General features: G+C 53.9%; 2 protein-coding genes across 6 annotated transcripts; one reads left to right on the top strand and one right to left on the bottom strand.

The window, feature by feature from the left end:
* The first annotated feature begins 25080 nt into the window (after positions 1–25080).
* CCND1 (cyclin D1) lies at positions 25081–37535 on the top strand. 2 transcript variants are annotated; one of them, XM_033402483.2, is made up of 5 exons: positions 25081–25433; positions 26897–27205; positions 27733–27892; positions 31795–31943; positions 34538–37535. In XM_033402483.2, exons 1-5 carry the CDS (start codon positions 25236–25238, stop codon positions 34700–34702), a joined length of 981 nt encoding a protein of 326 aa, XP_033258374.1. In that variant the 5' UTR covers positions 25081–25235; the 3' UTR covers positions 34703–37535. The 2 variants fall into 2 exon arrangements, with proteins under 2 accessions (XP_033258374.1, XP_004278095.1); XM_004278047.3 differs by having other exon boundaries at positions 25086–25433; positions 26990–27205.
* LTO1 (LTO1 maturation factor of ABCE1) lies at positions 36781–54621 on the bottom strand. Of its 4 annotated transcripts, none has more exons than XM_033402484.2 (6): positions 54486–54621; positions 53008–53113; positions 51848–51918; positions 48785–48902; positions 48187–48295; positions 36781–46641 (listed from the first exon to the last, which is right to left on the bottom strand). In XM_033402484.2, the coding sequence occupies exons 1-5, from the start codon at positions 54533–54535 to the stop codon at positions 48227–48229; spliced, it is 414 nt and encodes a 137-aa protein (XP_033258375.1). In that variant the 5' UTR covers positions 54536–54621; the 3' UTR covers positions 36781–46641; positions 48187–48226. The 4 variants fall into 4 exon arrangements, with proteins under 4 accessions (XP_033258375.1, XP_049568900.1, XP_049568899.1 ...); XM_049712943.1 differs by having other exon boundaries at positions 36781–45355; XM_049712942.1 differs by having other exon boundaries at positions 36781–48295.
* Between the last annotated feature and the right edge of the window lie 15006 nt (positions 54622–69627).

Raw genomic sequence — 69627 nt, 5'->3', positions numbered from 1 at the left:
TCTCAGCATCTCACACTTTTCCCCTCAGGACCGGGGCTTGGAGCAGGCCTATCTGTCCATCTCCTCGGCAACTCTGTCACTCGTACCATCAGATCCCGGGTCTGATTTTCAAGACAGTCTGCCCTGCAGGAGGTGGACATCTCTACATGCTGTCTGAGGTTCTCTTTCTCTTTCAAGGCTCCCAGGGCCATTTAACAAAAGGCAGCCGATTTCTGTGCTGTTCAAGTGTCACCGTCTGCACAGCCCAATGCCTCCCTTCCTTGGCACACCTGAGCCCAAGTAACCACAGGTGAGAGCCTTGGTAACTGTGTTCCGGGATGGTCACCACCTGGTTTACCTCCAGGAGTGGGGTCCTCGTTGCTGTCTGACTGGTGAGTAATCTAACACCAAAATCCCATCCTGGGGCTCTGCTTTCAGAGGGTACTCTGTACCAACCCCCTTATTCAGATGCACTTAGCAAAACCTGAAACAAGGGTTTTGTTTCTCCTTCTCCTTCTTCTTCCTCTTTTCTCCTTCTTTTCCTTCTCCTTTTTCTTCTCCTACCTGCACGTACTTTACTGGGAAGTGAGAAACAGCGAGCAAGGGTGATGGACAGGGAGCACAGCCGGGGAGGGCGAAAGCCCACCCAAGCCCTTTCAAACCAACAAGCATCTGCTGGCTAAGTGGGTAAACCGTGACGGTGGCCACATCTTAACTGTGAAGCAATAAACTAAGGCAATTGCCTGGATTTTAAGCTCAGGGACTAAAGTTTAGGCAGATAATAAGGTGAAAGAGCCTGGGGTCAGAATCACTCTCATCTTTGCCTCAGTTCCCTGACGTCGGGGGGAAGGTCAGGCAGTCGGAGCCCGTGTGTCAGCGTGACATTTGATTTCATGACACGATCCCATTCCCAGCCCGGCCTCCACAGCACCGTGAACTTGGGAATCAACACTGTCAGACAATATGCTGCCCATATTATAAACTGAAACCCTGAGATCTAAAGACATACCGAAATCCGCTGGGAGTTCTGAAATTCACACCGGAGTCTGCCTTGTTCCAAACCTCTTGTTCTGTCTACTAGACCACGCCCCCAAATTTTGTTCTGAGAATTCGGGGCCACCAGCCCAAACGGGCCCCCAATTACCTGAAGAATACTTCGAGTAGGGTAAGTGAGGTTCAAGGTCGTTTAAGGAAGATGCCCAACAAGTCAGTGGATTCATCACAGGATCGTGAGGCCGGCACTCTGGTCTCCACGGCTAGGAAGTTTGCTCTCTCCCTGTGGTTGTTTCCTAGAGTGTAAACAGCTCTCTCTTCTCCTTCTTCTTCCTCTTTTCTTCTTCTCCTCCTTCTCCCCCTCCCCCTCCTCCTTCTTCATTCTGTAGGATTTTCCTCTTTGTACAATTTGCTGAAAATGAACATCTTGATAAGAAACATATTTGGACATCCGGGGCAGGAGGGAAGTTGTGCATTCTCTGCCCGCTGTCCCAGAAGGGAGTGGACGGAGAGAGGGGCCAGCCGCGTATCCCCGCCCCGGGGGGCAAGGTGACTCCTCTCGGCTTCGTCGTGCCATCCGAGGAGGCCAGTGTCCTTGGTCCCTTCCTGGAGGCTGGCTCCTGGTGTTTGCAGGCCACCAGCCGGGCTGGAGCCCTCACGGCGAGGGGAAGGGAAAAGACCAACTCAGCCTTCCTGAGTCTAGTCTCCCAGCCCGCAGGGTCACCGGCCTTAGCCCACGTCCCCTGGGGAGTGGGGGGGCAGCGAGTCTCAGAGACATGGAGCTCAGAAGGGACAGGGTTCCAGTTCAAAGGCAGTTCTTCGGACCCCAGACAGCTTGCCTCATTTCTGCTGCACCCTGGCCCCGAGGGAATGCTGACCACCAAGGACATGGCTGAAGGCAGAGAGAAGCCCTGCTTGGTCAGAGAACTCCTTGGTTGAAGGGTCCAAGGATGGAAAGGAGCCCTCAGCCAGGCCACTCCCTACAGCCTGTCCAGGTGTGGGATCTGGGTCCTCGGGGAGTCTAAAGACCTCGGGGAGTCTGGAGGAGACTTGGGGGGCTTGGGGGGCTTCAGGGGGTCTGGGAGGACCTCGGGAATCTGGGGGCGCTGGGGCCTCAGTGGTCTGGGGGGCCTTCATGGTCTTGGGGGACCTCAGGGAGTCTGCGGGTGCCTCGGGGTGTCTGAGTGGCTGTAGGGATCTGGGGGACCACCGGCTTACTGAGAGAAATCAGTAGGGTTGGGGGACAACAGGAGGTCCGGGGTGGATCCGGTTCATGGTGGAACATCTGCTGGGAGACACGGGGCACTTCAGACTCAGATAGAAATCCCAGCGTGACTGGCTCCAGGATGGCCGCGGGACCAGGCGGCATCCCCAAAGAAGGGAGGTGGCGATGCTGCAGCCTGGAGCGACAGGCACCTTTCCCCTTTGAGCATCAGCAGAGCGGTGACTCTCAACCACCCCAGATTCTCCAAAGTCAGGAAGCAAAGGAGAGCAGCGAGGGGCGCTTCAGGGCTCTGCACGCCCTGACCATGGCGGTCATTGTCTGAATGCGTCACCGACATGTTCACGCTCCCTGCCAGCAGAGGGCTGGGCACCGAGACCCCGAGCAGGGCTACCTCCTCCAGGGTTCCCTCAGGGAGGCCACCCGGCTTCAAAGGAAGCAGAAAAGAAACAGAAACAGAAAGTCTCTGTTTAAGAGCTCAGGGCCCTTGGCGTCACGGTCACGTCACCATGGGAGCGTGGACCTGGGCGGGGAGGGCGGGGTGGCGCAGCGGACGAGGAACCCAGCGAGAAGCCTGGGGAGCCTGTCCAGCTCGTCATGAACAGACGGCCTGGGGCACCTTCTTGGATGCACGGACCACCCACGACTTTTCTGGGAGCTTTTTAAGTTTTGTATTCATTCCCGAGACCACGTCCTCCACGAACCACATCCACAGGGAATCATCTGGAACGCTCTGATTTCAGGGCCCAGGTTTGCATTTCTCCTTCCTCGGGGGTGAAAAGATCACGAGGGCAGGGGCTCCCTGTAGGGAGTGGCCTGGCTGAGGGCTCCTTTCCATCCTTGGACCCTTCAGCCATGTCCTTGGTGGTCAGCGTTCCCTCGGGGCCAGGGTGCAGCAGAAATGAGGCAAGGTGTCTGGGGTCCGAAGGACTGCCTTTGAACTGGAACCCTGTCCCTTCTGAGCTCCATGTCTCTGAGACTCCCTGCCCCGCCCCCCACTCCCCAGGGGACGTGGGCTAAGGCCGGTGACCCTGCGGGCTGGGAGACTTGGTAGCAGACTATTAAATTCGGTGGACCCCTTCTCAGAGTAATACTTATAAATGCAAAAGGTAAAATGATAGGATGACAAAGGAAACTGTGTCAAAATCAGTTCATCAAATACTTTTGAAAAATTAATCTGTGATATAGAAACTGCCCTGCTTTACTGACACATAAAATGAACCCAGCAGTAAGTCTAGAAATTTCCGTGATTTTGAAGGGTGGATTAAGGCGAACATTTCTAGATACACGCAAAAACCGTGATGTGATTTGAAACATCCATGTTCCTCTGGTGGCAAACCACTCGCTCTGTGGCTACCACTGTCTTCGGAATGTCCAACTGCAGCTGGAGATCGGTGAAAATAAATGTGTAACTGGGACTTCCCTGGCGGTCCAGTGGTTAGGACTCTGCGCTTCCACTGCAGGGAGCATGGGTTTAATCCCTGATCAGGGAACTAAGATCCCACAATCCACTGGCGCAGACAAAAAAAAAAAAAAAAACAATTAACATGTAACTTTTTCCATCCAAGCTCACGGACCCCGGGTTAGGGACCTCTGACCCACAGGGACTGAGTTGCTCTTCACGGGATGGGAAACAGATGTCTTGCTGTCATCGTATTAGCCCGTCGTGTTGCCAAAATGATCATCGTTTCACACGCCCTGGCGCCCAGGTTAAGCTTCTTTACCAGCAGGAAAGACACGCTGGCACAGAAGGTGCGTCCACAAGACTGAGCTTTGATTTTGTTTAGCATCGTGAGAATGGTGCCGCGTGAGGAATGTGGGGTCCCTTTAATTGACAGCAACTAGCAGAGGCCAGCTTGACACATAGAGGACATTAGCTCCAGGGCAAGGACACAAAATAAATGAATGAATGAGACGCCGACCTCCTCAAGAAAGTTCTGGGGTCAGGGGGAGACTTCCCTGGCGGTCCAGTGGTTAGGACTCCGCACTTCCACTGCAGCGGGCACAAGTTCAGTCCCTGGTTGGGGGACTAAGATCCCGCATGCTGTATGGCTAAAAAAGGAGGTTCTTGGTTTGCTGTTTAAGGGGTTCGATCCTCCCAGCTGGACTAGAGAACTAGAGAAGAGGCAGCCCACCCAGGCTGGCCTTGTATCGCAGAGTCAGAATCCCACCCCCACCAACAGGACTTCCTGCCTTCAATCCTGTCCACCGCCTAAGAACTTTGCTCTACACGAGGACCTTGGGCATCCCCTCAGCATCCCTGAAATAAATCCCAAACTCCCTGGCCTGACTCCTTGCCTTCTCTACTCTGGCCCCACCCACGCCTGCGGTCACCCTTCTTGCTTCCGGCACCCCTACCCTCCCCACCTTTCCCCCGGGAACTCCACCCTCCTGTAAGTTCCAACCGCTCTCACTCGCAGGGCTGTCCGCGTACCCCGAAACCTGACTGCTCTCTCTTCTGTGTGTCCCCACTGACTCTTGATCGTTGCCCATTGTTTTGTGATGGGTTTGTATAGGAGTCAAGTGCCCACCTGGTTGGAGGCTCCAGGCGGGGAAAAGCGGGTGGTACCCTGCCCAACACAGGGCAGGATACAGGAAGATGCAGGAAGATGCTCAGCAGTTCTCAGGTGAGTGACTGACCCAGGTTGCTGGGGGACCATGGCAGAAGGCACAGAAGAGACTGGAAAGGAGCCGGGGCGTCAGAGGGGCTCCCTGAACAAGGCGAGAGAGGGCAGCAAACACGCACCCACCCCTCTGAGGTCTCAGGCCAGGGAGTAGGGGGTCCCTGAGGGTGGACCCGCCATTCTTGGGTAAGCCCTCCTTACCTTGAAACCTGCAAAGCTGTAAAAGCCATAAGATCCAACAAAAAAGCATCCTGTATCCGTGCTCTGCTTCCCCACCACACACAGCCTCGGCCAATTAAAAAAAAAAAAAAAAATCTTTGAATTTTTGACTGCACATTTTCCAGAGGGCAGGGTGAGGGCCAGCAGCAGGCCTGGCCTGCCTGCAAATGGAAACTTCGCCGAGGAGAGGATGCTGTGGTCTGTTGACCCAAACAAGCCCGTTTGCTAATTGGCAGGTGGAATTGACCCCGTGGAGATAAAAGGCTTGATCTGGGAACATTTGAAACAGTTGTTGAGATGTTTTTATTGAGTGCAAAAGCAAGGGAGGGGAAATAAATCGTTAATAAAAATTTTACTGAGGGGCTTCCCTGGTGGCGTGGTGGTTGAGAGTTCGCCTGCCGATGCAGAGGACACGGGTTCGTGCCCCGGTCCGGGAAGATCCCACATGCCGCGGAGCAGCTGGGCCCGTGAGCCATGGCCTCTGAGCCTGCGCGTCCAGAGCCTGTGCTCCGCAACGGGAGAGGCCACAGCAGTGAGAGGCCCGCATACCGCAAAAAAAAAGAAAAAAAAATTTTACTGAATTAAGTTAGGCACAATGGTAGTATTTTAAAGTGACAACTTCCAGTGAGGTTTTTAAAACAGATTTTTACAAGCTGTTTTTTCTTCCCTTTTTTTTTCTTTCTTGTTTTAAACCGTGCTCAGTGAAAAGCCTTCTAAATTACTGTTAACCACATTATTTTCAATTCTTGAACCGCGATTTTTCCCTGTGCCTGGGGAGGCTCCGTCTCCGAATTTACAGATGGGCAGGCCAGTTTCCCAGAGGGCAGCTGCGGCAATTCAACTCTAAGATTCCTTAATGTGAGTCTGCAGAAGGCATTTAACAATAACCCCGTTCCCACGGGCCCCAGAAGGCCTCTGATGGGAGGCCTAACGCTATGAGCGCTGTGATTACTCAGAGGACGGTCTCCACATCTCTCCCCCACGCTTAAGGCAAAAATGAGAAGATGGAGTGAGGAAAGACCCTTCTGTAGCAATAAGCCACTTGAGACTAAGAGGCGGGCTATGGACTGAACGTTTACGTCCCCCTGAAATTCATATGTTGCAGCCCTAGAGAGATGTAACTTAGCTTTACCCGCATCACACAAGAGAGTTTGGGAAGTTTACACAGTTCTGCGATGGGAGAGAGGCCGCTGGTCCTTGGGCCATCTGGTTCGCCGACAAGCTGCCCTCATTGGCCCTTGGAAGATGGACCTGCACCCTGCCGAGCCAGGTGTGGGCACTGGGATCCTTCGCCCCGAGTATACCCCCAAACTCCCCCTCCTCCGTCCCCCACCCTGGCGCCCAGGTGCCACCCTGCCAGGTGGTGAGCTGCCACTTTTCTGAATGCCGTGGGGAACAGGGCAAGGGTCTTCCCCACTCTTGGAAAGCACCCCCCCCCTTTAAATACAGCCCCATCGTGCCTACCAGGTCCAGCTGCCTGCAGTTCTAGCTGCTGTTTCCAGCCCCTGATGCAAACCCTGGCCTCCCCCTGCCCTTGAGCCAATTCAACACTGTTCTAAAACCAGAGCAAATCAACCCTCCCCTGTGGGTGGAAAGGCCCCCATCTCCCTGTCTCAAGGACTTGCCTGCCCTCTGGAAGGAGAGGTAGGGAAGGGAAGGAAAGGTTTCGTTCCTTTGGATTCTTCTAGAACAGCAGGAACAGATTGTTATCACAATACACTAACCTCCCATATACGTTTGTCCACCTGCCTGAATCAGGTGGAAACCTCTGGACACCGAGGTTAACTAAACTCCAGGTTTCACTGGAAAATTCATATCCTTCAAGGAATAACTAGTTCTTCCATTCAATAGACTATTATAAATATATATATGGGGTGGGGAATAAATTAGGAGTTTAGGATTAGCAGATACAAATTACTGTGTACAAAACAGGTAAACAGGTCCTACTGCATAGCACAGGGAGCTATATTCAATATCTTGAAATAAACCATAATGGAAAAGAATATGAAAAACTCTTTCTATATAAAGCTGAATCACTCTGCTGTACACCAGAAACTAATACAACATTGTAAATCAACTATGCTTCAATAAAAAATAAATATATATGGGGTACACTATATAAGTATGACACAAATAGAGTTTTGAATCAAACGGAAATGAACAGTGAAAATGTATAGGCTAGCGTCAGTCATAAAGGTAGACCCAGAAATCCAAACACTAAGGAGACCTAGCAAAATCCAGTGAAGGCTGGAGTTTAGTTAACCTCAGTGTCCCGATGTCGGTTTCCTGGCTTTGATGCACCAGCCGTCGTTTTGTAAGATGTTAATAACAGGGACATTTCATGAGGGATATATGGGAACTCCCTTGCCATCTAAATTATTCCTAAATAAAAAGCGTATTTTTAAAGGCCCAAATACAAGCAGAGACTCTCAGCACTTCAAAGAAGAAAGTGTCTACAGCAACCAAGTAGGGTTTATCCCATGAATAAGTTGGTGGCGATAAAGTAGGAAAATGATTTATCATATATTAGCACAAGAAACAGTAAAATTTTGATTTTACTGAAACAGTGATTTCATTATCTCAATAGACGTCAAGGAGCCATTTGAACAAACTCACTATCTAAACATTCGTATAACTAAACAAAAATTGTGGATCCAAAAACCAATATTACTTAAGTAATAAGTCATGAGCATTAAAAATCATAATCATTCTGTGATGCGTCCCATCCAGTCATCAATCCTATTTTAAAATAAAACTAGAAATATTGGCGAAAGCTATTTGATAAGGAAAAGAAATAACATACACATGCAGGAAGAGAAGACATACAAGCATCAGCTGTGCTGTGGTCATGCGTATAAACCTAGGAAAGCAACCAGAAGTGCGAGTAAATTAACTCTGGAAGTTATGCTACATAAGAAAACAATGTTTACCAACTGTGCCTTATATGAGTATCAGGCAACCAGAAAATGCATGTAAGATGAAAGAGATTTCAAAAGCAATTTTAAAAATCAAATAAGTGAGTATCCATTTACCTGGGACTACAAAACACATGAAAAGACCCTAATAGGAGAAAAAAAAGGAAGGCAAAAAAGCGGAACTTTATTCTGCTCTTGAGGAAGAAGAAACAGAACAAAGAGGACGGGCTAGTGGGCTGGAGCCAAACGTTAAATATTCAGGAAATTCACAAGCCATCTGACAAATCTCGGAGAGCTTGAAATCGGCCACGTCAGCCACACTGAGAGTATTTACACCACAGGAATCAGCAAGAGCCACGAATCAGGGCTCTCCTTCCTACAGAGCCGGTTTCCTGCACACCATCAAATTTGATAAAGGTCAAAGGGTTTTTACTGGTACTCTTAGCCATGCGATAAATTGTGAAATTCCAAAATTCCAGTGGAAGAGTGTGTGTGCGCCTGTGCACATGTATGCATATACATACATGCATGGGCAAGGGTATGTACACTTGAAAAAAATTAAAGTTAAAAAATTTTGAACTTGTATGTAAACACAGAAAAGTCCGAAAAGAGCTACAAAAAAATATTATCAGTGCTATCTGGGTGGTGAGATTGCAGGTCCTTATATTTTTCTTATGTTTGTTTATTTTTATTTTCCATAACATGTATTGCTTGTATGATGAGAAAACACACATTTTAATTTTTTTCAGGTTTGTTTTAACAAGCTAGAAGAAAATAGAATAGCATTTTTTCCCATCCATGTAAAGGAAACAAATTCTGACTAAAGAAATGGAAACATCTCATTGAAGACAAGATGGAGGGTTTGAATATGTTAAAACAAACAAGCAATTTCAACCTCTCATAATCATATGCATGATAAAATTTTTAAAAGAGCAGCAGCATTGGGAAAATGTGTACTAAACAAATAAAAAGTTAAGCTTCCATGGATATAAGGTATCGGTATAAAATATACAAGATGGATATTCAGTTTCAACTTAATAAGTGATCAGAGACAAAAAAGAAATTAAATTTATATGCCAGAAAATTTAGGTAACACATCGTCACATGGGAAAATGCAAAGCTTCTTCACTAGCAATTAAAGAAATAAAACTCTAAACAATACGAAAGTATTATTATACCCCTGTGAATCCAGCCGAAAGAACCAAAACGATAAGACTCTGTGTTGGAGGAGTTGAGGGAAAAGAGTATCTTTCTCCTGCCTGCCATAATCTGGTTGTGTCTGGCGAGTATTCTGACAGCGCTATTTGTCTTATTGAGTAAAAGAGACCAACTCTTTATATCCTTTTATATCACGTTGGAAAACATGTTCTGAGGCAGTGTTTCTGAAGAAAATTTCTGGAACCCTGCCAAACGAGCATGTTTCTACACTGCAGGACTTTTCAGTGCCTTTACACACAAGTGTGCACCACGAATCTCCAAGAGTACGTAGCACTTACCCAATTAATAGGTCCCCAGAACCTTTCTTGGGGTAACTTTACTAACATCCCACAGAGCACTAGGGTACTGGAAATCAGACTGAAAATAAGAGACGTATTTTGTATAAAGATTTTATTTATAAAAGTGAAAACTTTGAAAGAACCTGAATTTACTCCAGCATAGGAAATGTTGTCCCATTCAGCTGTATTTAGTAAGAAATCATTTGAGTGGAAGTTGCCTATTGTCTGCCATGCAGACAAGCGGGCTTTTTCAACTTCTAATTGAACTCATTGGGAAAGAGTTGAACAGGACTAGAGCCCTGTGTCTTGTCACTAAAGCCCCATTTCCTCAGTTGCCATTGCTCAGGGGTCCCTGTTTCATTGGGAAAACCAACCGGACTCCATTATCATCTTGCCCAGAGATGTTATCAAAAATCACATGTCCTGCCGCAGGCAAACCGGAAGGTATACTTAGCACTAGATGTGTCCGTATCTTGGTTAACCTTCAGAAAGGGGAAGAAACAGAAGCCTGCTTCCCCATCGATGGTGTCAGCTCAGCCAACTGACCCCTGATTAGATCTTTGTTTGAGTTAGGATCGGAAATTAGCACTGTATACACTCATTCACGTCTTATTCGGTCTCATATCCTGCTGATTTGTTTGTCTTCAGTTTCCTAGGAAGCATTCCTGTTTGAAAACATCCACATGGAGGGAAAGAGGGAATTCACCCTACTTTGGTCACTGGCAGGGGTGGGGGGTTGAACCAAAGAAATGTAAGTGTAAAACGAGAGCATGGAAGACTCACCCACGTATCACATATGTTCACAAGGCAATGGTGGTGAATGCAGCCCAGGGGCCCTGCAGGGACCGAGAGGGTGGAGACCCATGGCTGTGGACAGTGATTCCTCCACTCCACCCCCAACCCCCACTCCATCTCCCCACCCCGTCCATCCATCCCTCACCCCATCCAACCACTTCCATCCCATGCCTCCCAATTTTCCCACAACATTTAACACACACAAACACACACTTAAAATTTATCTGTCTTCTCAATTGCCTGATCTTGGGGATTCAGGAAGCAAGAGAACGGTACCAAAGTGGTCATTAGCCAAAAAGGACCCATGTGTTCTGGCGACATTCAAATGACCTTGGTCATCAGGAAGACCTCTTGGGGCAAACCCCAACCTGAAATGACCCGAGGGCCATCACTCTTCAAGCCAAAGACACATCTTTTCGCCTTTATCCCATTCATTCCTCATTCCTTGGTCCAACACATCAGTGCAAAGCCCCTCAGCGTGCATGACGCCAGGACAGGGTACGTTTTATGCTTCCCCTCCTGCCTTCAAAAGTTCACGGTCTAGGACATGGAGAACCTCAAAGACCCACGTCCAGCAAAAATCAAGCCCGCCATCAGCGTGCGTTTGGAGCAACATGGCAAACAAGACCAATGACTTTTATTTCCAGATTTCCAAAGGCAGCCACGAAAGGAGCAGTTTCCACGGCCTGTGGAGGCTCCGCCTTCCTGGCCTGTCCCAGCCACAGGGGCTGAGTACGTGTGCCACCAGCCCTGAGGGCTGTCCGTGGGGGCCGTACTCCACGTCTGGTCACCAGCAGAGGTTTGCGAGTTTATCACATTAACTGTGTCTGACCCCCCGAATCCAAATTACAGGCCAAAGCCACAAAATTGTCTGCAATCAGAGGCCTCTTGCTCAAGGCCCTCACGAGCACCAATTCCCCTTAATCAGGACCTAGGGGACGGGCCAGGCACTCTGCAACAAGGAGACGCTCATTTTTCCAACTTTGCAAGACTCCTCAGCAGTCTCCCTCTAATTTTCCCGTTCGTGTTCTTTTGAGGAGGTTTTGTGCATGGCAAGCCAGAGTCTGGCGGCAAACAGAACAAGAACTGCAACAGCAAAATGCCAAGCTGAGAACCCTGGAGGGCCGCCAGCCTAGGCTCCATCCCAAGAGGTCCCCTGCGAGCTCTGCATTCACGAGTCCCTCGTTGCCTCGGTCTGCGCCTCCGATCACGAGGTGCTTGAATCTATGAGCTCTGGGTGTTTGCGTGACATCCAAAGAGTTACCTTTGCGGGCAGACCCCCTCCCTTCCTGCATCCCACCCTTGCATCAAAACTCAAAGTGAGATTTCCAAACTCTCAAGACTTTCAAAGAGACGGCTTCCCTGGGAGGCCAACCTGGGGTCCCTTTTCCCCCTGAGCTCCTGGGAAGTCCGGGATGGTGGTGGGACGCGACGGATGGTTATAGACTCTAAAGGAAATAATACTTTAGCCCAGCAATGGGGGCGGCCCGCTCTGCGTGAGAAGTGCCCACGGTCGGAGGTAGCCATGCGGTTGACCACACAGCAGGCTTCGTGAAGGGGTTGCACAGCATTTAGGTCTTGCGTGAAGGCCAAGCTGTAATGCACTTGGGGCAGGGGGGACACCACTGCAAAGGAGGCTGAATGCCAAGGGCAGAAATAGGCGAGTGGTGCACATGTGAAGGTTTTATAGGAGGAATGAGAGGTCAGGGAGAAGTTGACTTGGGCAAAGAGGGTCTTGGAATACCAGGCTAGTGACTTGAGAATGTCTTCAGGGGGCCCTGGGGAGCCACTGAGAGTACCTGAGCTTGGAGGGGCATCATGAGATAGAGTCCTCAGGCGCGGCCCACAAGGTGAGTGGGAAAGGGGAGCAGTTACATCCAGAGCAGGGTAAGAGTCCTAACTTCAAGCCAGGTGATGATTACAGTGTCGACGAGCATCTTATTCACAATGGTGGTTCCACTCAACGATGCAGCTTTACAGTAAGCCTTGAAGTCAGGTACTGCCAGTCCTCAAACTTTGTTCTCCTTTATTTATTTTTTATTTATTTTATTTTTTTTACATCTTTATTGGAGTATAATTGCTTTACAATGGTGTGTTAGTTTCTGCTTTATAACAAAGTGAATCAGTTACACATATACATATGTTCCCATATCTCTTCCCTCTTGTGTCTCCCTCCCTCCCACCCTCCCTATCCCACCTCTCCAGGCGGTCACAAAGCACCGAGCTGATATCCCTGTGCTATGCGGCTGCTTCCCACTAGCTATCTATCTTACGTTTTGTAGTGTATATATGTCCATGCCGCTCTCTCACTTTGTCCCAGCTTACCCTTCCCCCTCCCCATGTCCTCAAGTTCATTCTCTAGTAGGTCTGTGTCTTTATTCCTGTCTTACCCCTAGGTTCTTCATGACATTTTTTTTTCTTAAATTCCGTATATATGTGTTAGCATACGGTATTTGTCTTTCTCTTTCTGACTTCCTTCATTCTGTATGACAGACTCTAGGTCCATCCACCTCATTACAAAGAGCTCAATTTCATTTCTTTTTATGGCTGAGTAATGTTCCATTGTATATCTGTGCCACATCTTCTTTATCCATTCATCCGATGATGGACACTTAGGATGTTTCCATCTCTGGGCTATTGTAAATAGAGCTGCAATGAACATTTTGGTACATGACTCTTTTTGAATTATGGTTTTCTAGGGTATCTTTAATATTGTGTTGGATTTGCCTCTCCATATAAAATTTAGAATCCGTTTGTCAAAATCTACAAAATAATTTGCTGTGATTTTGATCAGATAGCGCTCTATAGACCAAGTTGGGAAGAACTGACATCTTGACAAGATTGAGTCTTCCTATCTGTGAACACGGAATTTATTTATTTTGCTCTTTGATTTTGTTCATCAGAGTTTTGTAGTTCTCCTCAGATAGATCTTGTACAAATTTTGTTAGATTTATACCTAAGTATTTTATTTGGGGGGGGAGGGGGAGTGCTCATGTAAACAATACTGTTTTTCTAATTTCAAATTCTGTTCATTGCTGGTACATAGGTAGGCACGACTGACTCTTGTATATTAACCTTGTATCCTGCAACCTTGCTATATGCCTTTACCTTTTAATGTCCCAACCTGGAAGTTTCACTCATCACTCTTACTCACAGCCTATTGGCTAGGACTAGTCACATGGCCATACAGCAGCAAGGGAGGCTGGGAAATGTAGTCTTTAGGTGAATAGTAGGCACCTAGTTAAAAATTCCATTTCTGTAGGGAATGGATCTCAGAGGACACAGTGATACGTGCCCCACAGCCTCCTCCCCCAGCAGTCTCTCCTTGAGTGATTCTGTCTATGCAATGTCCATTTGTATACAATCCAGGGGTGGGACACTCTAGGTCTAGCCCCCTTCAAGGTGCCTTTATTTGTCCTAGTAGACAGCAGGCAACGCTGGATCAGCACACACACATGTGCCTCCCAAGGACCACAGAATTCTCAGAGATAACGTGGTCCAAGTCCACATCGAGGAGAAGACAGCTGCCCCAAGTGCTTCTCATTCATACTCTCAGCCACAGCCTTGCTGGTCACAGAGGCGAGATCATTGTGCACGTTAGGCTCTATCTGTCGGTTCCTCTTTACTTTTCCTCCTGCTTTCAGCCGATGCCCTGCATCTTAGGAGGCAAAGTCTGGGCCTCGTCCGCTCCGAAATGGTCACTACCCAGTGATGATCACACTGGCTATGTGTTTACGAGCACTGTTTACTCTGGGACCCATTAAACTCTGTCTTGAAACACCAGCCTCCCACCGCTTTGTCTGCTGGAGTCATGTGAGAGTTGAGGCTCCTCCTGAACTTGCACCAGGGACGCTCCTCCACGATGGGGAGGACCCCATGTGGCTACTGCCTGATGGACCACAGGGGGTCTGGCTCAGGTGTCCCAAGGACAGCAGGGGGCCTGGGGGCCTGGAAAATGCCCTTGTATCTTTTGGAGTTGTCTCTGGTTGGACTCTTTTTTCTGGTTTTAAGATAATATTTGTTCATAAGAGGATACAGTATATGGAAAGCACGTGATAGACTATAGAAGGAAGGAGAAAAAAAATCATCCCTGTCACCTCCCCAAGGCTCAGCTCCTTCCATTTCATCACATGTCCTTCAAATCAGCTACGTAAGTCCTACAGTTGAGCTAATGCAGTACTGTACGTTTGTATCTTGCTTTGTTTCATTCTCTGAATATACCGTCCCTCATTATCGGGATGTGAATAATCCATTAATTAGTCCTTAATAATCCCTTAATGATCTACCGTCCCTTTTTATTGGACCTGAGCTTGTTCCTAGGGTGACTCTTGTAAGTTGCATATTTGGCAGGGACGTCATAGGTCTTCGTGCAAGAGCTGCAAATGTCCTGAGTCAAGGTGCCCTCCTCATGCTCATTTTTGGTCTAACGCAACCGAAACCAATGCTGATGGATTTAAGCAGAAAAGGAAAACCAGATGGAGAAAACAGGCGGGAACAAGGGAGGTAAGGCAGCATGACTCCCAATCAGACCACGCTCCGATCGTGTCTCAGGAGGGGCCCATACCGTCCCCAACACCAGACCTGCAGCACGACTGCCATAGCCCAGACCCTGTCACGAGACCCTGTGACCTCAGCCATTGCTACCCCTGAGCCTCGATGCCCTGCCAGTCCCACAGAAGGGATTTTCTACCTCTTCTGATTCTCACCATCACCAGTCCCCAGTTCAGCTCATTATCGCCTCTGTGGCGGAGGAGACAAGGCAAAGGGCCACTGCGTGGAAACACTCCAACTCCCTCACCTCGCGGGGTGCAGTGATAAGCCTTCTGTTCCAAGGTGAGTCAGCTGCCCTGGGGGCTCTGCAGGCCCAGACCTACCAGTCAAAAGAGAGAAGAATCTTGGACATGCTTCTAGACTTCTCCCCTTCCTCCCTCTCAAGTCTGGAAGCTCTTTTGACAGGTTGAACCCCTTGGGTTACTCATGGGATGTTAAAGGTACGGGTTTATTGGGTAAAGGTCAGAGCTGACACACCCTGGATGCCTTTCCCGGGGTCTCAAGGACCGCCCCACCCTCACCCTGCTCTTTACTGCGCATGCCTAATTAGGACTCGTATCCATCCTATTGAGTTTCTTAACGTCAGGCAAAAAAAGCATTTCTGGTGCATATTTGCTTATGGTTCCATGCTTTAGGACCTCCCTGTGGACGCTGTAGGAGAAAAGGTGAAAGAAAGAGGGCAACAGAAAGAAGGGTAAGGCAGGGGGTTTGAAACCACTGAGAAACCCTCGGACACATCCAGGTCTCTTCCTGGGTCCCAGAGAGCAAAAACCCCCAAGACTGACCCTCCACCTGATTGCATAGTAAAGATGATCCCTGCCACACAGAGAAACGGAAACATAAATGTTCAGAACAGCATTCTTCTCACAGTCCAAACACGGAAGCAACCCAGATGGAGACATCAAATGTGGCACCTCCACGCAGTGAATTATAACTCAGCCACAAAAAGGAACGAAGTACTGATGTGTGCTACAAAACACAGACGAACCTTGGAAACATCGTGCTAAATGAAAGAAGACACAAAAGAACCCGTATCGGAGGATTCCACCTAGAGGAAACATCCAAAGTGGCAAATCCATAGACACAGAGAACAGATTACTGGGTTCCTGGGGCTGGGGAAGGGCGTGAGGGGGAGAAGAAAAGGGAGTGTCTGTTAACGGGTTTGGGGTTTCTTTGGGGGTGATGAAAATGTTCTAAAATTAAACAGTGGTGATGGTTGCACAACTATGCAAATATACTGAAAATCACTGACTTACACACTTTAAGTGGGTGAACTTCATGATGTGTAAATTATATCTCAATAAAGCTGTTTTAAAAATAGGTGAACGCTGGGCTTCCCTGGTGGCGCAGTGGTTGGGAGTCCGCCTGTCGATGCAGGGGACACGGGTTCGTGCCCCGGTCCGGGAGGATCCCGCATGCCGCGGAGCGGCTGGGCCCGTGAGCCATGGACGCTGAGCCTGCGTGTCCGGAGCCCGTGCTCCGCAACGGGAGAGGCCACAGCAGTGAGAGGCCCGTGTACCGCTAAAAAAAAAAAAAAAAAAAAAAAAAAAAATAGGTGAACGCTGCAATTTCTGGGGGCTTCATAATGCGCCTCTTCCCTTGGGTTTTAGAGTCAGAGCCGGAAGTATCCCAGTTCTGCCAGAGCTCATGACGCTGTGGGCCTCGATTTCCTCGTCTGTAAAATGGGGATGAAGTGACGGTCCTCAGAGGTTGCTGTGAAAATGACTTAGTTGCTCTCTGTAAAGATGCTGTGCGGCTGTACAGGAAGAGGCCTGCGGGGTGCGTTCCTAACTTTCCTTTCTGCTCCCACCTTCCAGGTTGCTGCTCCCCCCTCCTCCCCCACTCCCCTGCTTCGCAATCACACCTTCCTTGCCACCATCCCTATCTTTCATCTCCTCTTTCCAAACAGCCTCTTTCTATGACCTTGACACTTATGTGGGAATGTGCTGGTGGGTGGATTCTGAGCTTGGCCTCATCAGCCAGTAAGGGAAAGGCAGAAGGAAGGGGTGGGTGAGGCCAGATTCCTCTTCCCAGAGAGCTACTCTGACCTCACCCTCGTGGCCCCCCGACCCTGCTCTCTGCCCTCTGTGACCCTCAGTGGCTCCCTTCCTGCTGTTGTAATCCCAGTCTGGGAAGCGACAAAGGATCGCGAGACCTATTGTTTTCAATACCTCTAAAAGCACAGAGGAAGCCATACATTCACCCAGGACAAAGCAATAAAAAGAAACTCTCAGATATTTTCCTCTATGTCTGGAAGGGTATCAACTCGGCATAACAACTTTGCTAATCTCACGTTGATTGAACTCATTGGCAGTTACAGAAGCTTTTGATTGAAAAACATGGGGAGACGAGTTGGTTGTGACTTAATGAAGGGGCTCCTTTTAATGCCTACAGTTTCCAGACTTATTGTGAGTCTTGGCTAATAATGGCCTCACTCCCTGGGTGCCTGGATTTACCCACACTAACTCGTTTAGTCTCCGTGAAAACTCTGTGAGGTCAACACCATCCTTACAGGGAATTAATTCCCTGGCGGTCCAGTGGTTAGGACTCCGTGCTTTCACTGCCGAGGACGCGGGTTCAATCCCTGGTCAGGGAACTAAGATCCCGCAAGCCGAGAAACAAAACGAAACAAAAACAAACAAACAAACAAAAGCACTATCCTTACAGCCAGCCCTCGTATCCATGGGTTCCCCACCGTGGATTCAATCAACCATGGGTCAAAAAATATTCCCCAAAAATTAAAATTCCAGAAAGTTCCAAAAAGCAAAGCTTGAATTTGCCTCCAGACGGCAACTATTACATAGCACTGACAGTGTTGTTGGTATTATACGTAATCTAGAGATGATTTAAAGTATACGGGAGGGGGGCTTCCCTGGTGGCGCAGTGGTTGAGAGTCCGCCTGCTGATGCAGGGGACACGGGTTCGCGCCCCGGTCCGGGAAGATCCCACATGCCGCGGAGCGGCTGGGCCCGTGAGCCATGGCCGCTGAGCCTGCGCGTCCGGAACCTGTGCTCCGCAACGGGAGAGGCCACAACAGTGAGAGACCCGAGTACAGCAAAAAAAAAAAAATTAATTAATTAAAAAAATAAAGTATACTGGAGGATGTGTGTAGGTTATAGGCAGACGCTACACTTTTATAAATAAGGGACTTGAGCACCTTTGGACGGTGGCATCTGAGGGGGTTCTGGAACCAGTCCCCCATGGATACCGAGGACGACTGCATCTCCATTTTCCCCCAATCTGCTTTAAGGCATTCAGAGATTCTTTGCTTTTCAGCCAAGTGCATATCCTGCACCTCCTCCTTTCAGGGTTTCGCTTACGCTGTTCAAACATCTAGAACATTCTCTCTTCCCTTTTTGCCTTCCTCATTCTCGGGTGAAGCCTTTCTCTTTACCCCTCCTTAAAATTCTAATTGCAATCGTGCTGCTCGTGATTTTTCCCTGTCTACCTCTGGAAAGGAGTGAACTGGACAGGGATGGGGGTTGCCTGCAGAAGGCACCTGCCGACTTGGCCATGAACTTGCATTAAAGAAGAAAAAAATTTCCAGGCATTATTTCTCAGGTCCCCAGTGGAAAGCCCTGGAAGACAGAGACCATAACTCAGTCATATTTGGGCCCTGTCTCCCTGCCCCTAAATATCTAACAAGGCCTGACACAAAGCAAGACCTTATTTGTTTGCCTAGTTTAAGCTTTAAGACCTGTACCATCTTTCTCCCTCTTCCTACCTGTAGTGAGCTGAATGGTGGCCCCCAAGAGACGTGGTCACCTCCTGACCGCCAGAGCCTGTGAATTCGACCTTATTTGGAAATAAGGTCTTTGCAGATGGAATCAAGTTAAGGATCTTCTTGGATTACCCAGGTGCGCCCTAAATTGCATGACGGGTGTCCTTATAAGAGACAGAAGAGGACAAGACACACAGAGAAGAGACGGTCCTGTGAAGACGGGGGCAGACACTGGAGTGATATGGCCACAAGTCAAGGGACATGGGAGCCCCAGAAGCTGGAAGAGGCAGGAAGGGTTCTCCCCACGATGCTGCAGAGGGAGCAGAGCCCTGCCAACATCTTGATCTTGGACTCTGGCCTCCAGCACTGTGGGAGAATCCTTTTCTGTTGTCTTAAGCCCCCCAGTTTGTGGTTCTCTGTTACAGCAGCCTTGGGAAACTCATACACCACCTGACTCGCCAAAGGCCAAAGAAGGGTTGAGGCTTATGTTGGAGGGAGGAGCTCACCCATCTCACTCCACAGGAGCTCATGGAACATTTTTTTGCCTGTTGGCTGAGCTGCCGGCACTAAGGTTGCGTTTTGCCTGGAAGCCTCCCAGCGGATGCTTCCAGCTTCCTCTTTGGGTTAGAAAGGTGATTAGACAACTTGGTCCAAAGGAGCAAAGGAGAACGGATGACCAGAGTCCTGGGGGCACCGGGATGCCCTCCAGACTGGTTGTCCAGAAGCCCTCTCTCCCCAGCAATCTCCAGCTGTAGCTAAATGTTTAAACCAGCCTCCCCCTGCCCTTCCCTCCTTGCAGGGACCCTGAGGGCTGACTGTGCCCTGACCATGGACTGACACCGTCAGCAGCTTCAGTCCATGGCTTCTTGACACTTCTGCCTCTTTGCTTCTGCCAGTGTCACTGACCCGCACGTTTGGTCAGTTTCACTTGTGATCGCCTCCCCCTTTTGTGAACAGGGCAACAGGCCCTGGCCCCCCCCCCCGCCCCGCCATCCAGAGACCTGGGCAGGGCCTCAGGCTGTCCCCTTCCCTTGACGCCCCAGAAATCCTTCCTTCTGTTTCTGACCCTCATCCTTGCCTTGACACTTGTGCCCTTAATTAATGCTCTTCCTTTTTTAATCAACCTTTTTACTCCGTTTGCATGTTGAGAAGGAAGAAGGGAAGATGAACGTGGTTAAACTTTTTTTTTTTTAATGCGTGTTCTAGGATTTAAACCTCACGTCCACAGACAGCTCAGGAGAAGTCACCAAATAAAAGTGAATTTATAGACTATAAAGCCATTTTTAAATCCTCTTTCTGAATATAAACTGAAATGTTTAATTAATTCCACATACAGCATGCATCACACGGCCTTCTTTCCGCACAAGAACAAATACAGGAATAACACTTCACACACATTACCGTAATTACTCGTCTCCACAGCCTTAGAAGACACACAGTCATACCCGCTTTTCCAGATGGGAGAGAGATTTGTCCAAGGTTGCATGGCAGTTACAGAAGCTTTTGATTGCCCTACTGGCAGATGTAGGTCTGTGTGTGATACTCTTGTGCATCCTCACAAATACGCTTGCAAACTTCCTGGCATCTTGAAAAGTGGTTTGGTTTTGCATGAATCCTTGAAAAGTAGATTATTATCCTGATCCTCAGAAAAAGACACCTCAGGATTTAAAAAAATAGTATAGGCAGCTTTATGGACGTTTCCTATGCGCTAAGGACGTCATGGATTCTGTTTCCCAGTTTCACAGGGTATTGCACTGAGCCACCTACTGATGTGGAATAATCAGAAAAAGGAGAAGAAAGCCATCAGCCGGCTGCAGCTCCTCCTTTTCGCTGTCACTGCTGGGAAGGCAGAATGGTCATCGGTCCGTTTCGGTCACGTTCCTGAGATGGACAGTCGCCCTACTGAGATACCAGAGGGGCCTGAGCACCCTTCCTGCCTGTCTTTACAAATGAGTGTGTCATTACTCCAGCAGTACTTCTACTTATTACGTAAAAGAGCAACCTCGATCTGCGCACCAGGAGTGGGCAGGTCCGGCGCACCCTGGGAGGTCCGCACGCGCTCCGAAGCTGGGGAGTGCTCGTCTCCTCTGAGCTTTACGGTAAGCGCGGCGCGCAGAGCGACCACGTGGCGGCTGAACCCAGGCCGGGCGGGAATGCGCGGAATGCGCGGCGCGGCTCCCGAGCCGAGGCTCAGGTTCCCGCGGCGCGCGCGCTCTCGCCTCCCCTCTCTCCCCAGCGGGGCCGCACCCCAGTACCCAGCCCCGTGTCCTCGGACTCCCAGGGCAGGCGATCCTAGCTCGAGCACCCTGGCGGGGCGTGGGGACAGAGCGCGGCCTATCGGGCCCCTAGCACCCCGCACGCCCAGAACTGCCCAGCGGGTCCAAACCCGTGTCCCGCCACCAGCCCTGACAGCGCGAGGCCGAGGGACCCAAGGGAAGGCGTGCAGGGCGTTAAGTACGCAACCCCTTTCCACGCACCTGGAACCTTACCCCGACCCCCACGGGAAGAGTCGAGAACCCTGTAACTCATAGACTGCCCGCAACTAAGACCCCGGTCGTCCCCGCACCCATCCCCAAGGCCAATTCGAAGGATGGAAACGTTTTCGGGCATTTCAAAGGCGCAAAGAAGCGGGCTGGAACGCACGAGGACTCGGGGTCCTCCCAGCAGGCACTCTCCGGAAAAGGGCGAGGATGGGGGCTGCGGGGGGGGGGCAGTGACAAGTCCTGGAGGCGACGGAGCGGGTGCAGCGGGACCCAACGAGGGTCTTAGCGAGGGTCCTCCTCGCGGAAAGTTTCCGAGGCCCGCGGGCCTCCGCAGCGGCGCCCCGCTCCCGGGGCAGAGGCGGGGGGGGGGCGGGGGGATCTGCTCAGCCACTGGTAGGCTTGGCCACGGGAGACGCGGGAGGGGTATGGCCTCCTAGGTCATTATCCCCACCTCCCGCCCGATTCCTTCGCCTTGACTGGAGGTGGTTATCTAATGAGCCTGGGCGCCCACTCCGCGACCCTTAGTTAGAGACCGCGCAGGGGCCTGGGCCAAGAGGCCAGGCAATTCCTAGTGGACTTTCATATTGCTCAGGGCAGCAGGCGATGCGTTCTGAGGGGCGGAGGTCAAGGAGTTAGAATCTTCTTTCATCCCCAAGAGTGCACCTTCTCCCTTGGGATTCCAGCGGCGTTGCGGGAGCCAGCACCCTCCCCCGCCTACCCCCGCACACACACCTGTTGGGGTTTGCTTTCATCTCCCGCGCACACCTAGCCCACGGCCTTAAGAGCTGGGGGATGGGTGTCCCACCCTCGCAACCTGCCCGACCCAAGGCTGGTGCGCAGGGGTCTGTGTGTGGCTGAAATTAATTGATCAGAGGCGGAAACGCACGTCCGGGGTTTGGGGCGGTGGGAGATGCGGCTGCCCCTGTTCCCAACGTGTGAGTGTCCCGGGTGGGCCCGGGGCCAGAGTTTGCTCGGGCTCGTTCCGTAGCTTTGGGGGGCCGGGGATCCGCGCCGGGTAGCCGGGGCGGAGCTACCTCAGTACGTGGACCGCCACACGCCCCCCGAAAGCGAGCAGTGTGGGGGAAGTGGAGCCCGAGCGCCCCCGGAACCCCGCGGTCCGCATTCGGAAGCGTTTTCCAGAACGACTTAAGGGCTTAACAATGGAAAACTCGCGGAGCTGGAGCCAAGTCCTTTCAAGTCGCCGCCAGGTATGCGGCTGCAGGTGACCCCACCTGCATGCGCGCGCCCGCCCGCCGCCCAGTCCTCTCGGAGGAGGGCGGATGCCGGAGGTCGAAGCCCGTGGAAGGTCTCCACTGGGCCCCGCACCCCCTCCCCAAAGCCCCCGGCCGGGCGGCGCGCAGCCGCTGTGCGTCCCGAGGTCGGCGCCGCGGCGCGCGGGTTCCTGAATGAACGCGCTCCCTTCCCCCGCCTTGAATGAAGGTTCCCACAGCCAGGGACGGTGGCAAACGCTCCTGCCGCGGAATTCGCCCTCTCGGGGCCGGCGATCCTCCCCGGCCGCGGTCACCTCGGCGGGGGACCAGGGGGCGAGGAAAGTGGGAAGGTGATATAAGTTACTTTTGGATTTTCTTTCCAACCAGAGTGGTCTCCTTTCCCATTGGGCCACTGGCCCTTTGTTCCACAGGGTCCCCAAGAAATAGCGCAGAGCACTTTAAATGAGCCCAGAACGTGCAGTTCCTGCTTCGCGGTGGGTATTTTAAAGGCCTTGCAAAATTAAAACTTAAACAGTAAAGTTTTTAAAAGTTGCTTTTCTCTCTGAAAAAAATAATTAAAATCAAAACTCTTTCCCCGCTCTCCTGGAAGCAGCCGCTCTCAAGGGCCCCGAGGCTGTTGGCCCGCTCTGAGTCTCCGGTGAACGCAGATCTGGGCTCCCTGGGGTGGGGGCTGGGCGGCTAGCGCTCCCCGCCGGGCCCCAAATTCCAGCGCCTCCCCCGCGGGTTCCTGGACGGCTCTTCACGCTCGCCGGCCGGGCTTGCACTTTTGCGCCCGTCCCTGAGCGGGGAAATCAACGGAGTTCCTCGTCGAGATCTGCCCGGTCCGCCTAGTAACAGCGCCGCGCCCCCATTGGCTCATGCTAATTCCAGTTTCCTCTGTCTTTCTCCCGGGTTAGGGGGAAGCTCCCTCCTGGACCCAGAACCCGTTCTGCCGGAGTGGGCGATGTTCTTTATGACCCGATGCCCCTCGCCGTCGCCAGCCTGCCTCGGGCCGGGCCCGGGCGCACGCGGGGCTCGGGTCCCCTAACCCCCCGGGACAGAAGCAGCCCGGTGGTAGCACGCAGCCCCATAAATCATCCGGGCGGCCGCCCGGTCGGGATTTTATGAATGAAAAAGCAGCCCGGCTGCCCTCGTGCGCGGGCTGATGCTCCGAGGCTCCGGCGTGCCGGGGGCCAACGCGAGCGTGGGTGCCCGGGGAGGGGGACACGGCGGTGGGTGCTCCCTGGTCGGGCCACCCTCTGCTCCCGAGGCGTGAGCCGGGGGTAATTACCCTCCTGGACCCGGAATATTAGTAACCCTAAATCTCGGCGGGGGAGGGGGCGCGGGAAGACTCAGCCCCGAAAAGGAGGGGGGGGAGGTCCTTGTCCTGTGGCGTGCGCCCTTGCGAAGGGAAGGGGGCTTTTTAATCCGTTTTCTTTGAGCCTTTAACATTAGGGTATATGGTGGTTTGATGACACTAAACTATATTCAGAGGGAAGTTAATGAACAGTTTTCTTAATTTGGGGCAGGTAGAGTAAAAACTGTAAAAAAAAGTATGTTAAGACTGAGCAAAATGTCCTTTTATTTTTAAAATAAGCACCAAAGAGACTGAATCTTTAATTCGAAAAGAAGCTTTATATATTTTTATATGTCGTACCAGTTTGCGATAATATTGGGGACTCTCTTATAGCCACGAACATATATAGGTTTTGTTTAAAATCATCAGATCAATACACCCATTTCTTTAACTTGTAATTGCTCTGATTGTTGCCAGCCCCCGCCATCCCCCTCAGGCTCACGAATGCAGCCCCAGGGCAAGTTCTAAAGGTGAAGAGACGTCCACACCCCCAGCAAAACCAATTAGGAAGCTTCCGGTGGTCTTGTCCCAGGCGGAGAGGCGACTAATATTTCCAGCGATTTAACTTAATTTTTAATTTTAAAAAATGAGACAGGACAGAGACCACTATTTTGCAGCCTTCCTTTCAGGGTGTTTTTCTAGCTGCCGGGACAGGGCTGGGGTGGGGGGGATTGGGGACCCCCGCAAGAATGGACTGGCTAAGGTAGGAAGACAGCCCGCAGATTCCCCCAGGCGAGGAGGACAGGATGAAGGAAATGCTGGCCACCATCTTGGGCTGCTGCTGGAATTTTCGGGCATTTATTTTATTTTATTTTATTTTTTGAGCGAGCGCATGCTAGGCTGAAAGTCCTTTAACATTTAGGGTTACCCCCTCGGGCATTTGCAACGACCCCCCCCCGTGTGCGGGAATGAAGCCTCCACCAGTGTTGCCGGCTCTGCCCTGAGTCCCTGAATGTTAAATGGTTCCTGAAATTTACACGTGTTAATGAAAATGAAAGAAGATGTAGACGCTAAGATTCCTAGGCTGCCTCTCCGCCCGTGGGTGCCCTCGTGGCGTTCTCGGAAATGCGCCCATTCTCCCGGCTCAGATACAGGGTGTCACCGAACTCCAGAGTCCCCCCTCCATGCGGTCTCCCCAGGCTGCGTGTGGCCTGCCCGCCCTCCTGGCTGTCCCCCTCTGCAGAGCCACCTTCACCCAACCCCCCAAATCCTGAGGGACCCACTCGGGGACGACAGGCCCCCCTGCACCCCTCTTCCCCGGCGGGGAGAAAGGCAGACTCGGGACGATTTGCATTTCTATGAAAACCCGGCTTCGGGGGCAACTCCGCGCGGTGCCGGCGCGGCGCCTCCGGGATGGCTTTTGGGCTCTGCCCCTCGCCGCTCCCCGGCGCTCGGCGCCCGCGCCCCCTCCCCCTGCGCCCGCCCCCCCCCTTCCCGCTCCCATTCTCTGCCCGGCTTTGATCTCTGCTTAACAACAGTAACGTCACACGGACTACAGGGGAGTTTTGTTGGAAGTTGCAAAGTCCTAGAGCCTCCAGAGGGCTGTCGGCGCAGTAGCAGCTAGCAGCAGCGTCCGCGCGCTCCGGCGAGGGGCAGCAGGAGCTAGAGCCGAGCGCGGACCCAGCCCCGGACCCACCGCCGCCCCAGGCCGCCTAGCAGAGCCCCTGCCATGGCACACCAGCTCCTGTGCTGCGAGATGGAGACCATCCGCCGGGCGTACCCCGATGCCAACCTCCTCAACGACCGGGTGCTGCGGGCCATGCTCAAGGCGGAGGAGACCTGCGCGCCCTCGGTGTCCTACTTCAAGTGTGTGCAGAAGGAGATCCTGCCGTCCATGCGGAAGATCGTAGCCACCTGGATGCTGGAGGTGCGGGGCTCCGGGCGGCTCTCTTAGCACTTTCCTGCGACTTGTTGCGCAAACCCACTTTTCTTTGCCACTCATCGCCCTCCCTTCCCTCCCACCCCAACTTTTGAAGTTTGCCAGAGTGTTGATAGGAATCGTAGTTCCGAAATATATAGATATTCTGGGTATTTTTTGAACAAGGAGGGGGTGGGGGTGGGGTCATTGGATATTCCCTTGGGGGGCAGCGGTCGAGGAGGGGTACCTTGGGGGAAAACCACGACCGGGGCACCCCAGTTTGCTTCAGGGTTGGGGCCCGCAGGCTGGGCGCCCTTTGCGGCCCCCGCCTGGACCGCCACTGCTCAGTCCCCGCCTGCGCCAGAGCCCCGCTGCGCCTCTTCTCCCGGCCGCGCGGCCGCTGAGCCGCCAGCTCCAGGGGGAGGGGGCATAGATTTGATTTTTAAATTAATATCCATGGACACGTATGCAAGGGACGCTCGTGCCAGTATTATGCGCCATCTTTGTTCTTTTATTGCAAAGCAAAAGTGTTTATTAATAATTGGGGGCAGGGTGGGGGTGGGGAGCGGCCGGCGAGGCGCTTGGGGCCGCCGCGAGGGGCCGTGCGGCCACCGGGAGCCGGCGGGAGGGGCGAGGGGCCAGAGCTCGGGCAGCTGTGAGGGGACCCCGCTCGGGAGAGGGGGCCCCTTTGTTCAAGCAGTGAGTCCCGGGGCGCCCCGCACGGCCAGCTTGGGCCGGAGAGCACGCCGGGCTGCAAGGTCGCGTGGCCCCCGAGACGCTGGGGATTGACCCTCCTCTGCAGGGGTCTCAGCTTGGGGGACCAGTCCGGAGCGAGCCGGGGTCCAGGGGCACGTTTTCAGGCCTTCAGTGGGCTCCTGAGTGCACCGCAAGTATTTTAAAATAATTTTTAAAAGTGCGGCGTGGTGCCCTTGCGAGAGGGAAACAGCGCCCGCGCCCAGGGGGAAGGGGGGCCCCCGAGTTTGAATTCCTGGGGCTCTCCCTGGAGCCTGCAACGAGCTCCCGACCCCCGGCCTGGGTAAAGGACCGCCTGAGGGTCATTTTCAGGGGGTTTTTATATACCCAGTTAATTTTTTAATATTTTTAAATATTTTTTGAAAAGATGACGTCTGGGGAAATGCGGCGCGGCGGCCTGGGACGCCACCTTTGTGTCTCGCAGGCGCTGCGAGCGCGGCGCCCATCCCCGCGGCCCGCCCCACGGCCCTGCACCCCATTTGGTGCCGACCCCAGGCCTGGAGGGTCCCGAAGCACCCACGCGGGCCGGGGTCCGCCGCCCGCGCGCGGCACACGCCGGCCAGCCGTGCCAACTCCCGCCCCCACTGTGCCAGCCTTGCCGGGACTTTCCCTTTCAGTTTCGGGTGGGTGGGTTTGGGGGACTCTCGGGGAAGGGGGCGCGGCGGCGGCAACTCCTGCCGCCCCCTGCCCTGACCCTCCTCGCGCTCGGGGCCCCGCAGCCCTGGCGCGAGCCGGGTGGGAGGCGCGAGGTCTCCGCAGAGGGGGCCGGGCGCTCCCGGTGGCGACGGTCACGGCCCCCGGTGCCCCGGCAGGTCTGCGAGGAGCAGAAGTGCGAGGAGGAGGTCTTCCCGCTGGCCATGAACTACCTGGACCGCTTCCTGTCGCTGGAGCCCGTGAAAAAGAGCCGCCTGCAGCTGCTGGGGGCCACCTGCATGTTCGTCGCCTCGAAGATGAAGGAGACCATCCCCCTGACGGCCGAGAAGCTGTGCATCTATACTGACAACTCCATCCGGCCCGACGAGCTGCTGGTAACCCTGGGACCCCCACCGCCCCCGGATGCCCCGTTAGCCGTGGGACCCCGGGGGTGGGGGAGGTGCGGAGAGCCAGGGGCCCCCGCGGGCCGCTGAGAGACCCTCTGCCCCCAGGGAGGGCGGCCACACCGGTGGGGCCCCTCTCGAGGAGCTGACGGGTCCCCCGCCGCCCCACCTCACTCACACTTTCTCTCCCTCCGACTCCCACCGCCTCGGCGCCCCTAGCGCCGCGAAAAGTGGGCGGCGTGCGCCCTCTAGCGGCGGCGGCGGCGAGGGGCCCGCGCGAACGACCAGACCTCGCGTTCCAGGTGTCGCGGGCTTCTGGTCTCCACCCGCGGAGGGTGGGCTTGATCGAGAACGGGAGCCTTTGCGAGCGGCACCTTCTCTGTTTGGATGTGGGGTTGCGCGTTGTCCTCCCAACTTCCCGGACCCTCCAACACGCCCCATTCCTTCTCCTCGCCCCCTGTGGCATTGGGGTCTGCGCCTGCGCCTCTCTTTACGCATGTGTCCCTCCATTTCCGCAGCAAATGGAGCTGGTTTTGGTGAACAAACTCAAGTGGAACTTGGCTGCCACGACCCCGCACGACTTCATTGAACACTTCCTCTCCAAAATGCCGGTGGTCGAGGAGAGCAAACAGGTCATCCGCAAACACGCGCAGACCTTCGTTGCCCTCTGTGCCACAGGTAGGGTGCCGGCCGGGCCTCTGGGTGCCCCTGGAGGAGCTTCTTGCCCTCTGCCTCGGTTTCCCTGTCCAAGGACATGGTCCCCAGGCTCCTCCGCTCTCGGAAGCTCTCCTCTTTCCCTGTTCCGGGGAACAGAGGGCTGGGCTTCTTGTTGGGGCTCCAGGGAGGGGGTGTGGGCTCCTGGGCCCGGGCCGCTGAGGCTGGGCGGCAGCCTGCCTGTGTCCAGCTGATGTGGCTTCTGCTCCCCACGCCAGGCGGGGGTCACTACATGCTGAACAGGGTTGACTTTGGCAGTCTAGCCTGCCTCCTCCCCCCACCCCAGTCCTTCCCGTGTCCTCAAGGAGCCTGAGCTGCGGGGGCCCCCTCCTGGCCTCTCCCGGGCTGGGCCACCTGCCAGGGGCGCCTACAGGGGTGGGGAGCGCCGGCCGGCAGTGCCTGGACCACGTGCTCTGGGCGGCCAGCAGCGGCCCTCGTGCGGGGGCGGCCAACAGAGGCGCTTGGCCGCCTGAGGCCCCGCCAGGGGCGCCGCAGGGCGGCTCAGCTCACTGCCCTGGGAGTGGCTTCCTAGCGGCCTGGGCTTGGGCTGCTGTGGTTGGCGGCAGCAGCAGGCCCTCCGTCCTTCCCCCGGCACCGCTCTGGACCATCCCTGGGGGCCCCTCCCCGGCACAGCCCTCTCCCCAGCCCCCAGACGGCCAGTCACTCAGAACCCAGTGAGACACACGGTGCTGCCTCCTGCTCGTCCCAGCCCTGCCCCTGAGCCCCTGCGACCTCTTCCTCCTCTCCACTCCCATGAGCTGGCCCAGGACCTCCGGAGACCCTGATCGGAGGACCCTTGCCCCCATCCTGCCCAGCTCTGCCGTGGGCCACCTCTGCCGCTGGCCAGGCCTCAGCCGTCAAAGCTGCCTGGGGCTCACTCGGTGCGACCTGAGGGCGACAGGGCACCAAAGGGGGGAGCTGGCATCCTTCACCCCCTCCCCGGAAGGGGTGGAGCCCCCCCAGCCTGCCACCTCGTGTCACCCTCCTGACGTCTGGGTCAGGAGAGCTGGGAAGATTCTGCTGGCCTCCCCACCCTCCTTTGCACGCTCAAGGCGTGAACCCCTCTTTCTGAGTCCTTCCAAGCGAGCCACGGGGTGGGGGCAGACCAGAGGCCCAGATGAATCTGAGGGGTCAGGGCGCCGCCTCGCCAGGCATTCCTGCCCCGCAGCACCCGGCCTTGGGCGGGGAGGGGGAGGCTCTCACGCGCGTCCCCTCAGCCTCCAGGCGTGCCCAGCAAGCAGGCAGGAGGCATTCTCCGGCTGGGACGCCTCTGAGAAGAGAAGCCTCCAGGGACTTCCCGGCAGCCTTTTATGGAGCTGAAAGTGGTTCAGAGAAACGGCAAAGTCTCCGGCAGATAATGCAGAGAACACTTCCTGTGTGCCCTCCCCCCAGGGTGGCTGGGGCAGCCTGGACCTCCCCCTGTCCCAGGACCCCAGGAGGCGGGGTGTGTAGCCCGCGTGGGGTGCTGGCAGCGCAGAAGCCGGGCGCAGAGGCCGTGAATGTGCTTGGTGCTGGCTGTCCAGCTACTGAGACTGTCCAGCACCCCCGGCCTGGGCACACCTCGGGTGAAGGCGGAGGGATGGCCAGGGGTGACCCAGCTTTTCACATGCGTTAGCTTCGGTGGGCCCCGGTGGGGGACAGGCAGGCCAGGGGAGGGAGGGGAGCGGCACCCCACCACGACCGGGTCCTGGTCCGTTGGAACCTAACTGGCACACAGCAGTGTCCTTAGTCACAAGGGGGCCTCTCGAGATGAGATCGACTTATTACAGCCTAAAAACAAACAGATTTTGTGAAGTGGAGGCTTGAGTGAAAGTCCCGGGAGATGATTTGCTCTCCGTGTAGCAAGGGTCCCTTTTAACGGTGCAGGGGGCCGGCGGGGGAAGGGTGGCCTCTGCTCTCCCTGGTCCGTGCGCCCTGCAGACCTGGGTTCCCGGGTGTGCATGGGGGCGGGAGGGGGCACGTCCCCCATGCACAGAGTTGGGTTTTGCCCTCCTTTTAACCTGTGTACGGATGTATGCACGCAGTAGAGCGTTGCTGCGGCCGGTGAGGTACCTCTGAGGTTGGCACGTAACTGAGCTGAATGAATGGGCCTGAGCAGGGTCAGTGGAGCGGTGCAGCTCCAATGCCTACCCTGGCCGTGGCCCGCTGGGCTCTTTGCAGCCGGGCAGTGAATAGGAACAGCTGTTGGAGCTTCCGAGTTGAAACCTGCGGGCTTCTCAATCTAAGCCCATAAACGCGCCAAGGCACGCGCACACGTGCGCGCGCACACACACACACACACACACACACACAGCCTGCGTTTAGTTATTCCTTCCCTGTCGGACCGGGTCTCGAGCTGCGGCCAGTCAGAACCTGCGCTCTGGCCACAGCGATTTCTGTGCAGTCCTGGTTAGCCTCAATGGAAACCTCTCATCCCGGGCTCCTGGCCCCCAGCCCGGGTGGAGCTGGTCCCGTTTGAAGGGGAGAGAGGGCGCGCCTTGTGAGGGACTTGCTTTTTCCAGTGGTCGGAGCGCCCGGCAGCTTTGTCGCCCCGTCAGTGTGGCCGCCTGGCTGCCTTTCTTCTTCCCACCCCTCCGCTGGCTCCCGCTCCGCTGAATGAGAGGCCCTGGCTGTTTATTCTCAGGCCAGTGGGAGGGGCGGGGGGGCCCCCAGCCCCCGGGGGCCGCACACTCCCTTTGTGCCCAGTGCCCTCCCACTCAGCTCACCGTCCAGTTCCTGGGCACGGGATGAGGGGGTAGGGGCTGACCTTCTAGGGCCCGGCTCCACACTGAGAGGCCCCCTGGTTCAGATGCTGAAATCGGTGGCCTTCCCTGCCAGGAGTTTCTCGTTGGGAGCGACAGAAAGGCGGCCCACAGGCGCTGGGTCACCTCTTAGGTGTCCTCACGTCCGTGACGAGTGTGCCGCCAGGAGGGAAACCAGAAGTTCCCATGTCAGTGAGCTGCCAGGAGGTGACCCTGGAGCCCACCTGCCCCGAGGTGCAGGGTTTCCCAGCAGTTTGCAGAGAGCTGCCAGGAGGTGACCCTGGAGCCCACCTGCCCAGAGGTGCAGGGTTTCCCAGCAGTTTGCGGAGAGCTGCTGAGGACGGGCAGATGAAGTAACGCTGTAGCCCTGCCGTGTCCCTGGAGGCAGATGAAGTGGGGATAAGCATCTGAGGGCAGTGGGGGCTTCCCTGGGCCCATCTTCCCATGTGCAAGACGGCCACTCCCCCTGGGACCTGGCAGCGCAGGTACTTGGGGTTAGTGTTGTAGGGGACGCGTCTGCTTCCTTGCGGGTTTTCCCCGCCTTTCTTTTCGTCGGGCTTTTGTGAATAAGTGATACATTCACAGGGTCACGTGCTAAGAGAAGGGAGTGAGCGATGACCCCTCTGCAGAGGCCACTGTGCCTCCTCCCCCCCCACCCCCCGTTGTCTCTTCCAGCAGCTGTTCTCTTGCTTAGCATTTCTGCTGTTTGCGGCGGGGGGTGGGGAAGGGGATGGGGAGGTTTTTTGTTTTTTTACCATTATTTATTTGGTTGCACTGGGTCTTAGTTGCAGTACTCGGGCTCCTTAGTTGTGGTACGCAAACTCTTAGTTGCAGCATGCCTGTGGGATCTAGTTCCCTGACCAGGGATCCAACCCAGGCCCCCTGCGCTGGGAGCGCGGAGGCTTAACCACTGCGCCACCAGGCAAGTCCCTCTGCTGCTGTTAAATGAGCATCACAAGCTCGTGGTCAGAGAGTCCGGCCCGGCTTCTGCCCCTGCTGGCGCCCACTTCCTGACCACCCCCTCAAGACCAGCCATCTGCGGGACAGGGCCTCAGGGGGGTCCGGGTCACAGGGGTCCTGCTGCGTCCCCACTCACAACCCCTTTGCCTCCCTCGCTCTCCGCAGATGTGAAGTTCATTTCCAACCCGCCCTCCATGGTGGCTGCCGGGAGCGTGGTGGCCGCGGTGCAAGGCCTGCACCTGGGAAGCGCCAACAGCTTCCTGTCCTATCACCGCCTGACGCGGTTCCTCTCCAAAGTGATCAGGTGTGACCCGGTAAGTGACCGCTCCGGCGCTGGCTGGGGGGCCTGTCCGGCACCGGGTACTAGAAGCATCCAGGGCCTGGGAGGCCCAAGCTGCAGTCCGGTGGGAAGTGGCAGAGGCTGGGGCCACGTGGGGGACAGGCAGCCACCTGCGTCCAGAGGCACAGGACCTGGCCGTGGCCCTGGCACACGCTGCCCGGGGGCCACTCCACCCCGTCTCCTGGGGGGCTCCTGGGGGAGGAGAAACACCTCCCAGAACCTGCGATGGGCGGGAGGGTCCTCCCAGGCTTCTGGTGGCCCCAGGGGCGCCCAGGAGCCTTAACCCCTCCTGGGGTCGTGGCGGGGGGCCGTCAGGAAGAGGGGCCACACGGCAGGCCGGGTCAATGATCCGTGCCCTAATGGTGTGTGGGGTGAGGCCCCGTCGAGCTTTGTCTGGGCGACAGCGTGGACTCCCGACAAATGGCCGCTTTACAAGGGTCCCTGTGAGGTCTCCCATCCACAATGGGCCTGGTACAGACAACTTGTTTTTATGACCCCCTTTGAGAGGCTGCTGCTTTGGAAGCCGGAGTCCATTGTATCTTTTTACTTAAAAATGCCACTGTCTTATTCCCCATTCTTTTCTTTTCTTTGCTCAAAGAATTAAAATAACAATTACAAGGGTTTGGGGCTTCACCAAATTAGACCAGCGAGGTTGGTGGCGGGGGTCACTGCCAGGCCCCACTAGTGTCCCGAGTAGGAGCCAGTGACCACCTTGACCCCGATCCCCGGTCCGGGTCCGGCTCCAGCCGCTTCTGGCGGTCCACCCTCGAGCGCCCAGGAGGCTCGGGGAGGAAAGCTGGTGTGAGACGGATGCCTGCCTGTTCTCTGCCAGCGGTGCTTGGCCACCAGCCTGCGTGACCCCCAGAGGAGGATGCCTTCTTGTTTGTAGGCACGGGCAGCTCGGTGGCCCCCTGGGAGGGGGAGGCATCCTCGCCTGGCTGCCAGGGCCAGCGCCGTCCCCCAGCTAGAAATGCCACAAACAGCGCTGTCTACAGACAGTGGTAGGAAATCGCTGTGTGATCCCTTATCTGAATAGAGATTATTTTAATTAGATCTGAAGCAAAATGCCCTACAGCTGAGGAATGGTGGGAGGAATCAGTTGAGGCTGAAATTCATCAGTCTGGTGACCGGGTGACAAATGTCGCTGAGCTCAGACGCAGCAAATTCTGGGCTGTGGAGCTCCGGGGCGTGGCCGCGTCTGCCCGTCCCTAGAGCTGGCCCCGTGGTCACAGTCCGCTCTTCACGGGGTGAGGCTGCAGTGCCAAGCGGGCTGCTGGGAGGAGGAGGCATGGGCCGTGGAGCTGGAGCATGCGCCAGCACCTGCAGAGGGGAGGCCCCTCCTGTACGCCTCTGCTCTGCGCTCCACAGCGCGGCCCCCCAGGTTACAGGGGCCAGGGAGCCACCTCTGGGGGGCTGCCTTCAGTGGGTGGGTGGAGGCTCTCGGGCCTCAGTAGGCCATGGTGGGTGTTTGGATCAGAGCCTGAGGAGGCCGTCAGGAGCCTTGGGCCTCAGTTTCCTCCTCTGTAAAATGGGGCCTTTGGCACCTACCCTGCCTCCTCCTTTGCCATGATGAATACTGAAAGGCTGGGTAGGAAAGCCCCCCGGCCCCATAAGCCCTGTCCCCTTGGGAGATCTCCAGGGATTCATTCAGAAGCCCTCCTGGCCTGGCTTCACTTCTTTGGGGCGGGGTACACCGTTTCCAGCCCCATTTAGGAGGAAGTTAGCAGTGCCTTCTCCGTGCTGAACCTCGTTCCTGTGGGAAAGGCATGGGTCTGTTTCCCAGGCTGCCCTGGAGCCTTTCCTTGGCTCTAGAACAGAAGCCCCGTGTGGCATCCCAGGAGTTGGGACAGCCTCTCTGTTCAGATCCGGGAGCCGCGACTGCCCGGCTGTGGGCGGCACCTTCGAGCTGCTGGGAGATGTGCCCGTGGTGGGACCAGGAGAGGCCCCCGGCCTCCGGGGTTCCTCCTCTCCATTGAACACGCGGGGTGGTCGCTGCCGGGAGCTGTGCGCAGCCGGAGCGTCTCCCAGGACGCAGGCCCGAACGGGAGAGGACAGGGGATAAAGGCCCCAGGGCCACCCAGCATTCATCCTCGGTCAAGCACGGCCTAACGCTTTTGACGGCCATTCATCACGGAATGCTGGGTTCACTGCGAGGGCTGACACGGCAGAGGTTAAGTCCGAAAAGTGGGCCTCAGAGGGCCTCCCCATCCTGGATCAGATGGCACTGAATTCGCGGAGGGCAGCAGTGGGGCTGGTGGGGACCTGGGCCCAGAGATGAGAGCCCCGGCGAGGAGTTCCAGCGAGCGGCCGGGGAGGCAGGGGATTCGGGGCAGGTGGGCAGGAGCGTCTGTGTCCACCAGAGCCCTTGGGTCCCGAGTGGGCTCACCGTGGCCTGGTTGACGTGGGCTTTTCAGGCCGGGAGGGCAGCTGGTGGGCAAACAGGGTCCCCACTGTCGATCCTGGGGTCTGGGCGGCAGCTTCCTGGGTTTGGGGGAGGCGGCGTTTTCGGTGAGCATTGGGAAGGGGCCCCTTGCCGCGGGCCGCCTCCTGAGGACCTGTCTTGTGCAGGACTGCCTCCGCGCCTGCCAGGAGCAGATCGAGGCCCTCTTGGAGTCCAGCCTGCGCCAGGCCCAGCAGCAGAACTTGGACCCCAAGGCCGCGGAGGAGGGGGAGGAGGAGGACGAGGCGGACCTGGCCTGCACGCCCACCGACGTGCGCGACGTGGACATTTGAGGGCGCCGCGGCGGGAGCGGGGCCGGCCGGGCTCGGCGGACGGAGCCGCTCAGGCCCGGTCGCTGTCGGAAGGCAGCCCGCCCCTCAGTGTCTTGGTGTTTTCCTTTGCTCTTTCTCCCTTCTGTCTCTGAGTTAAGCAAAAGAAAAGAAATGTCCCCGAAAACCTATCTTTAAGGAAAAAAAAAAAAAAAAAGGAGAGGAAAAAATAGAATGTGCATAACCCTGAGCTGGAGGGGGAGGAGGGTTGTGCTACAAAAATAGAAGATTGTATACCCCGTAATCAACTAGTTTTTATATTCATGTGTTTGTGTCTCTGTGTTATAAGGATAGGCGTTAACACAAGAAGCGAGTCTGCAGGGGAGGATTAGATTTGATTCTTTATGTGTTTCAAACAAACAAAAAGCATAAAAACGTTTGAAAAAAAAAATAGGAAGAAGTCCACAACCCGTTTTTAAAGTAGAAGAGGGTTTTAGATAGAACTCTACCCGTGTGCTTTTCCCAAGGGCAGAGCTTTAAGGCGGTTCTAGGCATCCTGTATCTCGCTTATGCATGTAGTCACTTTATAAGTCATTTGTTTATTTTATTTCGTAGGTAGGCATGTAACCTTCACCTTGTCGATGGCTGATGTAACCTCTCGGCTAGGGTAGCGTAGAGTTCGGCATTTTCAAGGCCTGATCCTCTTTCTCCCTGTGGACCAACCACCTGAGGGGTTTGCGGGCGCCAGCCTGCGCCTCGGTGACGGAAGGCCACCTCCGACTCCTAGCGTCCGCTACTAGAAAGAGAGACCGCAATAGTGACCTAATATATTCTATTTTTATAATCTTCATATTTTTGTAGTTACCTGTTTATGAGGTGCTGGTTTTTCACCCAACAGATCTGCAGCCTGCTCACATCCAGGTGAAATCTACAGCTGTTTTTCTTCGTTTTTTTGTTTTTGTTTTTTGTTCCTTCTCAATATTCCAAAACCATTCCATTTCAAAGCACTTTCAGTCTCTAGGTGACATCTCTGTGTATGTTGTGTGTGGAGGGGGCGGGGAACGGTTTCTTAATGGAATGGTTTGGGAATATTCCAGTACTTGGGTGCAGACAGGACGGCGAGGCAGGTGCTTGTTGATATGGTGTTAGCGAAAGGGAGATGATGTTTTGGAGGGCTGGGTTCCGGTCAAGGAGAAGAAAATGTGCATTCATTCTCACACTGCCAGGATGATGTGTTCCTTTCCTTTTCTGTAGAGAAGTTGAAGTTTAGGAATCCTTCCGTGCCAACTGGTGTTTGAAAGTAGGGGCCTTAAAGGTTTACCTAGAGAACCAGCAGTTTCAGAGTTCTCTTTAGATGTTTTGCCACGGAAGGTTTTTAAACACTAAAATATATAATTTATAGTTAAGGCTAAAAAGAATATTTATTGCAGAGGATGTTCGTAAGGCCAGTATGATTTATAAAGTAACGCAGTCTCCTCTGATTTACACACACACACACACACACACACACACACACTTTTCTGCGTTAGATGTTGCAGGTGTAGGACAGTTTGTTCAAGTTAGGTCCTTTTATAAGAGAGGGAAAAAAATCCCGAGGAAAAAACACAAAGATGTGGATTTGGCTAATTTGGCCCGATTGGCTTTTCGCAGAGGGATCCAACTGGACAGGTGTCAGAGTTATAAGCACAATTAGATGCTGGAAACAAGTTCAGTTCCGAGTTCAGTTCCAATACGATCTCATCCCCGAACCCTCCTTTCAAAAAAGAAATTTAGCAACCGCTAGATAATTTGCACATCTTGGCTATGTTCGTTTTTGTAATTATTCTGTAGGGAGTGTTGAAGGGAGCGAGGAGGTGAGGGAGGAAGTGTGTGGAGGGGAGGTGGGCGGGGACCACGCGAGGGACAGGCTGCGGCTCCATTTTTCTTTATTCGCTGCTACCGATGACTTCCCAGTACAGTTTGGAAACAGATGCATATCGCTTCTCTTATCTTTCACATTGTTTTGCTGCTATTGGAGAATCAGTTTTTTTTTGTTTTACAATGTCATATACTGCCATGTTCTAGTTTGAATTTTCTCATAGAAAAAATGTATTACGGATGCCTTTTGTTTTTGGTAGCGTTGTTGTTGTTTTCTTTTTTTTTTTTTTTATGTGATCAATTTTGACTTAATGTGATTACTGCTCTATTCCAAAAAGGTTCCTGTTTCACAATTACCTCAAGCTTCACTTAGCCATTTTGCAGACCAGGTGGTCAGGCTCTGTCTGCTGCTTCGGCAGACAGACACGCGGACGAGATCCCAAAAAGGACCTGGTGGGGGATCCCCACCCCGCCGGGCCGCGTTCACGAGGACCCCCCCGGGCGTCTCTGGAGACAGGCCATGTCCGTTTCCTTTGCCCTGCGCCTGTTATGCTGGACTCCCCATCTGACCTGGGATTTACCATCATCGTAGTTTTTACAGCCCGTATCGTTCTTTGCGTATAGCTATGAAAGTTGCATTATTATTATTATTATTATTATTGTAACAAGTATGTCTTCATGTGCCACTGTGGTGCTGTGCTGTAGGACTCGGTCATTTGGCATGAGTGGAATCGCTTCTGGCCTGTGTCACAGTTTGGGGTGCGTTGTATCTGTTATTAGTGTTCTGTTTGTTGTTCTGGTCATTATAGCAAATGCTCCTTTAAAGAGACTTCAGATCTCAATGAAGCCAGCCAACAGTGCTGTGTGCCCGAGAGCCGCCTGACACGCTGCCGAACCAAAAGGATTTGGATTTGCACCGTCCGCGGCGGCCCCAGGCGGGGCAGCCCGTGCGCTTCAAGGCCATTGGCAGGTGCAAACCCGCCCCGCCCCACCCCACCCCTGCAGGAACACTGCTTCCGCTTACCTCAACCATTCTGGCTGCGGCGTCTCTGTCTGAACCAAACGGGGTCCGTGAGGGACGGTCTGTCCGTGGTGGGGGGTGAGATGTGTGTGCTCTAAGGCCAAAGGCCAGTGGCAGGTCCGGGAGCACAGGAGGTCTGTCCCGTGACCAGCAAGTCTGAGGGTCCGGGCGGGCAGGCACTTGGGGGTCTGTGTGTGTTTTTGGTTGCACACCACGGTGTTTCCCAGCACAGACATGTAACCGGCACGTTTCCAGCAGGAAACAAGACAAACGTGAAAAGTCTAGAAATAAAATTGGTAAAACCCCAGTGCAGTGTCCGCTTGTCTGTTTCCTGGGGCGGGCAGGGAGCCAGGGCCATGCGCCCCAAGTTCCTTGGATGGGGGTGGCAGGTGGCAGGTGGGTAGGGGGCCCGCCTCGGCCCTGCGGACGCCGGGGCCAGGCCATCCTCTGTCATGGGGGGCTGCCCTGGGCACCGTGGGCTGTTGGGCTGCATCCCCGGCCTCCACCCGCTAGATGACAGGACCGACCCCGGTCGTGACCACAAAAATCCCTCCAGACGTGGCCAGCGGTCCCCTGGTGATGCAGAAGGAGGGTGTGATTCCCTCCCAGCCAGGAGGAAATCCGGACCAGAGGTCAGTAGTGGGAGAGGGCCGTGTGGACCCCCCCCAGAGTTTGAGGACGGCTCGCAGGCGGCCCCGACCACCTCAGACTACGGCTCTGGCCCGGGTGACGTGAGCCCCGTCGATCAGCCGCCTCCCAGCCCACGTCTGGCCAGTTCGCCCTCCCAGGTTATTTGCAGATAGGAAAGTAAATGAATGCGCTAACCCTTTTCTGGCACAAAGTGCTGTTTGCTCTGGGTGAATCATGGCCCCAAGGTGCCCTGAGCTCGGGGCAGGGGGGAACAACGCCAGTGTCCGGGCAGCGGTCCAGTGGCCTTTCACATGGACCCGGCGACCTGGGAGGCCTGGTGGACACCTGTGACGTCCACCTTTGGGCTCCAGATGCCTGCGAACTGGCCGCGTTCCCAAAGCCGGTGGAGGTGGGAAATGAATCTTGGTCCCAGCTCTGCGGGGCCGGGGCCTCTTCCCAGAGCCGGGAGCTCCCCAAGGTGCCCTCCCCCCGCAGCTGAGCATTCAGCGAGCGCTCCAGAGCCCGGAGGAGGCCTGGGTCACGCGCCAAGGATGGCACTGGCTGCCAGGTCAGTTCGCCACAGCCCTAACGAAGCGCGTGCCGTGGGCCAGCCTGCCCAGGGGGTGCCCGCAGGGTCGGTGGGGCCTGGAGCTTCTGGGAGGAGGTGGGGTGTGCAGGTGCCGGAACTGCTGCCTCCCTGCCCCAGTCCCTCGCCGGCTGGGTGGGGACGTGAGGCAAGGCCCCTGCCCCCGGGGCCTACAGGGTGCTCTGAAAGGGGACCGAGCGAGGGTCAGAGCCTCGGGAGGTGCCCTGAAGCCCAGGGCCTGCTCTGCACCACCGCGGTGGCTCAGCCCCGGGGACCCGCTAGTCTGTGCCAGCACCAGGGCCCAATGACATCGACGACCATGGGCGTACAGAGGGGCCCAAGCGAGGCTGCGACGCCGCAAGGGCCTCGGGGTATCTTGAGGAGCAGGGCCAACACTCTGACTGCATTAAGTTCCAGCGAGGATCCGGGCAGCGGAGGCCGGGGGGCGGCCTGCACTCCACTGGCAGCTGGACGCACAGGACGCCAGGCCTGCGGGGCTGTTTGATGGTTTCTAATGTTGCAGGTGGAAAATCTGTTTGTGGGCTGACAGGTCGGACAGTGGAAAGGAAGAGGGCGTGACGGGGAGGTGGCCTGTGAGGCACAGGGGGAGGCGGGGGGAGGCAGGGGCAGGGGCGCAGATGGGACCCAAAGTACACAGAGGGTTTGGGCCGAGTGAGGAGGGGCCCGGAGCCCCCCAGGGCCGTCTCCCCGGCCGTGAGGCCCCCGGAGGAGGGGCAGCAGGCTTCTCTCAGTTATGCCACGGGCCCAGACCTCTCCAACCGCCCACATCAGCTCGGGCATCCCCTCATGGGGACCCCCCCCATGGGGGTCTGGCTGCCCTGTGCATATCAGGAAAACAAAAACTGGCCTTTGGAGACAAAGCCTTCCGGTGTCCACTCCACTGCCCCTCCCGGAAGCCCGAACGCCTGCTCTCACTCGGGCCCACGGCCACTCACCTGGGGCCTCCCTGCCTCCCAGCCAGTCTCCCTGCCCCAGGCGGGCCCACCACCCTCTGCCAGAACCCCCTGGGGCTTCTAGCTCCTTCCGGCTCCATCCGGGGTCCTGGGACCTGGCCCATCTCTCCAGCCTCACCCCCCGTCTCCCCCAGCCTCAGACTCCTCATTCCCCGAAGTTTCTGCCCAGGGGACTGCAGGACACACCAGACTACTTCCGGCCTCCAGTTTTGTGCTGGAGTGCCCACCCCCTGCTCTCCCCCAGGCTCATGTAAGACTCTCTGCGGTGTTCTCCACCCTGCCCCAGCCAGGTGGCTCTGGTGGTCCAGGAGCCATTACACGTGGTGTTTCCCCTCTGGGCTGTGAGCCCTTGGGGACAGCTGTCCGGCTGGTCCTTCTCTGCCCACACCCTGCACCCCGCCTGCACGCAGCGGCGCTGAGCAGTAGGGCCACGTGCGGGCCGCGGGCTTTGTGAGCTGCCGAGGGCTGGGTCCTGCCTGACCCGGGTGCGGTGGGCACTCGGGGGCCGGGGGGCTCCCCAGGGGCCGGGAGCACCTCATCGCCCTGATGAGGCCCGATAAGCCCCGGGACACAGCCTGGGCACTAAGGCGAGTCAGTTCCCTGCCAGGGCCCCAGATTCGAGGGGCCCCAGGGCAGGCGTGTTTGCAGAGGTGGGTACTGCTGGGACCCTGGGCGCCAGGCTCCCCACCTTCCCTCTGAGCCCGTCCCTCCTGGAAGCCCGGCAGCAGCAGGGCTTGGCTGTCCCACTACGAGGCCAATCCCAACTCCGGGGGGCGGCTGCATGGGGCGTGTGTCCCGCACGCTGGGCTGGCCTCCGCCATGCACAGGGCTCTGTCAGCCCAGGAATGTCTTTGATCAGGAGTTTATGCAGAGGGGACGCAAGCCCCTGGCCTCTAATCCGTTCCCACAGTCCCCCTGCCCGCCGGCCCCTGCCCTGAGCCACACCTCGGCCCAGCAGACAATAGCCACGGCCGGTGGGCGGGCAGCGCCAGGGACGAGGGCCGGAGGCCCACATCCGGGGGCATTGTCACCGCCACTCACAGGGCGCACAGGAGGATGGGGAAGCTCTTGGCTCAAGGGCTGCCATCGGCCCAGAGCCTATCAGAGACGGCAGCGTCTGTTAATCCTTTCAAGTTTCAACTAGCAGCGAGACAGCCTCCCCAGGGCGGTCCCTCTAGAGCAGACCCGTCTAGCTAGAGGGTCTACCCACATTCTGGACCCCAAGCCCGCCGAGCACGCCGGGCAGTGTTCCTTGCCTGGTCCCATCGCAGGAGGACAGTAGCTTAAGGTCACTCAGCACGTACTGGGGGCTGGGCACTGTGCTAAGGGCCAAACACACCATTTCTCCCACATCTTTTTGTTGTTGTTGTTTTGTTTTGTTTTTACGGCCGTGCCGCAGGGCATACGGAATCTTAGTTCCCTGACCAGGGATCGAACCCGTGCCCCCTGCATTGGGAGTGCAGAGTCTTAACCACTGGACGGCCGGGGAAGTCCTCTCCCTAAATCTTGAAACAGCCCCCAGGGGTTGGTGACAGGCAGGGGACACACTGGCGAGGGGGCCCTGTGGAGCCCACGTTCCTCTCGCAGGTACAAGTATTCCCATCTTCCAGGTCAAGGGTGGGCAGGCTTCTCCACAAAGGGCCAGATAGGGAGTGTTTGGGGCTTTGCTGGCCATGGTCTCCATCCAGCTCCTCTACTCCACTGCACGGAGCAGGCAGCCACGGAGGACAGTACGGCAACGAGCACAGCCAGGCAGGATCTGGGCTGAGGGTGGGAGTGAGCCGACTCCTGCTGGAGAACGAGTAAACCGGGGCCCAGAGAGGTGAAGTAACTGAGCCAGGATCACATGGCGGGGAGCTGACCAAGCCAGGCCAGTGGCCGAGTTTGTGTCTCTGGGGCCTGGGCCCCCGGCAGTCAGCTTGGTTGCCTTGCCGAGAACGAGGTCTTCAAAACTGGGCTCGAAGAAAACGCACGAAGTCTTCATTTGAGTATTTTTCACCCGATGGTCAGTGCGTGCACTCGGGGCGGCCCTGCTTTGCCAGGAGGCCCAGGGGTCGAGGTCAGGTCCACCCACGTCCAAGACTTGAAGTCAGCGGCCCCTGCGGCCAGGGCAGTGTCTCGGTCAGCCGGCCTGGAGAAGGGCGGCCAGGCGTGCTGGCAGTGTCGTCCGACGTGGCCAGTCGTTGTTTGAAAAACACTCTCACACGTGAGCACATTTTAGAGGAAAAGACCCAGGAGTTGGATCTCAGCTCTGCAACTTTCAGGCTGTGCGGCTTCGCCTTCTGGGCCTCAACTTTCTCACGCATAAAATGGGGACAGTCACGTCTGTAAGAAGGGCGGCTCCGAGAGGGCACCCTAGCATCTGTGACACACCCAGCATGAAAGCGGGGCTCAGTCAATCTGTTCAGTGACCGCCTCCTGGGGTGACGCGAGGACCAATGGCTCGACGTCCATGAAGCATTGAGCACAGTGCCTGGTGCACAGGCATCACTCAGTAAACGTCACCACACTGTCAGCGTGACCACCACCATCCCATGCATCGTCCAGGTGTGCAAGGAGGCCCCGCTGGTCCCCGGGGGGTGGTCGAGGCCATCCTTATTTCCCTCCTCTAGCAGTTCTTGGTCTTTGTGCCCACACTGAGCCTCCCACCTTGTGTTGACAGCACCCAGATTTCACTCGGTGGGAACCACCGTTCTCAGCTCTGTGGCTCAGGTGGGACCGACCCCATCCCCAGCTCCGGGACAGGCGCCAATGGGCTCAAAGCCAACAGCACATCTGCCCCCCCGGACCAGTGGCAGGTTCAAGGGCGGATGTGAAATCTAACAGCCAGCGAGACTCAGGGAGACATTGTCTGGAGCTTCTGGAGAAGAGAGCACTCCACTCTGTTCCTTAGGCCTCCTGGGGGCGGGCACAGCCCTTCTGCCCCGATAGGGGCGTCCGTGGTGCTGCGGCCCCAGGATGGGTCCCGAGCGTGAAGCCGGTCGTGCGGGAGAGCAAGAGTGGGACCAGGTCTCCAGACGAGCTGCTGGAGCTGCCCATCACTGCCCCTTACTGTTTGAGTCCATTTGATGAGTTTCCTAGCATTTTCAAAGCTTCTTAACTATCACACTGTATGTGTGTTTTCTACCTTTTCTAGATGTAACATGTATTATTGATATAAACAGGGGCTGAGACCAGGGGAGAGCTTCGAGCCAGCCTTCACTGGCAGACCCTGTCTCGGCCCCTGTACAGAGCCAGCGGGGCCCCCCAAAGGCAGCAGCCTCTCAGGGGAGGGAGCCAGGGGGCTCCCGTGCCTTGAGACAACAGCGTCTTTCTGGGGTGTAGGTACCACCTGCCCCTCAGAGCAGCTGAGTAGGGAGCTGAAGCAAATGCCTTAAGAAGGAAGCTCGCCACACGTCAGGCCAGGAAGAAGGGTCTGGACATCACCGCGTCCTGCCTCTTCACTCAGCAGATGGCCGAACGGCAGCCCAGACCTCCTTATCAGTGTCCTGGGGCTGCTGGAACAAGCCATCACAGAGTGCGTGGCCACATCAACAGGAATTTATCCTCTCACCGTCCTGGAGGCCGGGGCCGTGCTCCCTGCCCCAGGTCTCATGGAGGCCGGGGCCGTGCTCCCTGCCCCAGGTCTCATGGCTGCTGGAAACGCCCGGCGTCCCTGGGCTTACAGACGCCTCACTCCGTTCTCAGCCTCTGCTCTTGCACGGCTGTCTCTCCTCCATGTCTCTCTTTACATGGCATTCTCCTCTTCAAGGACACAGTCACGGGAGAGGTAGGGCCCCCTACTCTAGTACAACCCACCATAACCTACACGAGTCACAGCTGCAAGAACCCTATTTCCAAAGGTCACATTCCCAGGTACCAGGGGCTGGGACTTCATCACATCTTTTAGGGGATATGGTTCAACTCAACAGATGTGTCTGAGCTCTCAGAGCTAGGGAACCTGCTCGTGGAGCACCCTGGGATTTCAGGGGCGCATGCCCACCAAAAATAATGGAAGTTCAATAAATCCTTGCTGAAAGGATGGAGACAGCCCGCCACTAAGTCTTCAGTTCCATGGCCGTTTACTTGGGGCATGGGGTCCCCTGGCCCATCACACTCCTGAGTGGGCAGAAACAGGATCATACTCAGATATCGCTCCAACCCTAGGGACCCAAGGCCCAGCTGATCTGGTAAAGGGCACCAGGGAGATGGGGCCGAAGCGCTGTCTCCACAGGGGCCCCCAAGGGACACACCAGCCAGGGCCTCCATGTCAGGTGAGTTTAATCAGCCATCAGAGCTATGGAGAAGTTCACAGGCAAGGAGCGACTGTCCTTCTAGGGACACTGAAGTGAGCCCCTAAGTCCTGGTGGCTTGGATAGGCCCGTCCCTCTGGGGGCCTGGCCCAGCACCTGCACGGCTCTCGTGTCCTGTGAGAACTGAACGCAGCGCCCGCTTTTCTCTGAGGGATCATACTCGCTTGGGGACACGTTTCCTGGGCCGCAGACCGGTTCCTCACTTCACTCACCAAGGAATGGAATAACTGTGGAGTTGGGACGACCTCACCAGTTACTTACAGGTTTTGATCTCTCCAAATTACATGGTGTTTTCAGGTAGGGTGGAAGAGACGTTCTCCACGGTGCTGAGCTCAAATGAGAGCTCACAAAGCGAGTCATGCCAAGGTCACCTCCTCCAAGAAGCCTTCCTGCCCACCTTCCCACTCCCTTATCCCCCAGGCAGAGCTGAACGCCCCCCCCACCCCGCCTCCCCATCCATCCCTCAGTGAGCCGTGCTCAGAGGGTCGAGGGCAGCCGATGGCCCACGCGGTCCACGCCTCCCCTGCTGCGGCCAGCACGGGTCCCTTCCCATAACACCGACCGTCTCTGCCGCGGTCAGCTAGGTGCAGGACCGGTCACACAGACAGGCTGTGAATCATCAGGAAAGTGAGACTGCGCCTGGCTAAGAATAACTTAAGCAAGGCCCCTGACCCCCGCCGTGCTCAGGCCTGAGGTCAGCCACTTACTGCGACCGCTGGTACATCACTCAGCTCGGCTGGGAGCCCCAGGCCCCCATCTGCCGGGGTGAGGGGGGCAGGCAGCGACCCCACCTCATGGGCTTTGTGGACACTTCAGTGACCCAAGGAAGGTCAAGGCGGCCACGAGCAGCCACTCAGTAAATAAGACTTCTTATCCCTCCCTCCAAATCACTTCATTCTTTTCTCACCACTGGGTAGAGAAAAACAACAAGCTGAATGTGAAGTAAAGCAAGCGTCCGGGACTGGGCTCTGGCCTGTGGGTGGGTGTTTCCCACCACCCACCGCGGTGCCTCTGAGAGTATAGTTCCAACGTGGTAAGTTCAGGTGGACTGATTAGCCTGCTTACTCCCAATTACTGATGTTCTAAAAAATAAAATGAAGTAACTTCAACTTTTTTTTTTAATAAAATTTATTTATTTACCTATTTATTTTTGGCTGCGTTGGGTCTTTGTTGCGGTGCACAGGCTTCTCTTTGCGGTGGCTTCTCTTGTTGCGGAGCACGGGCTCTAGGTGCACGGGCTTCAGTAGTTGTGGCGCACGGCTTCATTGCTCCGCGGCATGTGGGATCTTCCCGGACCAGGGCTGGAACCCGTGTCCCCTGCATTGGCAGGCAGATTCTTAACCACTGCGCCACGAGGGAAGTCCCAAAGTAACTTCAACTTTTAAGTGAAATGGTCTTCTTCTCTCCCAAGTTAAGTCTGTCCAGGCAGCCAGACAGGGTGGCTATTACAGGCCACCCTGTATTCACCCTATGGCTGAATTATGTCCCCACAAAAATTCATGTTGGAGTCTTGCCCCTCAGAACCTAGAATGTGACTATATTTGGAGATGGGGCCTTTAAGGAGGTAATCAAGGTGGGCCCCAATCCAACAGGGCTGGAGTCCTTAAAGCAACACCAACACACACACAGGGACGACTGTGTGAGGACACAGGGAGAAGATAGCCGTCTACACACCAAGGAGAGGCCTCAGGAGGAACCGGCCCTGCCCACACCGGGATCTCAGATTCCAGCCTCCAGGACTGGGAGACAGTGAATGCCTGTTGTTTAAGGCACCCACTGTGCGGCATTCGCTATGGCAGCCCCAGCTGACTAATAATGTGGCACAAAGTATGCTGGGAGTTTCCGACAGGGAAGAGCAAGCAGGCCAGAGCGGTGGGAAATCTATGAGCCCCGGAAAGGTGGAGATCCAACAAGGTTAATATCCACCAGGACCAGGTGTAGGTGGACAGGAAGGGATGGGATGGGATGGGCTGGGGGACAGGGCAAGCAGGATACCTTTGCCTGCAAACAATGGAAGCCCTACCGAAGTGGCCTTGAACTAGGGCATTCATCAGCTCCTATAAACGAGGCTGGCAAGCACAGCGCCTCTCGGGGGTCAGTCAGCACAGCTGCTCGGCAATGTCCTCGGGCTGGGTCCTCGCTGGCTGGGCTCTGCCATGCCCAGGTCTGGCTTCATCCACAGCTGCTTGCAAGCTGCCTGTCATAATTCCAGGCGTCGCATCCCCACAGGACAACTTCCAAAAGAGATACCATCTCTCTCAAGAGTGATGTGACCTTTCCCAGAAGCCCTTGGGTGTCCTCCACCGTCTCATCAGCCAGAAGAGCAAGCTCCCCGGGCCCCATCGCTGGAGGTGGCATCACAGGAACAGAGTGGTTGTGACGCGAACAGGGGCTCTGTCTGTACTGTAATCCAGAACACCTGTCTTGGGTGACCAAGGGGTCCTGGAAACTGGGTCTCATCCTCCAAGAAGGAGCCAGGCTGGCACAGGTCAAGTCCAGTGTCCAGGGCCCCTGAAGATGACGGATGAGGCAGCTCGGCCCCGCGGGACGGGGGAAAGGAAGTGGCTGCCGGCTGCTCTGGCTGACACCTGGCATGGGAGAGGCTGAGCGGAGAGAGACGGAAGGGGTCGGGGGGAGTGAGGTTTGGGGCAGGAGAGGTCAGTGATAAATGCACGCGGTGGCTGGCCAGGGGCAGCAGGACCCGACCCTTTCCTGAACATCACGGGGCGCCATCCTGTCGTGGTAGCTGCCTCCATGCGTGTTAATGAAACATGCAGACACAAACACAACAGAAGGCTGTTCGGTGCGACCCTGGTACCTCAACCCCAGATATCACGGAGAAAGGAAAGAATTCGCTAGATGTCGCATCAAAAATGGTCCCAGGGCTTCCCTGGTGGTGCAGTGGTTGGGAGTCTGCCTGCCGATGCAGGGGACGCGGGTTCGTGCCCCGGTCCGGTAGGATCCCACATGCCGCGGAGCGGCTGGGCCCGCGAGCCATGGCCGCTGAGCCTGCGTGTCCGGAGCCTGTGCTCCGCGACGGGAGAGGTCACAGCGTGAGAGGCCCGCATACCGCCAAAAAAAAAAAAAATCCACCCAGAAAAACGACAACAAAAGCCCCTCCATCCCACCAGCCCGAGATACGCGCTGCTGGTGTCTGTGACCGAGATGCACCTGAGGCCGTGCACCGCGTACAGATGGTGCCTTTTAAGTCCGGGCAGAAAACAGAAGAACTCACACTAGAAGGAAGGCTGCAGTAAGGCTCCAAAGTTTCTGCACACAGAACGGTGGCCTTAAAGGCTCCTCCCCTTGACCATTTTTGAGGCTGCAGAGCCCCACCCACCCGGGGACACAGGAAGAGCACGTCCCAGCTTCCTGGGGACAGGGCTGGCCTCTGCTCCTCTCAGCCAGACGCCCACGTCCATGGCCACATGAGAAGCCCCAGGGCTCCACGGGGCACAGCGGGGACCTGCGGGCAGGGACCCCCGAGACTGTGGGTGCGACTGTGCATTCCAGAGCGGGCACCAGGAGACAGGGCTGAAGTCCCAGCTCTGCCGCCCACTGCCCTTGGACCAGGCAGTCTCTTGGGCCTGTTTCCTAGTCTATAAAATGGGAATAACGCCTGCCTCATGGGCTCCTGAAGGGACTAAATAAAACATGAGAAGCAGGTCACAGCACTGGCCCATCTCAGGGGTCAATAAATGTCCCAGTACCCATCACTCCTTCCCATTAACCTGCTTCATGTCAACCCTGTGGCTCTCATTTTTTAAAAAACTGTCCCTCTGAGCGCTGACCAAAGCCCGGGGAGTAAAGGGGAGGTTTATCCTATCCAGAGCCAACCCGAGTCTAGATCCAGCCAGGCCTGCCAGGTGACGAGAACCCGTGAGCCAGGGGCCTGGACCCTGGCTGGACCAGAGAAGAGCAGCCCGGTTAGGGCTCTGCCAGGGCCGCGTTCACGCTGCAGAGCAGACAGGGCCCAACAAAGGACGGGCCTATGTGGAGGGGCCCCGTGGGGGGAACGGAGGCCACCCGGCAGACCTCGGGGGAAGGAAGCCCTTTCAGCGGCCAAGCTGGAACCCTCCCGGCAAAACAATGAATCCCCCATCATTGTTTTGCCTTTAATCACATTTTTAAACACTTAACATACGAACATCTGTTCCCTGATGTTTCGTCTTTGTGCGTCTGTCATCCTCAAAATGAAAGTCCGGAACCTTCTGCACTAATTTTAAAGTCGGGCTGGACGTTTAGTAATGAACAAAGCTGAAAAAACACAAAAGAAAAAAATGTTTTTTTAAATTAGAGCAGAAGTCTCTCTAGCTGGAGCTCTACTTGCCTAGGTCACCTCCCTTCAAGAAGTTCCCACACCTGCTCCCTACATGGCCCTCGGTCTCCTTACATCGACACACACGGGTTTCTCTCTAGCTGGAGCTCTACTTGCCTAGGTCACCTCCCTTCAAGAAGTTCCCACACCTGCTCCCTACATGGCCCTCGGTCTCCTTACATCGACACACACACGGGTTTCTCTCTAGCTGGAGCTCTACTTGCCTAGGTCACCTCCCTTCAAGAAGTTCCCACACCTGCTCCCTACATGGCCCTCGGTCTCCTTACATCGACACACACGGGTCTCCTTTACTGGCCATTTGTATGTTACCGGTGGCGCCTAAACCATTAGCGAAATGAGCCCCCAGGGCTGCCCCAGCTACATCTGAGAAAGGCACCCCGATCAAAGGAAACACACAGGACACAAACCTGCCTAAATTTCCCTCTAATTCTGTCTAGGTCTTCATGAAGTTTATCATAAGTAGGGTCATCATAAGGGAATTTCTGAATCATTCCAAGCAGCGATTCTAAGACCTTCATCTTTTTGCTGTAAAACACAGAAATAAAGACTTTTGGTCCTTTGCACACAACAGGCTCAGCTTACGTAACAGATGCCGCTCGCCGGCTTTAAAGTGCTGGTGCCGAGCGTGCCTGGCCTCAGGGCTGGTGACTAACTGTCATCACACGAAACAACCTTTACTCACCTGGCAACGTGAGCCCGCCCGCACCCGCATCTGGACGTCAAGAGCGAACTGACCTTACAGGGACGGCTCCATCCGGGCCCAGCGGCCAAGGCAACACCGACAAGCACGCCGACCCCCGGTCCCCAGGTCTGACCCCAGAGCGGACAGAAGCAGACGGGAAAGAGTGCCGGGCACAGCCTTGCCTGCTCTGGACTTGGGGATTTTCCAGGATCTGCAATCTTCACGCTCACGGCCTCTGGGAGTTTAACAGCAGGTAAACCGGCAAGCCCCCTCCATCCATAGGGCAGAAACCAGTGGCCGGTGTTTGAGTTCGGCTCCGGCTCCCTTTCCCAGGAAGACGAGGAGCTCAGCTGGTGGGCGGCCTGGAGCGCAACCGCCCCGAGGCACTCAGGTGTTTCACATCTCTGAGCCTCAGCGTCCTCATCTGTAAAATGGGGCCTTAACGGCCACCTCCCAGGCTCTCAGGACGATAAAGCCCAGAACGTGCTACAGAGTAGGGGCTCGATAAACGTCAGTCTCCTCGCTTCATCTGGGCGGGTGGGTGCCCTCTGGGTCACAGGTAAGCGACCCTGCCGAGCCACCTTCCCCTCACCACATCTGATCCCCAGGGTGTCAGGAGCGTGCCAGATATCTGATCCCTGGGAATCCTGAAGGACTCATCCTTAGGATGAAGCAACGGCCATTCAGAGTGACCAGGGCCTGCTCACATCTGCGGCTTTTAAACCAGTTTAGAAGAACTATGATGGCCACCTCTTGGAGAAAACACAGAACTGCAAAAGGCCAGAGCGAGTGAAGTAAAGCAACAAAGCACTTGGTTCCCAGGGAGTTGCAAGGCAGATGCCAACACGCGGGAAACGGCTGAACCTGCCACGGAACAATGACTACCACCCACTCCCAGCTCTGCAAGCAGCGACGGGTCATTCCTGCCCTCCCCGGTCAGTGAAGCTACTCCAGACACACCCAGCCCGTCGCACGGTCAAAGCCAGTGCGTGTCAGGAGGGTGTGACCCGCTCACGGCTGGTGTAAGGGAAAAAGCCTTCACCCGACTGCGGAAGGGGCAGAGGAGCATCTCGGGGTAGGTCAGAAAGCTACGGTCACCTGATGGAAAGGTCGCCATCCTTCAGCTGAGATACGGCTCTCCACACAGCTTCTCTGGTGTTACCGTTCCCTTAGCTCACTGAAGGATAACACACGTGGCAGGTGTTTCTAACATCCTTACTTGAAACATAAAGAAGCAGATCCTCGGCCCGCCTTCTACCATTTTTAGGAAAACTGTAGACTTAGAAAATCCAAAATCCATTGCTCTAAGATAAAGGGTTTTAGGCTCTGCCTGTGGGGTGGGGATGGCGGGGCGGTGGGCCACGGGCCCTCTGATGGATGGACCGGGGGCACGGCTTTAGGAGGGGAGGGAACCCCTGCCCTGGGGTGCGGATGGGCAGCCCCCAGGTGCGAGACCCTTCCCACCCAGTGCGGGCCCTCCGTGAGCCGCAGATCCCGGGGCGGGGAGAAGGGGAGGCTGCTGGAGCCTTCCAAGTCCGTGCGCTCCACCCCGCCTTCCTGGACCGGGAGCGGGGAGCCACGCTCCGCTCCGACAGCCGCCCAGTGGCGCCCGGGGCTGCCAACCACTGTCCCAACCTGACCGCCAGCTACCCGCCCACTCCCACTGAATCTTCAGAGGAAAATCTCCCCAAGACGGCCCTCGGCTGATGGACGAATCCGGTCAACTCCCACGCGCTCCGTGACGGGACAGGTCAGAGGGCAGGCGACCCCACAGTCACCCACACTGTCTTGAGCATCCCTGCTCTGACATTTCCATATGGCTGTGGCCCAAGTTCTAGAAATTCAAAATATTCCAAATAAGATGACAGGTCACGTGGACGGGGGAATGCCAGCTTCCCTGCTCTGTTACCCACTCTCCGGGCACCCCTCCCAGGCCAGGCAAAGCCACCAGACATCGAGATGATGCGGCGCAGCCGCCGAAGCCCAGTGTCGGCTCCCATGGGCGGCAGGACGGCCTTTCACGTAAGGGTGCGTTTCCAGCTTAAGAATGAAGACCGGGGGTGGGGACAGGGTCCCGGGGCTTCAGGAAGCAGCAACCAGCACAAGCACGCTCCAAAGGCTACAGACGGGCTTCCCTGGTGGCGCAGTGGGTGAAAATCCGCCTGCCAATGCAGGGGACACTGGTTCGAGCCCTGGTCCGGGAAGATCCCACATGCCGCGGAGCAACTAAGCCCGTGTTCCGCAGCAGCTGAGCCTGCGCTCTGGAGCCTGCGAGCCACAACTGCTGAGCCCGTGTGCCACAACTGCTGAAGCCTGTGCGCCTGGGAGAGGCCACCGCAATGAGAAGCCCGCGCACTGCAACGAAGAGGAGCCCCCGCTCGCCACAACTAGAGAAAGCCCACGTGCAGCAACGAAGACCCAACGCAGCCAAAAATAAAAAAATAAAAAAATAAAAAAAGGCTACAAACACTACAAATAACAGCTCATGGTTACTTAGTGCTTCCAGGTACCCGACACCTGTGAAACACATGAAATGTGTCTCCAGGGAAAAGGCAGGGGGATCCAAGGACCCTTGGGAAGTAATAACAAGGGATGTTCACCCAACACCAGAAATGCGCCCGGCGCTTTCTAGTTACTATTTCCTGTAAACCTCATGACAACGTTTCAGGTTCGGCCTGGTTATTTCTCCATTTTACAGGTGAGGAGACTAACCGCCCAGGGTCAGAGTGAGCTATGAAACCGGAACTTCCCGTCCAGACACCGAAGAAGAAAGAAGGCTCAGCTTTACCTGTCTTTCTCAGTGGTGCAGCCGTGCAGGAGACATCTCCAGGCAAGAGCAAAACCTTGGTAGCACCCGATCTGTGAATTTACAAAACATTCAAGAGTGAAGTGACTAACCAACAGCTCTACTTGATCTAAATATCAAGCTCTCAAAACAAAAAGGGGGCGGGGGCCCAGGGGGCAGCGGTGCTTCTTCTCTTGCTGCTCTGGAAGCACCCACTGGGCACCAGGCTACAGAAGTTGGAGGTCAAGTCACCAGCGGGGCAGCCAGCCTCCAAGATGGCCCTACTGGACCTCACCTCCCCACCCCTTGGTATTCCTGCCCTGTGCGGTCCCCTGACCGGATCAGGGTGACCTTGATGAGCAGAACACACAGGAAGAGGCAGCACGTGACCTCTGAATCTAGGCACTGACAATGTCACCTCTGCCCTGCCGACGTGGGTCACCCGCACAGTGTCTCGAGGACACTCCAGCAGCCCTGTGGAGAGGTCCACGCGGTGAGGACCACAGACCCTCAGAATCCGTGTGAGACCCCAGCAAGCTGACTGCAGGCTGGCTGACTCGTAACTCCAGCATCCAGAGACCCCGAGCCGGAACCAGCCGGCTCAGCAGCTCCTGGACCACAGACCCTCAGAATCCGTGTGAGATAATAAACACTGGCTGTCTTACGCCCACGTGTCTTGTGCTGATTCGTTCTGCAGCAACAGACACCTAATACAGTCCTCACGGCCTCAGACGTTAGTGTTTAGGGCCAGTTATCCCCATAAGTGAGGGCCAATCTAGGTCGAAGGGCAGGAGAAAAGGGAATCAGGGATTTTATGGAATTTCAACAGAAATATAAATGGCATGTCTTCGCAAGACACAGGGTGCTCACTCTCTGGGGGAGGATTCAGCTGCCTTAAGACACAGGGCGGCACCGTGACACTCGACGTCGACTGAGGTGAGGGGGGACTTGTCTTCTCTTTCTCCGGCCCACCTGACTCCATCATCTCCACACAGCAACACCCTCTGCGGGCTCTGTTCTGAGACGACTTCTCCGTCAACGTTCTGTCTAGCCTACTGCCACGTGCAGAGGCCTCAAGTGGTAGCTCCACCACACCGATCATCAAGGCAAACTGTCAACGGTAAGAGAAAAGGACTCCTTTCCAAGTGGGGGGTCCCACTCACCTCAGATCCGATTTTAGCTCCATGTAACGTGCCATACCGTCTTCCTTCAATCATACCCAAACTACTTCCTTCTTCGTAGCCTTCCTGATAACCTTCCCCGTGAAACCTGCAACAGAGGAGAGGAAGCGTGAGCAAATAAACAGGAGAAAGAGCATTCTTCCTGCAAAAACTTTCCTCTTCCACATTACCCAGACCTAGCAAGACAAGACCGAGTACTGTAGAAAAAGAACAAAATGTAAGTCGGAAAACGTCAGTTCCAGTCTCAGCTCCACCCCTCCCCAGGCCTCTGCGTCTGGCAAGTCGCTGTAATTCTGGAAGCCCAATTTACCTCTTCTACAAAGAGGAAGGTGGGCTAAATCGGTGATTCCCAAACCTGGCAGAATATCGGAGACACACAGGAAATTGTCAACGATACCAATTCAGGGGCCTCACCCCTCGTATTCAGTAAGTCTGGAGGAAGGCCCAGGAATCCGCTTTGCAAAATCTCCCCGGTAACTCGTCTGCAGCCAGGTCAGCGAGCCCCAGTTCTGGGTCTGTAAGCTAGACTGCTTGGTCAAGTGCTTCAAAAAAACCCAAAAACTCTGCAACGTGTACCAGGCTTTCCATCACATCTCAGGAGGCTAGCAAGGAGAAACGCCATCAGATGATCACAAAATGTACCGTGACCGTGGCGCCTGCAGTAGCATAAAGGCTCTGACTTTGAAGGCCCAGCAGTGTAATTGGCACCAGCGTAACTTGCGGTCGCCGAAGTGAAAGGGGTGTGCTGGAGCGCCCAGTGAGGCCGAGGGGATAGCTCCCACTTACTGGCTGTGTGGCCCTGGGAGTGACCTTGCCTCCTCATCTGAAAGACAGGGTGAAGGATAGGATCCCCTTCACAAGGAGAGCTAAAATAAATAACTGGATACAACGCTTAGCTCAGCGTCCAATTCACAGCAAACTCCAAATAAACGTCAGCGACTGTTTACTGTTCACTCTCTTTCTTAACTGACATCTACTGATGTCTCAAGTGGGCAGGGCACTGGAAGACAGCCACAAAGCAACCAGCAGCTCCCCCGTCACAGCCCTAGGCGCTCCCGGGGGCTCAAGAGGGAAAAGCAGGACGCCTGACACATTTAAGAGCATGTCCGTGAATGCTGCCGTATGTCCTACCACTGAGGAACAAGAAAAAGGGGCAGCGCCCAGATGGCAAAGGTCCGTCCCACCCGAGGAAGGAGCGTCCCTGGAGGGAGACAGTCACCAGACCGAGCAGATGCGTGAAGCAGCCCCGGACGGGGGAGGCGGATCCAGAGGAACAGCTGGGCACGTGGCGCTCGCCCGAGAGGCCGATGAGCAAAGGAGAAGCAGAAGCATCTCGGGCCCTCCCGCGCCAGCCGCCTTCTGAGCCACAGCGCGTTCCCCCAGGGCCCGGGCGGCCGCCGCAGCCCAGCGGCTGAGAGCAGACCTGCTCGGGTGGGGGCCCGGCCCAGCCCCCTACCCACCTATCATCCGCCATCACGACGGCGTCGAACATGTCCTGACTCCCGGCCATGGCGGCAGCCGGCCCGCCCCCAACCCCCGCCCCTCGAGCTCCGGTGCCAAGCGCTGCGGCCGCAGACCCACGAGCCTAGGGCACAGACGCACCGCTTCTGATGAGGCGAAGTCCACTTCCGGGGGCGGCCGCGCGGCGCAGGCCGGGTAAGGACGGCACGCGGGAGGGCTCAGCACGCGCCGGCGCGGGGCCAAGCCGCGTGCGCGGCGGCGGCGCTGGGCGGGGCTGGGTCGGGACGCGGCCCCGCCCCGAGGCCTCTTCGCCTTGCTCCACGGCTCCCGCCAGGGGTCAGCTGCTACCCGCCTGGAGCATCCACCTGGCTGCGGGGGTGGGGGTTGGGGGGGGGTGACCCGTGACCTCACTGTCAAGAAACCAGGCAGATGCAACCGAACTGCCAAAAGCGGCTTGGAAGGAATCAGGGGAAAAAAATGGAAAAGTTACCAAAGAACCAACGCCTCCGGAGGCTCTGCCAGTGGGGTTTTGGGGGGAAAAGTTACAGGAAGGGCAATTCCCGGGGTGGAGGCACGACCCAGAGGAGAGTGGCCCGGTCGCCCACCGACCCCGACCCAAAGCCAGGGGCCACCCTGCAGGACGACGTCAGACTTGAGACCTCGCCTGCAATGCCATTAAATCCATGTTAACAGTAATCCAGGGACTGCAGGCCTTTGTCCAAGAAACGCAGGGCTGATCCGACCCCAGGGAAAGTGAAACGGCAGCAGGTGACAGGGAAACAGCCTGGTCGTCTTAACACTCGCTGGGAAAGGCATTATACATGTTGAAACTTGATTGAAACTCTATAGTTTTTTGAAAACTGGAAATAAAAGTTTTTGTGTTTTTATTCTTGCAGTTGTTTGATTGTAAAGCAAAAGCAGAGTAATTCATAATTCACGTAGAGGGTCAAGAATCGGCACAGAAGGGTTCATGATTAAGAGCCACCTGTGCCCTCACTCCAGCTGGAGGCATCCCTGCCTCTTGAAAAAATAGCTTCTAGCTTTAGTCCTCCCATTTGTCATTGCCATGACAGATACTTCCTGAACACGATTTTTGAAAGGTACTTCAAACTATCAGCCACAATAGAACGTAGATATGAAATACCAAAAGAATTCCCATTAAAATCAGGAGTAAAACGAGAATGCCTTTATCACGTGCCCATTGAACGCATCTAGGAGGCATAACCAACTCAATAAAATTGAGCAAAAAGTCTACCCAAAAAAAAAAAAAAAACCAACAAACTACTGTTATTTGTAAGTGTGATGGTCCATCTAGAAATCCCCGAACAAGCATTTAAGACACTCTCAGAATTCGTAATAGAGTTCAGCAAGTAGCTATATACATGGAGAATCGCCAAAAAAATCACTTGCTTTCTATTCTAACACTAATTGGTAGTAGCCTAAGCAGGGATGACTGGGGAAATCCACTATACCAAGGTCACAGTAAACTTCTTAAAAATAACAAGATTTGAGCAGGACCTATACAAAGAAAGCTACAGCTATACCACCCCCCTGGATGGGAAGAAATGCAATAACAATCAGTTTCCACATGATCTGGGGAGAATGTGTCAAATTCTAAATTTCATCTGGATGAATAAATTGATAAGAATAACTAAGATGTTTTTGAAAGAGAGAATGATAGGGAGGACTTGCCATACCAGGTTTGAAAAGATAGAAGTCTCCATAAAAATATTGTAGCATATTGGTTCAAGAACAGACAGATGAATGAAATAAAGATGGAATGGCCTGGAAGGAGACTCTAGGAAATGTAAAACCTTTCACATGATAAAAAGCACCACAAATGAATGAGGAAAGGGGATATGCATCAATCACTAAAATGGGAAAATTTGTGGTTTGGGAAAAGTCAAGTTCCATTTATATCTCATACCATTCATCAAAATAGTTCCAAATGAATTAAAGACTTTTTTAAAAAGACATTTAAAAATTTAGGTGGAACATTCAGGTAAGCGTGGAGATGCACTTTTTAAAATATATTTGTTTATTTATTTGGTTGTGCCGGGTCTTAGTTGCAGCAGATGGGCTCCTTAGTTGTGGCAGGCATGTGGGATCTAGTTCCCTGACCAGGGACCAAACCCGGGCCCCCTACATTGGGGGCATGGAGCCTTATCCACTGCACCACCAGGGAAGTCCCTGGAGATGCATTTTTAACACATGAAAAGCCGCGGAGGACATCACGAAGGAAAAACCAATGCAAATGTGGTAATGAACAAAATTAAAAACTAAAGAACAATCTGGGGATATATTGGTCATAAATTTTATAACTAAAGGAATAATATTTCTGGTTTATAAAGAACTTATTCAAATGCATAAGAAATAAATGCATCTTAACGGGAAAAAATGGGCCAAGGACTTGAATATATAATTCACAGAAAAGAACAACAGCTGACTGGCAAACAAAAGTATAGCAGAGACAGACTTACTAGTAGTAAAAGAATGAGAATCAAAAGAAAAAGTTGAATTTTTTACCTTCTTAAAATTGTAAAAAAAAAAAAAATCATCTTTTTTAGAATGAAGATACTCTCAATGCCCATGGATGACTAAGTTAAAGCTACCTTTTGGTCCAGCAGTTTGAAAAGATAGGAAGGGCATTTAAAATGTTTTTTACCCTTCCACCTACTAATTTCACTTCTAGAACTTCAGCTCAAGGAAATACACAGAGAAAAGTGAAAATTTTTTGTACAACGCTGTCCATTGCAGCATGATAGCATGATCTGTAAAAGCCAGAAAGAGAAACCAGCTTATGATGACAAAAGGGAGGATGATGATACGTATATGGTAGGATATTCACACGGAAGACTCTTAAGCAACCACCAAAAATAATATCTGAAACAAGAGTAATGTCACAGAGAATGCTCGTGATGTTTAAGGAAAGAGAAAAAACTCTAGTACCCCTGAAACTAACACGATACTGTAAATCAACGATACTTCAATAAAAAAATTAAACTTAAAAAATAGAAACAAAAGGGGAAAAAAAGAAAAAACTCTACATATACTCCAATTCCATCGACATTAAACAATTATGCTTTTAAAAAGACTAAAGTAAGCACACCAAAATGTTAACGGTGATTATAACTAGATTTTGGAATTACAGTAATTTTTAAATTTCCTTTTATTCTTTTCTAAGTACTCCATGTTCGCACAGTGAACACGAGTGACTTCTATAAGAATAAAAGCGTTCAAAAAATATATTTTGGGAAGATGAAATGAAATAGACTTTGTATTATTTGTCCTTTAAATGTCTTTTCATTTTTAGCTTTTTTTTTTTTTTTTTCCGGTAAGCAAATGAAATCACAAGACATTTGGGATGTAGGAAAAAGAGCAAAACAAGAAAGCAAACAGGGCTTCCCTGGTGGCGCAGTGGTTGAGAGTCCGCCTGCTGATACAGGGGGCGCGGGTTCGTGCCCCGGTCCGGGAAGATCTCACATGCCACGGAGTGGCTGGGTCCGTGAGCCATGGCCGCTGAGCCTGGGCGTCCGCGTCCGGAGCCTGTGCTCTGCAAAGGGAGAGGCCACAGCAGTGAGAGGCCTGCGTACCGCAAAAATAATAATAATAAATAATAATAAATAAAAAGTAGGCAGGAAAAATCTGAATTAAACTCTCTCCTTGTTATGTTAGTTTTTGAGAAAACGTTGTGATATTTCCTTGTGTTTATCTTAGGAACTGAAATTTCTCCACCTAATTGAATGGAATGAAATTATTTGGATGGGTACAATGAAAACTATCTAAAAAGGTTTTCAAAGGTATAGAGCTTTCTAAACTTCCATTTTTAGTTCCCTCCAAAAGCTGCCTTGATTGCACTTATTCTAGTGGTTTCAAAACACTAATATTAAATACTTAATTTATAACGAAAGCTATAAAGGAGATGGTATAACCAACTCCCAGGGATCTACCATATTAACAAATAAAACACACTTTAAAAAAAAGAAATGTTTTGGGCTTCCCTGGTGGCACAGTGGTTAAGAATCCGCCTGCCAATGCAGGGGACACGGGTTCGAGCCCTGGTCCCGGAAGATCCCACATGCCGTGGAGCAACTAAGCCCGTGCGCCACAACTACTGAGTCTGAGCTCTAGATCCCACGAGCCACAACTACTGAGCCCACGCACCACAGCTACTGAAGCCTGTGCGCCTAGAGCCCGTGCTCTGCAACAAGAGAAGCCATCGCAATGAGAAGCCCGCACACCGCAACGAAGAGTAGCCCCCGCTCACCGAAACTAGAGAAAGCCTGCGCACAGCAATGAAGACCCAACACAGCCAAAAATAAATAAATAAATTTATATTAAAAAAATATGCTTGCAGGTTTCTTCTTCAACCAACATAGGAGCAAATGACGCATTTTGTTTTAAACTTGCTTTTTTCGTCCTAATAAAATGGATGTGTTTCCAGGTTAACCACTGTACAGCTATAAATCAATTTTTGTTTGGTTAGTTTTGGAGGCTGCCCAGTATTTCATGTGAATATAAAATTTTTAAAAAAATCAATTCCAGTAAGTCAGCACTTTCCAATAAGCTTTGATGAAGTTTGTTTTTCATTTTAGTTATATCCACCTGGTTCTCTTTGAACTTGAACAAGAATATGCAAACATTTCTTTTTTAAAAAAAATTTATTGAAGTATAGTTGATTTACAATATTGTGTTAATTTGGACCCAACACAGCCCAAAATTAATTAATTAATTTTTTAAAAATAGAAATGTTTTTAATGGAGAAGAATATGAAAAATACATATATATGTATAACTGAGTCACTTTGCTGTACAGAAGAAATTAACACAATATTGTAAATCAACTATACTTCAATAAATTTTTTTTAAAAATAGAAATATTTGCATATTCTTGTTCAAGTTCAAAGAGAACCGGGTGGGGCGGTGGGGCTTCCCTGGTGGCACAGTGGTTGAGAATCCGTCTGCCAATGCAGGGGACACGGGTTCGAGCCCTGGTCTGGGAAGATCCCACATGCCGTGGAGCAGCTAGGCCCGTGAGCCACAACTACTGAGCCTGCGCGTCTGGAGCCTGTGCTCCACAACAAGAGAGGCCGCGTTAGTGAGAGGCCCGTGCACCGGGATGAAGAGTGGCCCCCGCTCGCCGCAACTAGAGAAAGCCCTCGCACAGAAACGAAGACCCAACGCAGCCAAAAATAGATTAATTAATTAAAAAAAAAAGAGAACCAGGTGGATATAAAACTAAAATGAAAAACAAACTTCATCAAAGCTTATTGGAAAGTGCTGACTTACTGGAATTGATTTTTTTTTTTAAATTTTATATTCACATGAAATACTAGGCAGCCTCCAAAACTAACCAAACAAAAATTGATTTATAGCTGTACAGTGGTTAACCTGGAAACACATCCATTTTATTAGGACAAAAAAAGCAAGTTGAAAACAAAATGCGTCATTTGCTCCTATGTTGGTTGAAGAAGAAACCTGCAAGCATACTTTTTTAATATAAATTTATTTATTTATTTTTGGCTGTGTTGGGTCTTCGTTGCTGTGCGCGGGCTTTCTCTACTTTCGGCGAGTGGAGGCTGCTCTTCGTTGCGGTGTGCGGGCTCATTGCGATGGCTTCTCTTGTTGCAGAGCACGGGTTCTAGGCACACAGGCTCAGTAGTTGTGGCGCATGGGCTTAGTTGCTCCCTAGCATGTGGGATCTTCCAGGACCAGGACTCAAACCCATGTCCCCTGCATTGGCAGACGGATTCTTAACCACTGCGCCACCAGGGAAGTCCCCTGCGAGCATACTGACTGGTTTTATTATATGTTCAAAACTAATCTGCAGGAGGGACTTCCCTGGTGGTCCAGTGGTTAGGACTCTGTACGTCCACTGCAGGGGGCACAGGTTGGATCCCTGATCGGAGAACTAAGATCCTGCATGCCTCGCCGGGGCAAAAAATAAGTAAGGAAAATAAATTAAGAACTACTTTAAAAAATAATAATAATCTGCAGGAACAGGGTCCCTTTCCTAGTGTAGATTAACTCTATCCAAGTCCTAGAGTTACAGAGCCCCTCTCTGGGGGATAGGATTGATGAGATTATAAGTAATCTTTATTTTCTCCTTTATATGTTTTTATGAGGTTTTTTTTTATCACAGAGTAATATCGCTTTTCATAATCAAGGGAAAAAAAGGATTTCAGTTTCTTAAAAGGAAGTCATTAAATGACAACTCACTTCCAGGAAACAAACCTGCGTCTTGTTCTCTATTCATCATACGTAAGTGAAAACGCAGTTGGAAAAAGAGGAGTGCTTCAGGCTTTCGTTCAAGTTTGACCCCCTGGGGCAGGGAGCAGAGAATCCAAGGGTTGAGTCCCTTGCAGGCTTTCTGTTGGATTCTCTTCTGCTCCTTCCCTGCAGGAGCCGCTCTGGAGCCTGCCTGCAAGGGCCAGTTTCCACCTGCCTCCCCAGGAACCCTCAGCAGCCACAAAGCAGAAGACCTGGGGTAGGGGTGGGGGCCTGAGCTGTGACCAGTGCCCATGAGCAGGGGTCCTCTGAGCACCCTCTTGCTACAGAAGGGCCCTGGCCAGCAGGGGTGAGCCTCTGCGCAGGGCAGGGAGCAGGGACCCCTGGGTGGCTGAATGGCATAGGCCAGTGCTGTGCAGGACAAGCTCTGAGATGCGGGCCATACTGTGTGACCCCAGCCCCCCAGCTCCTAATCACCCATCTTTCTGGCTCGGCTCTGGGATCCACAGGGACAGAGCCATCGCTTCCCAACGCAAGAAGGAGAAACAGTGGTGGCCGCCACTTCCTTTCTTGAAAGGAGAGTCCTCCGAGCAGGCAGGGCCAGACTCCCTGCCTCCTTAAACCCCGGGCCAGTCTCCGGGGAGTCACATGCTGATAGAGAAGCAGAGAGATTTGAGGCAAGTAGCACAAAGATGCGGCAACAAGCCCTCCAGCGAGGGGGCGCGGAAGTCTAAGAGGAGACTTACTTTCCACTCTTAACCCTTGCGTTAGTCAGGCTGGGCTAGGCTGGGCTGCGCAAACAAAGAAACCCACTTACGCAGACTCCAGTATGGGCCAGGCAGCGGTTTCTCCGAAACCGTGATGTTCAAAGTAAGTAAAGTTTGAAAAGACAGTATGAACGCTTGGGTGTTAGCAGATCCCAAAACTGCGAGCTTACTTTGCACAGGGTCTAGTACAGAGTAGATGCCCAACAGATGGCTGTTGAATAAGTAAGTGAGAGGACGCAGGCGGCTGAGAGGTAACCCCCCCTCCAGCTTTGGAGGGAGGAGGGGCCAGAGGCCACCATGGCTGCGTTTGTCCATGGCCTGCAGGGTCATCCCGAAAGAGAGAAAGGGTTTTCTTTATCAGAGCTCAAAGGTCTTTTACCAGGATGGGAGCCAGCCCTTCAGAGCTATACTACACCTGTGGCTGAGGAAGTAGAGCCCCAGACCAAGCCATGACCGGTCCAGGCCTGGCATGGTCTTCCAGAGAGGGAGAGGTCCTGCCGCGGCCACGTGATGGGCGAAGGCACAAGCCAGCTCTGCTCTGGCCCCTAGCGTAGGGGGCGTGTGAGACTCATGACCACCCCCTCATTTGTAGAGACGTGGATGGATCTAGAGATTGTCATACAGAGTCAAGTAAGTCAGAAAGAGAAAAACAAATATCGTATATTAATGCATATATGTGGAACCTAGAAAAATGGTACAGATGAACCGGTTTGCAGGGCAGAAATAGAGACACAGATGTAGAGGACAAACGTATGGACACCAAGGGGGGAAGGGGGGGTGAATTGGGAGATTGGGATTGACATATATACACTAATATGTATAAAATAGATAACTAATAAGAACCTGCTGTATAAAAAATAAATAAAATTCAAAAAAAAAAAAAGAAAAAGATACATGACACCCCTGTGGAGGCTCTCGAAGGTCTCCACAGGGCTGACACCCCTTCCTTTCTTCAAAGGGGCCTCAGCTCTGAGCCTCCAGTGTCTGCCTCCAAGGGCTGTGGTCCCCCCTGGCTGGGGACCCCTCTCTGGACTTTTCCTCTACTGTGCCAGCAGCCCTTCCCCCTCCATGCACCGCCCCCCATTCCTCCCCAGCTGGAGGGCGGCATCCGGAAGAACCCCAGTCAGGCCCAGAGTGCGGTCTTGGGCAACAAAAGGTGGGCAACAGCCTTCAACAGCCTTCAACCCCTCAATAGCCTTCCCTTCCCTCCTTTGCTTGGTGGCTGGTTCTGGTCCAGGAAACCAGATTTTGCGGCATCTGAAATGCGGTCTCACCCACTGGGCATTAGTGGAATTCCCCTGGCCATGCCTCAGTTTGCCTATCTGTAAAATGGGAGGAATACTGATACCCACCTCGCAGGGTTGATAAGAAGATGAGTATCTGGCACGCGGGCAATAGAATAAATTCATAAATATTATAAATATAATACGTTTAAAATGTCGGGCTGCAGAAGGGATGGAGCCTTCCTCTCCTTTCGCACTCTCCCCGGGTCCACGATACGAGGTTCTCCCGCCTCCCACGGGGGTTGTCTGCGAAAGAGATGGGCGGGCGGCGGCTGATCAACCAACCACAGGATGAGACAGAGGATGGGCGCACGGGAGCCCCGAACACGCTCCTCCAGGTCTCGAGCCCGCGCGGGGCAATTCGCACACCCGCCACCGGGGGGCGCCATTGCGCTTTGGACCAGCTCCCGCCCCACTCGGGCCGCCGCCGCCCCGCAGTCAGGGCTCAGGCACCCCCTCCTCTCTATCCTCCTACGAGTTCTGGAACATTCTTCTCCGGAGCTTACATTTCCCCAGCCGGGACACCGTAACGACGATAAGGACCCACTGTGTGTCAGAGCCTCTTCCTAGGTCATACCGTCATTCTTTCTTTTTTTTTTTGGGGGGGGCGGTACGCGGGCCTCTCACTGCTGCAGCCTCTCCCGCTGCGGAGCACAGGCTCCGGATGAGCAGATTCAGCGGCCATGGCTCACGGGCCCAGCCGCTCCGCGGCATGTGGGATCCTCCCGGACCGGGGCACGAACCCGTGTCCCCTGCATCGGCAGGCGGCCTCTCAACCACTGCGCCACCAGGGAAGCCCATCACTGTCATTCTTAAAAGCAGCCTTGGAGATGGACTTTATCAGCATAACTCACAGAGGCTCTGGAAGGGTACGCGGCTTCTAAGAGGCAAATGTCACAGCCTGTTCCCCGGGTAGACACCTCTGTTACACCCCGACTCAGCCCCTGCCTACGCATTCCCCACCAGGGACGGATCAGGGACCCTGGGTCCACCGCCCCTGTCGGCTCGGACCCCTCAGATCACATATGGGAGAAAATGTGGGCCAAGTGACAGGTTACCCAGTTCTGATGGGAGAAGCGGGGTTACGGAGCCCCGCCTTCCAGGTCCCCCAGGGGAGCACCCATGTCCGGAGCTTTGCCCCTACAGGCGGCTTGAGTCTGGGCCCAGCTACCCGCCGAGGTCTCAGACACCTCATGGGGGGCTGGTGTTGGGGTCCAGGCTTCAACATCAGTCACTCCACCTGGGGCCCAGGGGCTGTGGGCAGAACAGCTGACAGAGAGGTGACCCCCCACCAGCCCTCGTGTTTGGGGAAGCCCAGGCTGGCTGGTGTCTGCCCCGCTGTGGGCGTGGCACCGTCACCACCCGTTCTCAGTCTCCCCTGAAGTAAATTGAGGTCGGAGGTGCTGATGAGTCTGTGCCCAGGTGTGTGTTAAAATTGCCCCTGGGTAGATACATTGAGAATGCAGTCCGGCAGCCTCTGGAAATGTTTGTAACGTGCATGCCCTTTCATGCAATTCCACGTGTGTCTGTCCATCTGTCGTGGGTTGAATGATGGCCCCAAGAAGATCTGTTTAAGTGCTAACCCCAGAACTTGTAAATGTGACCTTAGTTGGAAAAAGTGTCATTGCAGATATAAGAATCTTGAGGTGAGAACACCCTGGATTACCCACATGGCCCTAAATGCAATGACAAGTGTTATACTGTGACACAGAAGAGGAAACACACAGAGGAGAAGATGAGGCAGAGGCTGGAGGGATGCGACCACAAGCCCAGGGACACCTGAAGCCCCCAGAAGCTGGAAGAAGCAAGAAGGACCCTCCCCCAGAGCTCAGGAGGAAGGGGGGCCCTGCCGGCACCTTGATCTCAGACCTCTGGCCTCCAGAACTGGGAGAGGACAAATCTGTATTATTTTAATCTCCCGGCTTGTGGTCATTTGTTTCGGCAGCTCTAGGACATGAACAGCACCCTGGAAAATGTTTGCTGATGAGCACGGAGAGACATGTTCAAGGATGTTTCTAGAGCACTGCTGCTAAGAGGAAAGCATCTCAGCATCCGTGTGCCTCCACAGCCCACGGTGCTGAGAGCGGTCCACGCGTAGGACGGAATCCTGTGTGGGACAAAGCAGGCTAGTTTAGTTGTCATGGTCAGGAAGGTCTGCAATAAAGTGAGAGGGCGCAGTCACTCCAGGCAGAGCCTAAGGGTGAGTGGTCAGGTTGGAGGAGCCGTCAGGAGGCCAGAGAGGCTGGTAGAGGGATGGAGTGGGATGGAGAGAGGGGGCAGGTGAGGGCAGGGAGAGGAGAGCAGTGCGGCAGGGGATTACAGGGCTTGGGACCACGGTGGTACCAACAACGGATGTAGCAATGCACACAGCCCTGGATGGGTGGGAGAGTGAGCCAGGGTGGGGGGACTGGGGAGGAAGGTAGACTTCTTTGCCCACAGAATTTGCGTTTTCACAAGAATAACTCATGCATCTTTATTAGTGTAGTTAAATACACACCTTTTTAAAAGGAATCTCATGTGGAATCCAGGGACCCAAGCCTGATCCCCCATTTTACAGGTGGGAAGGTGGAGGCCCAGAAAGGACCAAGCTCTGCTGCTGGTGTCATAGCTGCAGCCAGTGAGGACTCCTCTCCAGGCTCCCCACTCCCCCATTAAAACCTGCCGCATGGGGCTTAGGTACTAAGAAAATGTGCTAAGTCCAGGTTAAATTCTCTCATCTGGACTTCATTCTCAGCAACATATGTGGAGATATTTATTAGTTTGCTAAGTATGCCATAATAAAATGATCCCAGCGATCCCCCTCCTGGGCATATAACTGGAGAAAACTCTAGTTTGAAAAGATACATGCAGCCCAATGTTCACAGCAGCGCTATTCACAATAGCCAGGACATGGAAGCAACCTAAGTGTCCATCAACAGATGAATGGATAAGGAAGATATGAGATATATATATATATATATATATATAATGATGGAATATTTCATATTCGGCCATAAAAAAATGAAATCATGCCATTTGCAGCAACATGGGTGGACCTAGAGATTTTCATACTAAGCAAAGTAAGTCAGAAAGAAAAAGCCAAATACCATATGATATCACTTATATCTGGAATCTAAAATATGATACAAATGAACTTTACAAACCAGAAATAGTCTCACAGACATAGAAAACAAACTTATGATTACCAAAGGGGAAAGGGAGGATTAGTTAGGAGTTCGGGATTAACATACACAGACTATTATATATAAAACAGGTAAACAACAGGGACCTACTGTGTAGCACAGGGAACTATACTCGACATCTTGTAATAACCTAAAATGGAAAAGGATCTAAAAATGAATAGATAGCTATATACGTATGTATAACTGAATCACTTTGCTGTATGCCTGGAACTAGCACAACACTGTAAATCAACTATGTTTCAATAAAAATTTTAAAAGCCCCAGTTGGGAGGCTTAAACAACAGAAACCAGTTGTCTCGGTTCTGGAGGCTTCAGGTCCAAGGTTTGGTTCCTCCTGAGGGCTCTCTCCGAGGCTGGCAGCCAGCGTCTCCCATTTCCTCGTGTGGCATTTTCTCTGTGTGCACAAACATCCTTCATGTCTCTTTTAAGGACACCAGTCATGTTGGATGAAGGACCCACCCCAATGACCTCATTTTAACTGGATTCACCTCTTGAAAGACGCTATGCCCAAATACAGTCACATTCTGAGATATACTGGGGGTTAGGGTGTCAGCATCTGATTTGGGGGAATGCAATTCAGTCCGTAACACACACAGATATATGTACAGGATATATATATCCTACAGTTATGTGCTCCCTGCACTTCCTTTCAGAGGTGTCCCTGCACACATAAGCCTCTGGGAAGGACGGCAGTTGGTGACATTTGCCTTAAACTCTAGATGGGAGGAAGAGAAAGCAAGCAGGAAACTTAAAATTATTAAGGAAGTTAAGAGGGGGGATGGAAGGAAGGAGGGAAGGAAGTTTGGATGGTTGGATGGATGGATGGACAGATGGAAGGAAGGAAGGAAGGAAGAGGAAAGATTGAGTTCTGCCTTAGTCTAGCAGGGCTGCCCTATAACAGAATTTCACAGACCAGGTGCCAGAATGAAGGAGAAATAGACATTCTCGGAGGAAGGAAAACTAAGAGAATTTGTTGACAGCAACCCTACCAATGAAGAATGGCTACAGGAAGTTCTCTGAAGAGAAAGAAATTAGAAGAAGGCTTGGAACTTCAGAGAGGAAGGCGCGTCGGACTGGTCACACCAGGGCTAAATACACGAGACTAACTTTATCATGCGTTTTTTAAGATCCTATCTGGTGAATCAAAAACAGTAACATCTGACGTGGGACTCAACGTTTGCAGAGGAAAGACTTAAGACGATTTTACTTGGAAAGTGGGTGGGGGAGCAAAAGATGGAAGTCAAAGGAAGGTTCCTCCCCTCCACTCAGAGTGTTAAGGGTCTGGTATCAGTAGGCAGTGAGGACCTGTGTGTGTGTGTTGGGACACCCAGAGCACAGCCGCTAAGAAAACTCTCGGTCCCCCAGTCCCCCTCCCTCCCCTCTCTCTCTCCCCTCCCCCACCTCTCCCTCCCCTTCTCGGTTTCTCTCCACCTTTCTCTGTCTTTGTCTCTCCCCCCACTTGCAAAAGATACACCTCCCCTCCCCATTCCCGGAGTTGAGCCTCCTTTCTGGTGCCTTGATAGTGGGGGAGGGCAGTCTGATAGCGCAGGTAGGTTGTCCTGTCCTCTGTAACGAACTGGGTGAGCAGTTTCTGCATCCTGGGTGGCCCTGTACTCACCCACCCCTTAGACCTCCCTGTCTTTTGGATCCTTTCTAGGTGGCACGTCCTGATCCAGAAGAGGGAAGCTCACCCAATCTAGCCCTAAATGGTGAATGTAGGCATTTAGAGGGAATTCTTCTCCCCCTGGGTTTTCCTCTAGGGAACCAACCCCCCTCTATCCCAGAGCTTTTCGGGGCTGACTTTCCAGGTGCTGGAGGAAGTGACATGGAGCTGACCAGTCAGAGCATCCTGGCCCCGGCTCTGGAGACCTGGTGCGGGATGAAGATGGGACATGATAAGGGTCCGCCAGACCTGATTCTGGGACTCCTGCTGGAGCTGTTGGTAGGAGAGAATTGTGTGTCACCCCTGCCGAGGCTGCAGGAGGACAGAAGAGAAGCTGAAGCTGCTGGGGACCGTCTTGTCATCACGAACAGGAAAGTGCCTGGAAACTGAGACAGAGACTCACAGAGACGCTGACGCCTGATGCTGTATCTGGGCCCAGACTTAGCGTGCCACAGGCCTTGAGGGGGTGTAAGGATTCTCACTTTACAGACAGGAACCAACCCAAAGAAAGAATGGGATTCTCCCAAGGCTTCCCTGCCCCTGGGGTCTTTCGAATTCTGCTTCTGGGCTCTGACCACTGGACAGACTTGTCCAAATGAGCCATTTTCTGCCCCTGGTCCTGTCTCCTTATTTGACCCCCATGCAAATGGTGTGGAGCGAAAGCAAGGGCTGCCGGATAAAAACAGGACACCAGTCATATGTGAATTTCAGATGAACAATGAATAATTTTTTAGTATGTCTCAAATATTGCACAGGACATCCTTATACTAAAAAACCAAAGCGTTGCTTATCTGAGATTCAAATGTATCTGGGCACGCTGAATTTTATTTGCTACATTTGACAACACTATCTAAGGCAGGAAGGGAAAGACAGCAAGAGGGCAAGGCTACCTTCCTAGGAGGTAGGACAGGTGGGTGGATGCTAAGAGACAGACTCAAAAAAATATTCTTCCCTATCTCCTGCCAGAGTGCCCACATCAGCCATAGACTCTTTGGCCGCCAGATCAAGTGACAATGGGACCTGGAGGGAAAACCTATCAACCATCAACACTCCAGTGCGAATTAGTTCACAAGGTTGTGCATTTACTCATTGCCAGCTATGCTGTAGGGAGGAGGTTCCAGGGAGGGAGGCTTTTCATTTTCCCTGTTTCCCTGTGGTCCTCGACCTGGGCTGCAGAGGAGAACCACAGGGGAGCTTTAAAAAATCCCTCTGTCCATGAGAACAGACTGGTGGTTGCCAAGGGGGAGGGGCCTGGGGGAGGGGTGGGGTGGGAGTTTGGGGTTAGCAGATGTAAGCTATTATATACAGGATGCATAAACAACAAGGTCCTACTGTAGAGCACAGGGAACTATGTTCAGTATCCTATGGTAAACTATAACGGAAAAGAATATTTTAAAAATTCCGCTTTGCTGTACAGCAGAAATTAACACAACATGGTAAATCAACTATACTTCAATTAGAAAAAAAAAAAATCCCTATGTCCAGGCCACACTCATTCCAATTAAACGAAGATCTCCAGGGCTGGGGTGGGGGTGGGGGGGGGGTCTAGTTATACCCCAGGGGATTCCAATAGGCATCCCGTCAACTGAAAAAATGCACTACCTTAAAGTTGAGAATTATGTTTTATTCCGCGGCCTTTCTGAGGACTCGAGCCTCTCAGATAGCTTTGAGGGACTGCTCCCAACACCCCCCCCCCAAAAAAAACCCAAAAAAACAAAAACCAGGTAGTCACATCAAAGCCTTAGACATCAAAATATTACCGTTACTTAAAGAAAAACCAGACATCTCAAGTTAATGCATTTAGTGCGCCATTTCTCTGTACGGGGAGATGGAAGAGTCTGGGCTGATTGAAATCATTCCTTTGACATGCACCTTAGCTATCTAGGGCCAGCATCCCGCTTTCCTCTATCCTGAATCCCCTTAGGGTACACAGTCCGGGGGGGAGGCGGCTGCAGTGTCTGAGGGCTTGATGGCCGCGACATCCTTTGTTTACTGATATGGCAGATGACATTTTTCATG

The sequence above is a fragment of the Orcinus orca genome, chromosome 8 (assembly GCF_937001465.1).
Source record: "Orcinus orca chromosome 8, mOrcOrc1.1, whole genome shotgun sequence".
Lineage (NCBI taxonomy): Eukaryota > Metazoa > Chordata > Mammalia > Artiodactyla > Delphinidae > Orcinus > Orcinus orca.
The sequence above is the reverse complement of the archived record's forward strand: the minus strand, read 5'-3'. Positions and strand labels throughout refer to the sequence as shown.

Bases quoted from the DNA above. Each gene is read 5' to 3' on its own strand.
- CCND1 (XM_033402483.2), top strand. From the start codon at position 25,236: ATGGCACACCAGCTCCTGTGCTGCGAGATGGAGACCATCCGCCGGGCG. The intron at 27,893-31,794 runs GTAGGGTGCCGG...CGCTCTCCGCAG, and splicing joins CGTTGCCCTCTGTGCCACAG to ATGTGAAGTTCATTTCCAAC. The intron at 31,944-34,537 runs GTAAGTGACCGC...TGTCTTGTGCAG, and splicing joins AAGTGATCAGGTGTGACCCG to GACTGCCTCCGCGCCTGCCA.
- LTO1 (XM_049712942.1), bottom strand. From the start codon at position 54,535: ATGGCCGGGAGTCAGGACATGTTCGACGCCGTCGTGATGGCGGATGAT. The intron at 48,903-51,847 runs GTAAAGCTGAGC...TGTGTTTTACAG, and splicing joins TGCACCACTGAGAAAGACAG to CAAAAAGATGAAGGTCTTAG. The intron at 48,296-48,784 runs GTTTGTGTCCTG...GTGTTTTTTCAG, and splicing joins TTAGAGGGAAATTTAGGCAG to CTTTGTTCATTACTAAACGT.